Here is a 72,089-nt window from a genome sequence, read left to right as displayed (position 1 = left end):
TTCGGCAAAGGGGATAACTACCTTTTTCGGTAATTTTGTTGAGTCGTCTGCAGTCAACACAAAAGCGCCATCTGCCATCTTTTTTTTTTCACGAGTACCACGGGAAATGACCAGGGACATGCGGATACTTTAATTATATTGATGGTGTGCTGCGCTGCGTAGTTACGCGGAAAAAAACACTGGAGAAAATGAAGTTAAAGCAGAAGGACATACAAAACATGCATGAACTGCGCCAATTCATGCATGTTTTGTATGTCCTTCTGCTTCAACTTCATTTTCTCCAGTGTTTTTTTCCGCGTAACTACGCAGCGCAGCACACCATCAATGTCAAACCAACTAGCCCAACTCCAAGCATTATTACTTTAATTATATTTTGTTGTAACATGGCACTCATGTGCCTCTAAATTACCTACAATTCGGAAGGTTGCGTATAGGTTTTTCTGTTCCAGTATCGATAGTGTGTTGAACAACAGATTTTTTCAGCCAAAGGCCCAAAGCTAAAATTAAAAAAAAAAATCTAAAAAATGTCAATAAAGCATCATAATCGCTTGTATAGGGTATCCTGCTGCTCTGGTGGCAAATCAGTGCTAACGTTATTCCGAAGCAACTTGAAAGAGTTGTGGCAATCATTCAGGTGAGATGTCAGGGTTACAGTATGATCACTGACACTATTTACATACTCTATGTTGTTAATTGTTGTGAACCCCACGCAGGTACAAGCCGACAAGCCTTGTGGAATGTTAGTGGTATTCGCTACAAAAAGGGTGGTATTGGCAGCAGTACACGTTATAATTTTCATAGGTAGAGAAAGTCCCTTCTGAAATAACACTTTGCGATTTGGTTCCAGCATGTAGGTGTCATCGGTCACAGATCCTGCCAATTGTACAATAGCGCCAGTAAATGGCGCTATCCGTGTGTGATTCACTGCGCGGAAAGGTACACGTTGTTGTCGAGATGTGGAAGCGGCATTCGCATCTTCTCCGAGGAGAATTGTGCGTGTGCCTCAGTCAATAGGTGCCCGTCGGTTGGCTAAGAAATTCCATCTTAAAATCATGCCGTGTGATTGTGTTGTGAGTGCTGACGCGCTCAAGGCTGCTGAGCCAGTCATCCACATCATAGCTTCCGAAGCCGCCGAAGGTGAGCCAGCACGGAGATTTTCAGTGCCTGACACCTCACCTCTAGAAACAGTTGGGGCAAGCTGCTTCAGACTTCGGAGAAGTGTTGTGGTTATAGAGCAAAGAGGTGCAGGGGACACAACTCTACCAAAATGTTACGGTGCTGTCGTTGAAGGAGTCGTCCAGGAGTCAGTCTCTGGGGGTCGGCTTTTATTTGAAACTGCCGGGCTCAGCTCGAGTTGTCGCGTGTCTTAGCCACTTTTCTTGCGCGCTCTTTTTCTTCTTCTAAATAACAATATATATATATATATATATATGTGTGTATATATATATATATATATATATATAACGGGCATGGTGGCGGGAGGCCGAAGGCGTGGGTATAAGACTGAGAAGAAAAAAACCCTTAGCGGGAGGACGAAGGCCGGAGTCCGGCCTTCGTCAGGAGAACTTTTACAGATGAACGCGGGTGGTATTTATACAATGCTACGGTCGAGTCCAAATTTCGGAGGGGTGACGGTTGTAGCTTTCGAAAGAGGGAAGCGTAGGGCAGTTCTTATCCGGGTGAAGAAGCTTGACGGTCGGTGCCAAGTTTCTAGGACGGCGGGATGACGGTAGTAGCTTCTTGAGAGGGGGCGCAGGGTGACTTTGTGTCCGGGCCGGCACCGGTGACCTATATAGACGATAGCGTACAATAGACGAAAGTTACACGCGCAAACTAAAGTGCTGTCTCAAAACAAAAAAAAAAAGAAAGGGCGGCACGGTTACTTGTGTGCATGCATGAGTCAAACCTGGAAGGGAACAATGTTAAACCTAGAAGTAAAAAGAAATACAATGGATATGAGAACCTGGAAATAAAAGAAAGGTTGATGGTCCAGTTCCGGCCCCAAACACAGTACCACTGTTAACAACAAAATCTACAAAAAAAAAATGTTTTTGGATTGCTGTTGCTATTCGTCTGTTAGCATTTTAATCGATGCCAGAGTGCCGGGGCTTTCATTTATTCCTTGTTTAATAGTGTTAAATCGGTAAATTAGGTAGGATTCACGCTGTTCACGTTCGCGATTTGATTTAAATCCAGATTCTAGGAGCGTCACTGACAATTTATCAAAATAATGTTTTGGAAGAGCGAGATGTTTGGATAAAGGCAGTGCCGGAAGATTTATGGCGTGAGATTTGTGATTATTAAAGCGCAGTCTAAATGCCGTTCTAGTCTGCCCTATGTATTGCGTGTTGCATACCGTACATTCGAATAAGTAAATGACATTCGACGAGGCACATGTTAAGTTCCCTTTAATTTTGATCGAGAACTGCGAGTGCGTGCTGCTGGCCGTGCTTGTGTGCTGCATCTGTTTACAGATTAGACATCCTGGGTGCCTGCAAGGCCTACATTCGTTAGGTGGTGGCGATGAATTTATCCGAGAGTTTACTAGCGCGTCTTTGAGGTTACTCGATCGTCTGTGGACGACCCCCGGGGCGGATGGAAACGCGCGTTTAAGGCGCTCGCTTTGTTCGAGAATGTTATAATGTCGTCTCAAGACATTATTTACATTAGGATGGTTTATGCTATAAGTTAGACATAGATTTGTGCGTTGTGTGGCGCTTTGCGTGGGGCGCGGGCTGATGAGGTCTGCGCGGTTCAGTTGTTTGGCTTTTCTGATTGCATCGTCGATTATACGGGGTGGATACTTTTGTTTCTCTAGCACTGACTTTAAATTTTGACTGCTCGCATCAAAATTTGTCTCTTTTGAACAAATTCGATTGAAACGATGAACTTGGCCATAGGGAATGCTGTTCTTGCAATGGTGTGGGTGCTCGCTTTGATAATGAAGGTATTGCTGCCGATCTGTTGGCTTACGGTACAGGCTCGTGGCGAGTTTACTTTCGTCTATCTTAACGTTGACGTCTAGGAAGTTTATTTCGGTTTGAGAGTACGAGTGTGTAAAGCGGATGCTCGGATGAGCAGCATTTTATCGACCTATGAAGTCCACCAGCTCCTCCTCAGTGTGCGACTATACAATAAATATATCATCTATAAACCTTTTGTATATTAGCGGCTTTATGGGACATTCAGAAAGGAACTGAGAGTCTAATTTTCCCATGAATATGTTGGCATAGTTCGGGGCCATTTTGGTGCCCATCGCGGTTCCGCTAACCTGCCTAAAGTATTTATTGTAAATTCGAACGTGTTTAGTTCTAAGAGAAGCCTCGCTAGGGTAGCGACGACGTGTCCCTCTGGGGTATCCAGTTGTTTGTGGAGTTCGTACATGTCAATTAAAGAGAGTATTCCATCATCATGTGGAATATTCGTATACAGCGATGACACATCGAGTGTAACGAGATATGTTTCTTTTGGTATGCATAAATTTGATATTTCTCTTAAGAAGTGAGTTGTGTCTTTAATGTACGAATCAAGAATTGTAGGTATATGTTTAATTAAACTGTCTACATATCCTGATATGGGTTCGGTTACTGCACCTATTCCGGATATGATTGGACGCCCTGGGTTACCAGGTTTTTGAATCTTAGGGAGCATGTAGAAGCAGCCCGGAGGAGGCTGTACCGGTTTCATTAATTTATGTTCGTTAGCAGTTATTCTGCCCTCGTCTAGGAGATCCTTAAGAACCGAGGTCACAATTTGAGTGTGGTGCACCGTAGGGTCATCCGCGAGAGGTTCATAAAACTTTGAGTCATTTAGTTGGCGGTTTCCTTCTCGGATGTATTCAGAAGAGCTAAGAATCACAATTGCTCCTCCTTTATCGGCTGGTTTTATTGTTATGTCTGTCCTATTGCTCAGGGTTTTTAAGCTAGCCTGTTCAGATTTAGTGAGGTTATCCCGTCTTCCCGCCTGCCTGCGATATTCCCGCATTATGTATTTTTGCACAGCGGCTATGTATAAGTCAAGACAATCATCACGGTTAGCTTTTGGCGTCCAGTCGCTCGTTGCACGCTGCTGAGAGGTGTTGGAGCTAGAAGTTTTGTCCAAGAAGTATTCCCGCAATCTTAAATTTCGAGCAAAGCTGTCGAGGTCGCGTAGTAATTGAAATTCGTCAGCAAAACCGGTGGCGGTACAGAAATTTAATGCCCTCGAAAGGAGTCTTTCCTCTTCTGTTGATATAGTCCCGCCAGATAGATTAACAATTGTAAAGCCACAAGGGGCACTAGTGCTTGGCCTATCGTCTGTTATGCTAATGGCCGGTTGAGTATGTTCGTTATAGTTAAATGATGTCGTGAGCTGAGGTAAAACAGTTTTAGGAACCTTATCGCGCTGTAGCTTACGTAGCTTGATTGTTGCGAGGTCATGGTGTTTCTTTTTATCAAATTCAGATAGGGCGCTAATTTCGGATGTCGATAAGGAGCCATTTGAACGGAGAAGTGTAGCGGTCGCGGTCGTTAGCTGTTTCACTTGTTTGTCACTATGCTGAATCGCTATTTGGACCAGTTTAAGGGAACCCTCAAGGAGAACTTGTTGCCATTCCGATCGGTCATATTGGTCGAGGTTTGTGCAGGCGGTAGGAAGGGAAAGCGACATGCCCTTCGGGGTAATGCCTGCGTTAAGGTACACTAGCAAGGTTGATTTATGGAGTTCGTGCCTAATGCGTTTATCTGAGAGCTTTCGTACTTTAAGAAAAGTGGTACTGCAGTTTGGAGTGGAGGAACTGGACTCACCGAACTGTCGTCATTCGTCTTTCTTCGGGTGCGGGGAGCTCTCCACGGCGGGCTTTCGCAGGTTGTAGCGCTGTCTTGGGGTACTTCTCGGCTGCTGCGGGCGTTGCATTGGTGCCACACTCTCGGCAGGTGTCGGGTACTCATCGACGTAGTTGACGCTCTCGCTGGCTGCCGCGGGCAGGGTGCTCGCGGTGTCCCCACAGGGGCAGCTGGGCTCTCGATGCTCTCGCTGGCTGCCGGGCACGGTGCTCCTGCGATCCCCACAGGGGCAGCTGGGCTCTCTGGACTGGCGTTGTGGGACCTGGGACTCTCGGGGCGCCTGGGTTCCTCTGATGCGGCTCTCCTGGTGCAGTTGGCGGTGGCGGCGGTGGGGATCTCCGATGACCATTCTGGCGACGTCGTACTTGCTCCACGTTGCAAGATGGACTTCAGGTTTGCCGCGAGGAGGGAGACTCCCGTGAAGCTCGGGTGCAGCCCGTCAGCCGCCAGGACTCGAAGAGGCGGCAGCGACGTGAAGTCGTGGTCCAGGAAGGTCACCTTCCCTGGTTTCCTGCAGTAGCCCTTGACAGTGTTGTTGAACTTCCGGGCTTCGGTGTTGAACCAGTGGACGAAGCGGTGGTTCGACTGATCCAGGCGTCGATTGGTGTGCCGAGGCAACACAAGGGACACAATAAGCCTGTGGAGCTCCGGACGTGTTCGCAGCGTGTTGTTGACCAGGCGACAGCACCGTCGTAGCGTCTCGTCGGTGCCGTATCGTTCCAGCTCGGTCGTCCCTACGTGAAAGACGAGCGTCGTGACAGAACGTGGGAGGTTGGCGAGCTCCTTCTCGATGTCGACCGTGGATGCGCCACGGATGGTGATGAAGGCGGGTGCGGCTCTATCGTAGGGGTCGAAGTGCTGGTGGAGATATCGGGTCTGCGAGTTCCCGATGACAGCGGAGGTCGGCAGGTGCTTGGGGTACATCCGTGTTAGCTGCTCCACCTTGGGTGCGCCGGGGGCCGGTCTGGAAACAACGGGCATGGTGGCGGGAGGCCGAAGGCGTGGGTATAAAACTGACAAGAAAAAAACCCTTAGTGAAAAACAGCAACAACGGACGATTTAATCTTCGACGTTTCGGCCGGAGTCCGGCCTTCGTCAGGAAGAACTTTTACAGATGGACGCGGGTGGTATTTATACAATGCTACGGTCGAGTCCAAATTTCGGAGGGGTGACGGTTGAAGCTTTCGAGAGAGGGAAGCGTAGGGCAGTTCTTATCCGGGTGAAGAAGCTTGGCGGTCGGTGCCAAGTTTCAAGGACGGCGGGATGACGGTTGTAGCTTCTTGAGAGGGGGCGCAGGGTGACTTTGTGTCCGGGCCGGCAGCGGTGACCTATATAGACGATAGCGTACAATAGACGAAAGTTACACGCGCAAACTAAAGTGCCGAGAGTTTACTAGCGCGTCCGCTAGTAAACTCTCGGATAAATTCATCGCCACCACCTAACGAATGTAGGCCTTGCAGGCACCCAGGATGTCTAATCTGTAAACAGATGCAGCACACAAGCACGGCCAGCAGCACGCACTCGCAGTTCTCGATAAAAATTAAAGGGAACTTAACATGTGCCTCGTCGAATGTCATTTACTTATTCGAGTGTACGGTATGCAAAATGCAATACATAGGGCAGACTAGAACGGCATTTAGACTGCGCTTTAATAATCACAAATCTCACGCCATAAATCTTCCGGCACTGCCTTTATCCAAACAACTCGCTCTCCCAAAACATTATTTTGATAAATTGTCAGTGACGCTCCTAGAATCTGGATTTAAATCAAATCGCGAACGTGAACAGCGTGAATCCTACCTAATTTACCGATTTAACTCTATACCCTCCGGGCGGCCACTCCGGCGCCACCGTCGCTTGCGCTCCCCAGCGCCGCCCGTGGTCGACCTAAGAACGATTGGTATGTTCCCATCTGAAAATGGCGGCTCGCACGTGCGATCCGACGGTGCTCTTTTGCGGCTTCAGAAGGATTGACGAGATCGCAGAATATTTCAAAGAAAAGTCACTGAAGTTAGGGGAGCAACTTTATGCGGGCCGTCACGTGTTTGGCGTGAAAGAAGAAGTCCTTCATTCCACAGCTCCCAGCGAAGTTGTAGGGAAATGCCTCGCGCAGATGAAGTCTGCTGTTTACAACGTCCGGCTTCAGGTGAGCGTGCCACCCGGTTCGGTTTCGCGTACCCCCCTCCACTCCTCATTTGTTGTTGTTCTGATTTCTCGGTTCAACCGTGCATAACACACATTTTTTTTTTTTTTTTCGCTACGGCAGTTTTCAGCGCACCCGAGACTCATCGTGGGCGCGAGCTGCACCTGCAAGGCTGGCGTGCGTGGGTGGTGCAAACATGGAGCAGTGTGTCTCTGCCGTCACATTGCATATCTTTGCAGTTGTGTCTCTGTCGTCACATTGCATCTCGCCTTGTACGACGAAGGGAAGATCGTGGGGATGTAAGCGGGGTGCTGAGCGATGGAGCCTTTTTTGTTTCCTACGAAGTGGCAGCTGCAAATCCTGGCCTGCCCATTCGCGGGTTCCCATGAGTCTCCGTCTCCGCTGTACACAAAAATGCAGTGTCTAACCGTGCCAGCGAGAAACAATTCTGTATCATGGAGAGCAAACAAAAACCGAGAAGGGACAAAAAAAAAAGGTTTCCTTACGTTGCGCGCCGCACCGCTGCAACCCATTTCCGTCGACGCTCTGCCTCGTACGGCTTTGCTGGAAAGCGGTAAAACTCTACCACTGGGAGCTTCCCAGCTGTGTTTCCGTAGCTGTTGTGGCAGTCTAAGCGCGAAACACATGTACGACGAAACCGTCCGATCCGACGTCCGACCGCGCAATACGACGGTCGGAGGCGAGGGTTTTCAACGCTCTCCGATGCTACGAAAACCCTCTCCCCCCAAGGTCATTCCGGCAGTCCGCACGTCGGATCGGAAGGTTTCGCGCTGTAAACACAGCAATAAACAGAAGTGCGCTTTTTCGACTGCGTTGTTGCGGACGACATAACGAAAGCAGCCGGGTACGCCTGCACTTTACGCCTGGCAAGCCTAATGCGAAAGCAGTCGGGAAGGGCGTTAACCGCGGTAACATACCAACAGTTTTTATTTCGTCGGACAAATGGCGCCACGGGTTTTTTCAAAACACCAGCGCCCGGAGCGTATTAAACAAGGAATAAATGAAAGCCCCGGTACTCTGGCATCGATTAAAATGTAACAGACGAATAGCAACAGCAATCCAAAAACATTTTTTTTTGTAGATTTTGTTGTTAACAGTGGTACTGTGTTTGGGGCCGGAAATGCACCATCAACTTTTCTTTTATTTCCAGGTTCTGATATCCATTGTATTTCTTTTTACTTCTAGGTTTAACATTGTTCCCTTCCAGGTTTGACTCATGCATGCACACAAGTGACGGTGCCGCCCTTTCTTTTTTTTTTTTTTTTTTTTTGATACAGCACTTTAGTTTGCGCGTGTAACTTTCGTCTATTGTACGCTATCGTCTATATAGGTCACCGCAGCCGGCCCGGACACAAAGTCACCCTGCGCCCCCTCTCAAGAAGCTACAACCGCCATCCCGCCGTCCTTGAAACTTGGCACCGACCGTCAAGCTTCTTCACCCGGATAATAACTGCCCTACGCTTCCCTCTCTCGAAAGCTTCAACCGTCACCCCTCCGAAATTTGGACTCGACCGTAGCATTGTATAAATACCACCCGCGTTCATCTGTAAAAGTTCTTCCTGACGAAGTGCGGACTCCGGCCGAAACGTCGAAGATTAAATCGTCCGTTGTTGCTGTTTTTCACTAAGGGTTTTTTTCTTCTCAGGTATTTATATATATATATATATATATATATATATATATATATATATATATATATATATATATATATATATATATATATATATATATATATATATATGGGTGGTTTCATCTCAAATCGTGCAGGTAAAAAGGGTCGAATTTTTAATTTCGATGGAAAAAATATATGTTATGGCGCCTTTTCTAGAAACGCAGTCGCTACAAACCGCAAGTTCGTCGGATGTTTTGTTCTCGACTTAGGAATTTTTAAAGAAGCCGCGGCCAAAAGCAGTGTTTTTCACACCCGTCGTGGGTCGGATGTCTCGCTTGATCTACGCCGTCGGTTTTCAGTCCACATTATATTATCTTTTTTCAAGCACTCTGTGGACACATTTCAAAGGCTCCAATACCATAAAATAATTTTAAGCGTTTCGCTTTTTTTCTGTAAAAATGTCAAAAACGCCCCCTCAGTCAATTGTTGACGAACTTTGACAATTAATTACTGGCGATCTACTTGGGTTACATCGATACTTTTTGTGTCCACGGAGAGCCCAAAACACGTTCTTTATACGTATTATAAAATAACCCGGCTGTATAAAATATTCTTTGCGGTACGTTTACGTTAATGTTATGTGAAAACCAAAAAGTACCACATTTGAAATTGATTTTCTCAAAAAACACATTTTTTATTTTTTTTTCATTTTTTGTGAAAATGTAGATTTGGTAGTTTTCTACGCGAAAATTAACTCGAGAAAGTGCATATTTTGTTTGTATGTTCTATATTGAAGCATCAATATCGTACAAAAACGTGTTTTTACGGCTTGAAATGGACTTGCGAATTGCGCGTCTTCACAAGCTTGGAAATAGTTTTTTTCTTTTTTTTCAACGTTCCCACATAAAAATGAAATACAGTATTTCTACCCTGTTATATTTATTGATTAGTTCAATTTTATGATAGGTGGCAAGCTACACTGGAGGTCTTCCAAAAAGAGAAAGCAACACTTCTTAACAGACCAGCAGGTGTCGTAAATTTTTAACATGTAGAAGTCGGCAGACGTCGTATTGATTCGGGGCCCTCATTGGCCTGCATGAACGTCCCGCCCTTTTGGAGCCAGCAGATGACCACGACCTTCCGCGCTCGTTGTGTTAGATAGGACGGCCCGTGACAGTAAAGCGAGCAGCGCACTCCGTATCACGAGGAGTGAAATGGTACGATTGTGTTGTTGACGCGGCGAACAGTGACAGCCACCCAGGAGGAGTCAGTCAGAGTATTGCACAAGGGAAATCAAAGGAATCGTTGCCTGAAAGGATGAGGACACCACGGCCTTACCATATCGACGGTCAACAACTGTTCTGCCAGCCAAAACAACGCCGCGTGCGCGCTAAAACCGGTGGCGCGGGACAGAAATCCCGCAGACGCACACACGAAGATGGGCCGGTTTCGTTAGGGATGTGCGGAAATTTGAAACCAGCCATCTGTGCATGCTTGAAACGATACCGCCTGTTTGCCCTAGCTTCGAGCGCCCTATCCTTACCTTGAAACGGCCGTGCTCTCTCTCTCTCTCTCCGGGGAGATCCGATAGCCCCGAAGGGTTATCTCTTAAACTTGAGGAAGAAAAAAAGAAGGGACTGTTTAAGTTTAATTATCCCCACCAACCCGCTCGTTCTGTCCTCATAAAGGGTTATCTCTTTTGGAAACAGCAAAGCCCGGAGACTGACATTAAAACGAGCGTGTTGGTAAATATACTTGTGTTTGTATTCTGCCCGGAGACTAGTTGGGTCGAAGTCAGCCTCCTTGTCAACTATAACCGTTTGTGAAGAGTGGGCTTCTCCCGAGATGAAAAGTTAGCGCCGGCTGACGTGTTCTTTTGAAAAAGGGAAGGGGAAAGAGAAAGTTTGAGTAACTGCAGAAACTACCCGCGCTCCTCTTCCGATATGTAGCTTGAGGCATAGTCTCGGTTACCTTCTCGCACATCGCTGCTGGAATCTATTCTTCACTTTCTTTCGCACAGCCGTCGTGGATGTGCGTAATAGAGGGAGGAACAGATTCGAGCATCTTCTGGACGCCGTCATCCTGCCAGAGTTCAGTGTCGTGGGACCGACTCGTGTGTGTTTCTTCGCCTCGCTGAACTTTGTTTCTCGGGTGCAATTGTTTTTAACGTTTTTTGTTTTTTTTTAATGTTTTCTTACTAATTGTTTGTGAGCACTGTTCAGTTGTTGGGTTTATTTCGTCATGGCTTAGCGGCCTAGCGGTGCTGTAGAGAGCCTGTTCCCACGCATTTGGTTACGTCCCGTTTAGGGAATGCCCGGTGGAGTGGGTTTTTCTTGCCATGTGCGGCTGAGTTTTCCCGTCTTTATTAAAGTATTGATTTTTTGTTTTGTTCTACCTTTACGTGCCGTCGACTTCTTTGTCTGACTCTCCACCAGGCGTGGACCTATCGCCTTGCCACCGCTCAAACCTAAATACTTTATTATTTTTTTTTTAAACGCAATTTTCGTTAAGATCGGAGTTGGGCAATTTAATACCTATTTATTTATTTTTATTTCCTACCCCTCTCCATAACACACTCTCTGTGTGTTTCGGACCGTTTCTGTGTCACCACTTTTGTGTATTACGGAAGCGAAAGGACATTCCCTGGTGATCTGTGCGATGTGCGGTGAACAAACCCCCAGTGTTTGGTTTCGGAAAGAATTGTATATAATATATCAATGATGTGGTGAACTTTCTTTGTCTTAGAAATAGGACAGCTAATAGTTAGTCGTGCTAGTTTACTGTGAAAGGTTTATAAATCGAAACAATACATTGTCTGTGCCTTTTGGTTATTGAAAGTCTACTAGGCCTGCTGATTTGGTTAGATATGTATCTCGTGGTTCCCGCTCTTATCAAAACATACGTAAATATTCAATACCACAAAATTCGTTTATAATTGATTACAAAATGCACAAGAAAATTCAAGAAAACTTTTTCACAATTCATAGAGACGCATGGGTCTCTATGACTTGTGAAAGAAGACGTCTTGCAAAGCAAAGACGTCTTTTTTACGATATTGAGGGCTAAATATAAAACATACTAACAAAATATACACTTTCTAGGCATAATTTTCGTGTAGAGAACTATCATATCTACATTTGAACAAAGAATTAAAAAAATAAAAAATGGGTTTTTGAGAAAATCAATTTCAAAAACGGTACTTTTTGGTTTTTGCATAATATTACCGTAAACGTACCGCAAAGGATATTTTATACAGCCGAGTCATTTTATTATAAATATAAAGAGCGTGTTTTGGGCTCTCCGTAGACATAAAGAAATATTGGTGTAACCCAAGTAGATCGCCAGTAATTAATTGTCAAATTTCGTCAACAATTGACCGAGGAGGCGTTTTCGACATTTTTACAGAAAAAAAGCAAAACGCCTAAAATTATTTTATGGTATTGGAGCCTTTTAAATGTGTCCACAGAGTGCTTGAAAAAAGATAATATAATGTGGACTGAAAATCCACGGCGGAAGATCAACCGAAACATCCGACCCACGACGCGTGTGAAAAACACTGCTTTTCGCCGCGGCCTCTTTAAAAATTCATAAGTCGATAACAAAAAATCCGACGAACTTGCGGTTTGTGGCGACTGCGGTTTTAGAAACGGCGCCATAACATAAATGTTTTTCATCGAGATTACATAATTCGACTCTTCTTGCCTGCACGATTTGAGATGAAACCACCCATATATATATATATATATATATATATATATAAAATACATTTTATGTGAGGTTGAAAAACCGGGAGGTCTGTTGCTGAACTTTGCATGTATTAATCATGAATCTTTTTTTTTTTTCTCGCTTCAAACATTAACTATATTGTTCACCTCCCTGACGCGGGACGTGATTCGCACATCTCGGATGAACGCAGTAGATTGTTATAATACATAAAAGTCAAGAGACTCGATTTGCGTCTCTCCCACGCCTCATTCATAAGAGTTTTCAGGCACATGCTTCTCAGTAGTTATTTGCGTGTCCCAAGAGTAACATTTTTTACGTTTTTTTTTTAACAAAGGCTTTTTCAAGGGGGATTTAGCAAACAAAACAGAAAACAGATAAAGTGAGTACCATTGAATACTAATTACGCTATAGGCATTGGCCTCTCTAAAACATCAGATCAACCATTCTTAGAATCCTGGAACTAAGTCAAGATGGACTTAAAATTACACTGCTTATTCAACGAGCGCGCAACCATTCGTCCTCTATATGCCGAGGCTCGTAAGAACAGTTCCCTACCCAGCAGTGTCACGGGCGTTAGAAGACGAAACTTCCGCCGCGCAGCATCACCGCTTAAGCCACTTCTATTGGCCCCTAATTCTGCAACGCACCGACCCGAGGTGGTCATCTATAGACCTTTTCTGCAAGTGCGCCGCCATCTTCAATTGATGTCACTTCCAGTATGGGCGAAAACATTGTTTTGCCTTTGCCACACCAAAAGAAGGCATTTAGGATATAAGCGTAAACGTCAGACTTTGCGTTTTGCCTCCCCTTTATTTTTTTACTATTTGCAGGTTGAAACGTTGGATTATTTTTTCGTCGCCCATACCGGATACGCCTGTTAGGTGGCTGGAGACGAGAGTACACAGAAAAGGTCTATAGAGTAATAAAAAAAAGAACCCTGCACACACCCTTTATCAGAGTGGTATGGTTTAGAGAGTAGGTCCCCGGATACCAGGTCTACTACTGTGACGCTACAACCGGCATTTGTACAAGAGGCTGTCGCGTGCCAGGGCAGCACGGCGTGTAGACATATCCCGACCCAGAATCCTGGAGAGAGCAAACAAGGCACCCGAGCTAATGTTAGAGCCGGGAGCGGGATCGACAAGCGATTAGAGAGCTGCAAGCTTGGCTGGCTGCGTCTCTTTGTGCGTTCGCTCATTCTGCTTCTGCTTCGGTAAATATTGGCCTTTGCCCCTTAGGCTCAACTTATGTGACGAGTGGAAATAGAAAAATATAAAAGATTTAGTAGAGGGTCGGTGTCATTTTTCCTAGCGTCCTGTCGTGTCCTATTTATAAAAAAAACGTTGAAAGCAATTGAAAGTTGGAACTGCGCACAGTAAACGAACGATAATAAAACTCGCAGATTGTCTACCCTACTCAACTCTCCTCTAGGCTAAAAGGACCATGGAAGCTATGCGTTTGTCGAACCAATAAACAACCTCCATTTCACCGTCTGATCTCACTCATCTCTTCCTATGTAATGAGGCCGTAGGGACCGAAGTATTAACATCGCTTCAAGAGGCAGACACGGTGAAACAAAAGGACGTGAGTGCTGCGTTTGCATTTTACGCTGTTTGTTGCCCTTGCGAGTGGTTATTGGCAAAAGCCTGCTCACATAGAGAAATATTGACGTATGATTGGTTCAAAAGAGCTCCTAGCTTCTACCGGCCTGTCAGTGTAACGGTTAATGACTACAGAAAATGCGAGATTTTAATGTTCTTGGACCTGAGTGGTCGTCGGAAGTCTAGTCTTTACCCAGGCAGTTTGCACTTCCCACAATAATTTGTGCTCTCTCTCTCGGTCTAGCGCGTTAATGGCTATTGATGTTTTAAATCAGTTTTGAAATTATACTTGAACCACTGTTTTCAAGTGTACAAATTTAAACTGGAATTTTCATTGATATACATTTTGCATATAATCTTGATTTGTTATAGTATCTTCCTTACCTGTATTCCCGAAGGGACACTAGTTAATTGTTATACAAAATTAGCTTAGGATGAACTTAAGTTGCCTTAGAGTGCAGGGAACGCTGTTCTAGGGGTCATTTTTGTTCCCTAAATTGCGACTTTTTATTGATGGCAAAGGCGTGAAAGGATATACAGGCTCCATTGAAACAGCGTCCTTGAATATCCTGCAGAGGGTTGAGAGGGCTCCATAGATAATGCTGGTGATGCTCCAATAAAAATACAAAAGTTGAGCTGCAAAAAGCTGGATGAAAGAAATGTATTCCATCAAACGCTGTGCAGCCGACAGCAACTTGCATCCTCATTTTTTCATACTTTCGATTCCCCCCTTCTTCAACTCCACAAAATTACTTTTCCTAACGTTTATGTATTTATTTATTTTTGATGCTACGATATTACACATATGTTTTTGAGGTATACTTGTCAAGACGAAGGAGATCTATTATACACCAGAGAAGTGCTTAGCTTTTACTTGACCACATGATGATAGTTGGACTTGCATCCCAGAGCTCTATTACGACATGGATTCTAGGACCCCCTCAGCATTTTCATAGCTGGTTTACAGTGCCAACAGATTTGTAGGCAATTATTTGATTTTCCAGCGTCATGATATGCGCCCCTGAGAAGGCTGTGCAGATGGAGACAACCGCGATACCGCGTAAATAGTAGTTAAAACAACAAAAAAAAAAAAACAGAAAAAAAAGGTCCGCTGATGAATTTTTTTGTTGTTAAATTGTGGTTTTCTTATTGTCAGACGTGGCAATAATACACACTTGTTAAAGAAAATTCGGAGGGCAAAACACGAGACTTTAATTATAAATTTACTAACAAAAACAAATTGGCAGCAATCTCGGTCTCCAAGTTCGTAAAACGCATGAAATGTATTTTTAGGAGCGATCGTTCACATCTAATTTGAGTGAGTCGTCCAATGCAATTAAAACGCAAAGGGACTTGATGCGGTTTATGGGGATGAGGCTTGATCGTGTTTGTTGCGATATAAGATGGCATCCAAGCGGTGACGGAGGGATGGAGAGTGGGCGGTGGGTGGGGAAGAAAAAGAGATGTACGGGAAGAAAGAGAAAGAAAGGCCAAAGAAAGCGAAGAGGGAGAAAGAGGTAGGGTGGAGGGGGATGGGGGATGACTTGACTAATTGGGGGAGGGAGGAGGAGAGGGATGAAAGCACGTGGCGATAGGTGAGGAGGGAGGAGAGAGGGATGCGAGGAGGGGGGGAGAGAGAAGGGAGAAGGGGGAAACGATGGGAAGGGAAGGAAGGCGATGTATGTCGGGTGCGAGCGATGGAGAGTAGGTATAGAGGACTCCTTGCGTAGGAGATGGAGTGAAGTGTAGGCTGTGTTACGTTTTGTGAGTTGTGGAGGCCACTTGACGTCAGTTTCCCGAATAAATTTAGCGCAAAAGCTGGATCGGTTAACTTGATCACGTGACGTAAACTTCCCCGTTATTTTTAGCGAGAAAACTGATTTGGTGTTCAGGTCACATGACGCCAGGTCAGGGGACTTTATTTTCCCATCTAAATTTAATGAAAAATGCACGGGCGGAGGGAAGAGAACTAATTTAATGGAGGGTGCTACCTTTAAAAATAATTTCATGCCTTAATATATATGACTAGATAAAGATTCTCTAAAATATTACGTACCGAGACATATGCTATGAGGGAACGTGGTTTTGTGGAAGGAATTTTCCATCATAAATTCTTATAGACCGACACGCAGGCTTGACATCACGGAGCTGCGACGGCGCTGCAATCGCGACGGAGCCGGGTGGTGTGGGCAGAAGGGCGCGCGTTTTGCATGGGAGTCATAGCATTTTAGCATGACGCAAAACTGTGTAGCCGTTAATTGCACCGAAAAGTACAACAAAAGTAGCGGAGGAAGTTTCCACAAGTTCCCGAGTGACTCTAAAAGGCGCAGTAGGTGGATAATATCCGTCGATCGAAAAGGAGAGTCACTTCGCGCGGACAACCGCTTGTCGGGGACCCACTTTCTTGAAAACTAGTATCGCTTCCATTTCAATCTCCGTCCCGAGGCCTGCTTACGTGCAGGGAAACCGTCGTCTAAGACCACATATATTTTGTTCCTACGGCGTTCGCGCAGAAAGCACCAGCCAAGCGCTTGTCGGTGGCTCACCGCGAGTATTGGCGGCAACGCGTTGCTTTCTTTCGGTAACGTGTAACGTACTCGTTACTTTTTAAAGACCCCTCAGGGGGCACCTGTGGAAGCAGGTGTTTGGAGAGTGGCGTCTCCACGGACCCCGAGCCATGCGGGTTCGCCCGCCCACGTCTGACTGTGCGTGGCCTTCCCGCGTCTGGGGAAAAGGGCATCCTGGTGGCTGAGTCAAGCCCGGGGTAGGTTTGGACACCTCGGGGCCCCCCGGGCGAAGCAATACACCACTTCGGCCCCCGCTTCTCATAGACGGGAGTCCTGGTAAGGCCCGGCCAGGATGATTAAATCTAGTCGCCACTTCTACTATCCCCTCTCTACTTTCACCCTTGTCTGCTCCTCTTTTTCACTCTTCTCATTTCTCTTCTTTCCTTTTTCAACTCCTTTGGCTGCAAGGGCTAACCTTGGGTGGCGAAAGACCTCTTGTCCAAAACCACACTTGGTTATAGAGACTGCGCAGCACTAATAGAGTAACGTCTTCAGCCAAGCCCATCTTGTTATGAAGCGTTACCTATTCCCTTGTTGGGCTTGGTGGTTGGCGGTGCACCACAGTTTCCGAACACCATTCCCCTCTTATGGATTCCAAGCTGAAACAACCTGATCGGCCTCCAAAAAGAGGCCGGACCGAAGCACTTTCAACATTTCTAAAGCTAGACAACTTAGACGACCACTTTACTAGATTTTTCGTCTTACACTCCGACGACACTTCTAAGCCGCTGTCAAAGCTGTCTCCATTCCTTGTTGCCAAAACTCTCCAAAACACGATCGGGATAAAATGTGAAGCAAGAAAGCTTTTTTACGGTGACTTTCTTGTCGAGATTTATGAAAGATATTAGGCAACTGCTTCGCTTAATTTGAAAATGATACATGACCTCAAAGTGACTGCATCTGCACACCGTACGTTGAACACAATTCGCGGTGTGATATCAGTGGATGATCTTGTAACCAGTTCTGAAGAGGAGATCATGGAGGGTCTAAGCACTCAAGGTGTCGTGGCCGCAAAACGAATTAAAATTCGTAAGGGTGGTGAGGAACGACCCACCAAACATGCGATACTAACATTCGAAAAAAACTCGCTTCCCCTACTGTAAAGGCGGGTTACATCAACTGCAAAGTGCGGCCGTATGTCCCGAACCCGCTACGCTGCTTTCGCTACCAGCGGTACGGTCACGGTTCACAAGCGTGCCGTGGTCGTGAGACCTGTGCCAGGTGCAGCGGAACTGACCATACCGCTGATGACTGCAACCTTGACTATAAATGTGCAAACTGCAACGCCGACCATCCTGCCTACTCTCGATCATGTAACCACTTTAAAAAGGAAAAAGAAATACTTGCTCTCAAGGTGAAAGAAAACATTTCCTATCAGGATGCAAAGCGCCGCCTCCCTGCTTTCCAGAGAGGCTCTTTTGCCGAGGCGGTGTCCAGCAGAGGACCTGCACCGTCTAAGGTATCGGTGGCGACCCAGGTGTCTTTTTCAGACCACGGGAAGCCACTGCAGTCCTCTACGCCCAGGCTGAAGCTTGCGCTTCCTGGGCATTCTATGTCAACTGCGAAAACAGCAGATCCACCTAGTCGCACCAAGGACATAGGTGCCGCAGCAGCAACGAAGGTCACGCCTTCGTCCCTGCCTCCTGGTCCCTCCCCTCAGGCAACGGAGCGAGTGTCTTGCTCCTCCTCCCCGGGGAGAACTTTTCCGTCCAGGAGGCAGCATGTGCCACGTGCAACAGACGATACCGGCGGGACTGCGGGCCGACCTAGCACGTCGACCGCTGCCCCATCAGGTCTATGCAGGGGCCGTGGGTTGCCCTTACGATCCGTAGACAACTCTAAGGCCTCCGGTAGGCCTGCCAAGAAGTCCCTAGAAGCAGAAAAAACTGTAGAGGCAGGCGACCATTCTGCCCCAGAGCCAGAACCAGAGGATATGGAGTGGCAGACCCAGAAACCAAAACATAAAGGGAAAACACCAGTTTTTTCTCCTAAATGAAGCATCACATACATCACCCCTTTTTTTCTATCACTCCTCTGATAGTTAAATTTCTATAAAGAATGACGGCGATCATCCAGTAGAATTGCCGAAGTCTACTGAGGAACTTCGATGATATCCAGTTCCTCCTGGAGCAACACCGCCCACAAGCTTTATGTTTACAAGAAACGCATCTCAGTTCAAAGCATACAAACTTTCTTAGACGCTACCGTATTTTTAGAAAACACCGAGAGGATGCGTGTATTTCTGCAGGAGGAGTTGCAGTGGTTGTCCCAAAGCACCTTCCCTGTTCCGAAATCGCTATTAATACTGCGCTAGAGGCAGTTGCGGTGCGTCTCCTGCTTCACAAAGTAGTGACTGTTTGTTCCTTGTACATTCCTCCTTCTTTTACTTTTTCGACAAATGATTTTAATGATCTTTTACTCCAACTCCCGGAGCCCTTTCTTTTACTTGGATATTTTAATGCCCACAACTGTCTATGGGGTAGCGACCATGTTGACGCCCATGGTGGAATGATTGAGTCAATTTTAATGTCGCATGCACTTTGCCTTTTTAACACTGGAGAACCGACCTATTTAGCCCATCATTATTATCGTCCTCATGTATTGATCTTTCCATCGGTACTGCATCCATTTTTACTTCCTTTACGTGGGCAGCAGGCACTAACCCATATGGAAGCGATCACTTTTCTATTTTCTTAAAGAACACCATTCCTCCAAAGTGCATGCCAAATCGAACTGTCCGTAGGAAGTTTGAGAAAGCGAATTGGTCTCTTTTCACTGAAGCGACACAACTTGCATGCACGTCACTTGATGAACTTTCTGTCGACCAAGTTACAGAGTTGCTAAGTAATTTTATTCTTCAAGCTGTAGAGCTTGCTAATTTTAGGACTTCTACGCATCTCCCGCGGCGACACAAACCGTGGTCGAATGAAGAGTGTACTGAGTCACGGAAAAAACAAAACAGAGCCTGGGGTATCTTTCGACGTTACCCCACGCAAAGCAACCTCCGCTGCTTTAAAGGGGCTCTGCAATGACTTTTTGACTGGTTTTTAATTTGCACTGAACCTGAGCGTACTGAACGTAGTAACTTAATCCTACTTTTCTTTTCTCAAATTTCGCTTTATTTTAAAAGTTATAGGCAAATTAGAATTACAAAAACAAGCAAAAAATAACCTCCTTCATGACGCCTTAGGTCCCGCCTTGAGTGGCCTTGAACTAGAGGAGGAGGAGTGAGCTCATCAAGCGCACACGGCTGCCGCACTCCGTGTCGACGGCTCGAGAGGGCGCCACTAAAGCACGTGTTGGATAGGCTGTATGAAGCGGGCGGCCAGGGCATCTCCTATTGCATTTGCAGCGCGACTAAACACTAATTCGGCCTAACATTTCATTGGCCACAAACGACAGTAAACACGGGGTAAAGATCAGTTCAGAACGGGAGCCACTTTGCACTGACGCACCGCCAAATGGCCAAATCGCCAACAGGGCCCGCGCCGAAGGCCTTCGGAACGCTCGGAACCGGTCGGATTCTTGAGCCGGTATACGACCACAGCGCCGCCGCGTACATCCGGGTCCTTTCTACGCTCCTCGTTTGTCGTAGCCTCATCCCACTAGCCTTTTCTAGTATGCGCCCTTTTTTTCCGCTGCTTGGTGGCGGGTATGTCGACGGGTCATTTCTCGTTTCTGTACTTTCTAAACTGCATTTGTTTCTTTTCTGATCTAAAATAGTGAACAAAAACTACTTTCATACATAATTGAAACGGTTCGCGGCACGTATATTTTGTATCTCGACTAAAAAAAAGCTCTTAGCGGCTTTGACCTGTGACAAGCCCAGGACCAAAGACGTCACATTTTGCGTGCTTTCGGTACCGCGGGTCGCCCTCGTCGGTGGAAGAGGTTTCCGCGTCGTCCGGTTAAAATATGACGCACTGATATTTAGTTACTCTCGCCGTGCCCGCTGGCTTGCCCCAACCCCAAGAGACGTGGAAACCGCAAAAAAGGTAGACGTTTAAATATGATTGCAGGGCCCCTTTAAGCAAATGAAAGCTCAGGCAAGGTACATCCGACAACAGTCAAAGCGTAAAAACTTCCAGGAATATGCCTCTTCCATTAATAGTAGTGCCACAGTCAAAGAAGCCTGGGACAAAGTTCATCGCATTGAATTGAGATATCATGCCTTCTCAGTCCCACTCCTCTCCAACAATGGCATTTGTCCGGAAAGTCTAAAGGAGCAAGCGGATCTTCTCGGCGAGCATTTTGCTCTTGTATCAAGCTCCAAACGTTATTCATCTGCATTTCTCACATACAAAGCACGTGCAGAATCACATGCTGTGAAGACTGCAGGTGCCGCCAATGAAGACTACAATCTACCTCTTACGATACCTGCACTCGAAATGGTCCTTCACTTAACTAAGCCTTCAGCTGCTGGACCCGATGGCATACACTACCAGATGTTAACACATCTTCGTCCTTCTACATTATTTATTATTCTGTACTTTTTAATCGCATATGGCACGAGGGCGAATTTCCTTCGGCATGAAAGGTAGCCACGGTTGTTCCTCTTTTAAAACCTGGTAAGGATCCTTCTTCTGCGTCAAGCTATCGCCCTATCGCCCTTACTAGCTGTTTGAGCAAGACCTTTGAGCGTATTGGGAACCTAAGACTTATGTACTATTTAGAAAAAGAGAACATCTTGGATAGGAATCAATCTGGGTTTCGTTCCTATGGTTCTATATTTGACCATTTGGTTCGTCTTGAGACCGTAATTCGTGAAGCTTTCGTGAACAGACAGTTTCGCGTGTCAGTGTTTTTTTAAATGGAGAAGACATATGACACAGCATGGCGCCATGGAATTTTCCGTGATTTGCATGAAGTTGGGATACAAGGTAGGATGCTTGCTACCATTAATAGCTACCTTTCTAATCGAACCTTTTTGGTGAAGCTAGGAGCATCTTTCTCTAAAGAATTCGTCCAGGAGACTGGGGTCCCTCAAGGGGGAGTCCTCAGCGTTACTCTCTTTCTGGTAAAGATGTAATCAATAGCCCGTTCCCGGCCTCCCTCTGTGCAATACTCACTTTATGTTGATGACCTTCAAATCTCTGTTTCATCGTGCAATCTTTCTATTTGTGAACGGAGACTTCAAGTTGCCATCAACAATCTCCTAAAGTGGGCGGATGAAAACGACTTTAGTTTCTCTCCGGAAAAGACGGTTACTGTCTGTTACTCCCGTATACGGGGAGTCCCTGCGGTTCCTTCTCTATATATGCGACAGACTCCTATCCCGGTGAAAGTAGATCACAAGTTTCTGGGCCTCACTTTCTACCGTAAGCTTTCGTTTGTGCCTCATATAAAAAGTCTGAAGTTGAAATGCCAGAAATCACTGAACCTCCTTAAAGTCTTGTCCCATAAAACATGGGTCTATGACCGTCTATGCCTTTTGCGAATCTATCGCTCAGTAATCCGCTCACGCCTGGACTATGGCAGCTTTGTGTACGGATCTGCTAGGCCATCAGCTCTTAAGGCACTTGATCCCATCCATCATCAGGGACTTCGCTTGGCAATAGGTGCCTTCAGAACGTTACCTGTGCTCAGTCTCTACGCTGAGGGAAATGAGATGTCCCTCGAGAGACGGCGATTCTCCTTGGGATTTATGTATTCATTAAGGATACGATCAGTCGCTCAGCATCCAGCCCGGGAGGCAGTGGAGGGCACGAAATATCAAAGGACATTCGAAAACAAGCCTAGCATTATCCCTCCGTTCGCGATGAGAAATAGAAATGTGGCAGAGTCAGTTGGGATAGGCAGTAAGCTTCCAGTTGCCGCAGTTCCAAAAGCGGTGGCACCATGGGATTTCAGCTGCATACGTTGCGATTTGTCACTAACAAAATTTAATGAAAGGCTACCCCATCCGAGGTCATGCGACAAGAATTTTACGAACTCCAGAAGCAGCATGATTATCATTCACACTATTACACAGAGGGCACAAAAACGGAATCATTTGTTGGCTGTGCCATGATCGGCCCATCAGTAAGAAGTGCTCGTAGGCTAAATTCGTTCGCGACAGTTTTCACTACTGAACTGTGCGGCCTTCTGCTTGCAAAAGATCACATCATCCAAACACGGAACTCCCGGTCAGTTGTATATACAGATTCGTTGAGTGCGTTACGGGCTCTGATTTCACTTGAAACCCCAAAGAATGCACGCATTGTTTTATTACAAAGCAAAATAGTGGCAGCGACCAGGAATGGATGTGATGTTCTATTCTGCTGGGTGCCGAGCCATGTCGGAATCCCAGGGAATGATGAGGTAGATTGTGCTGCGGGCACTTGTGGCACTCGTACTGTGGACATTAGTGGTATCCCATTTAGAGATTACTGTGCCCTAGTCAAATGTCATCTTAAAGCTGAATGGAAAACAGAATGGAGCCTACAGGTGTCCAACAAACTGCACATGATTAAGCCTTTTCTTAGTGAATGGGAGAGTGCTAGGCACAGAGACAGGTTTTATGAGGTAGTCTTCTGTCGACTACGCATTGGGCACACGCGGCTGACGCATGGAGACCTTTTGCGTGGGGAGGACCCCCCAGAATGTGAGCATTGCTAGCAACCTTTGAGTGTCTTGCATTTCCTTCTCGAATGCCCTGCGCATGATGACAAACGCCGCCATTACTTCTCCCAGCTCTACAAAGAGCATATTCCCCTACACCTATGTGTGTTGCTTGGAAATGAGCCACTACTCCCACCGACCCAGGTTTTTAAGTTTTTAAAAAGTATTGATCTTTTACACAATTGTAGCAGTATATATAATATAAGGTCCTAGTCCTAGTTTATACATTTTTGAAATTACCAGCCACTAAAGCTCTTTCTTCTTCAAAACCCCCTTCTGCAATAGTATCATTTCTTGGCGCATCATAGCCTTAGTTGCTTTTGCGCCACAAAACCCCAATCTACTACTACTACTACTACTTTTTAAAGACAGTAATGGTTAACGTACTTATGCTACTTATTTCAAATAACGCGCAAAGTAGTTGCGTTACTGGTCACAAATCCTTCCCAGGACCTGAAAAACACAACTTTGTTTTGTGCTTTCATACTTTGTCTTACCTTCAGCCCAGACGCAGCACACACTGCAAGCTGATGGGACAAATCAACAGCGTCAAAAACACACCATTGTGGTGTTTGTCATGTTTCTGTTCGTGTTATACTATCGCTGAACAATCACAAACAAGGAAGGCCCAGTGACTCGCTCTTTTGACGCTGCTTGATTGGTCCATTAACTCGTAGCTTCGGCTGCGTATAGCCTTAAGCTGAAGTGACTAATTCGTGCACTACGATGAACCTACCTTCAAAATTTTGCTTGTCTTTTCCCCATGCAAAAAAATGCCAGTTCAGAAAAAAACCCAACGCCCACGCCCTTTGTCCCAAGGGTGATTCCACGAGAGATCGAACCTGCAGGTCCACTAAGCGTTTTTATTTGTTCTGGTTTTTTTATATGTGATGTACACACAAATGAATCGTACGAAACTGAACTTTTTTTCTCGAAAACGCGTTTTCACTACGAAAAAAAAAAATGTTTAAAGATTGCGCGACGGTCCTGCTCCCACCGCGGACTGCATTAGGTGCCACTTTTGCGATCCTGTGGAAGGCATCAAAAAAGCGGTAGGCAAAAAATGTTTCCTGTTTCATGTAGTACACCTAAGTTTAAGTCAACTATGTACAAATATTATGTTCTTTATGAATTAAACAAATATATAAAAAATTCAGAACTTTAGACCAGGCGCAACAAATACACCAAATTTCAGGCCTTCTACCTCAATACGTATGTCATTAGCGGCCTTGAAAACTAACATAATATGGGCCAGGGAATTTGAATTATACCTGCAAATTATGGGCTTCCAATAAAAATAGAAACGTAGAAAAAATATATTTTGAAAAAACACATTTTCAAGAAAATACACATATTGAAAAAACAAAATAAAAAACCCGGTCTCGATTTTATCAAAACTCTAGGGTCTTTTTGCCGGGCCCCTTAGGCCCGGCAAAAAGAATGTACAAAAACATGTTGCATCATTTGCTTGGTACAAAAGTTATGAGCGGTCAAAGTGGCGGTTGCGAGGTGTCTTGACTGCGGCGTTTTTCGCTTCACCCCGCTAAGAACTTTTTTTAGGGGAAGCAGTTTTTTTCTTTTTTTGCCACAAATAAAAAGTTTATGTGCTGCAGCTTGCTGTAGTAAAAACAAATTTTCAGATATTTTTTTTCTTTTTTTTCTTGTGGTTTTTAACGTGCACTCATGAAAGTTTACGCTCCTTAATCGCGCTTGGACTTCACATGTCTCGTTTATTATAACTGTAGAGAATATAAGAAGGATTCCTTGGGTACAAGGCTACGGGGCGCTTATGTTCGGGCGAAACCAAAGAGGAGGTTCATTTACGTTTGCCACGCGGTATACATGATTCGCGGTTGCTGTCGCTGTCAGGAGCCAGTAAGGTATTTGAGCTCACGTTTGCCGCGGGGCAAACGTACACATTCCCCTTGGCTCCGCCGTAACATAGGCGCCCCGTACCCTTGTACCCGATGCGTCGGGCCTCTATTCGCTGCAGCTCTAATAAACGAAATTCGAGTAGAAATCAGCCTAGCTCTGGCAGGAACAGTTCCATGCGAGTCTTTCGTTACGTCTAAAAACATAACAACGACCTAAATATGACGGCTCGTCAACGCATCCCCTTGAAGAATATTTGGAGAGACCACAACACTGGGGTCATTAAGTCGGATTAGTGCGACAGTTCGGCTAGACTATTTTCGAATGCGCGGTGGCAGAGTCGGTGTCGGCGCGTCAGTGATGTCATCTGGACGTTTGTGTCTGTGCGTGTACGCCCAGAAAAGGCACAGATGCAGAGGTTCACTGCACATGAACTTTGAGTCTGCCTGGTTCGTGGCCACTGTCGTCGGTCGTCAGCGTGGGGTCTCCACGGTCAGAATAGCATTGCGAAACCTTCGGGCTTCAGTTGGTTTGGCGGCGCAGACGAAGCAACGGGAGAGGCGACAGACGTCGCCGTTGGGCACTCAATGCACGCAGCACATAGCTCAGACTTTTTTCCGCCGATTAGCACCGCGTTCACAAGAAGATACCTTCCAAAAGAAATTTTCACAGTGCCAAGCGTCTAGAAGTTGAATTACTGCGGACGCTGCACGCTACACGGATCAGGTAATTTGCGGGATACAGACCAGGTCTGCTGGCACTATTTCGGGCGCTTCAAGGCGATTCTATCCTCATCTGCCGGCACACTTGATAAAACCGACGAGACATTTCTTCAGGAAGAAAAGCAGTCAATGACCTGACCAGGTACGTCCAACTTTCCAAAGTTTCTCCGTTGAAGTCAGCATCTTCCATTCGGAAGCGGCTCAGAAAATCTACAAATGGGTAGGAAAAACAGGCCGAGATTGAAAAGGAAATGTTGAAAAAAATGAGGTCATGTTTAAGTACATAGGCGATACTTCATCTTGCGCGTATTTTCGCCAACACTTTCTTATCAATCTCTGCCCCTTTTCTCTTACTATTAGATTTTTTGAGCCGCTTGCGAATGGAATATGATGGCTTCAACGGAAAAAATTTTGTAAACAAAAACCCAGGCTCTTGACTGCTTTTTCTTTCTGAAGAAATGTCTCGTTGGTTTCATCAGGTGTGCCGGTCGATGGAAATATGAGCACTTTCAGGCGCCCCAAAGCGGTGCTGACAGACCTGTTGTTCTGTATCCTGCAAATTACCAGATCCTTGTAGCAGCAGTGTCCGCAGTAATTCAATATCTAAACGTTTGACACTGTGACAATTTATGTTGGAAGGTATCTTCTTCTTGTGAACGCGGAGGTAATCGGAGTAAAAAACTGAGCGATGTGCTGCGTGCATTGAGTGGACAACGGCGACGTCTGTCGCCTCTCCCGTTGGTTCGTCTGCGCCAAAAAACTAACTGAAGCCCGAAACTTTTGGAATGCTGTTGCGACCAAGCAGATCCCCGCTGACGACAAACGCCAGTGACCACGAACCAGGCAGAGTCAAAGTTCACGTGCAGTTAACCTCTGCATCTGTGCCTTTCCTGGGCGTGCACGCACATACAGGGGCGGAATCAGAGGGGGGCTCCGAATGTCCTGACCCCCATCTTGAATTCTGGATGTGTAAAAATTTAGGGAGCGAGAAAGGGGGGGTCTTAAACATATGATACGCTGACCAACACCTGACCCCCCCCCCCCCCCCCCTCAAGAAATACCTGCGTCCGCCCCTGCGCACATACACAAAAACGTCCAGATGACATCACTCGCGCGCCGACACCAACTCTGCAACCGCGCATTCGAAAAGAGTCTAGCTGAACTGTCGCAGTAATCCACCTTGATGCGCCCAGAGTTGTGGAATCTCCAAATATTCTTCAAGGGGAGGCGTTGACGAGTCGTCATTTTTAGTCGTTCTTTAAAGCGACCAGACGTCCCGATTTAGGTGTGACAGGTTCCGGTTTTCCGGCCGTGGTCCCATGCACTGTCCCAGCAAGGTGCTTGTGGGACGGCGCTTTGTCCCGCTTTGGCTGCCCCGGACGGCAAATAAATAAAAGATGCGGTTAAACGAATGTGTCGCATCAGTGAGAGGGTGCTTTCTCTGATCAAGGAACAAGATATGCTCGACAGAGAGAATACCGAAGGCTAATTTGCGTATGACATGTGAACAGAACTATGGATATACTATACAAAAATAAATATATTATTACTAAGGAAATATTCCAGCCAAATGTATTAGATGTGCATGCCAAACAGTATGCAAATTGCAAGGAAAAGAAATGCGCACGGTGAATAGGAAAAAAATAAAAAGCTGTGATCCCACCCCGATACGCGTCTCGCTTTGGGTCCCGAGGAAAATGGTCACTTTATCGTTGTTACGTTTTTAGACCCAAGGAAAGAGGCGCATGAACAACTGTTCGTGCCGGAGTGAGGCTAAAGTCTACTCCAGTTCCGTTTATTCGTTTATTAGAACTGTAGGGAGTAGAGTCACGACGCCTCGGGTACAAGGGTACGGGTCGATTACGTTACGGCGGAGCCAAGGGGGGTGTCTACGTTTGCCCCGCGGCAAACATGAGCTCAAATATCTTACTAGCTCCTGACACCGACGGCGACCGCGGATAAACGCAAATGAACCTCCTCCTTGGCTTCGCCGTAACATAAGTGCCCCATAGCCTGGTACCCGAGGCGTCGTTATTTTATTCCCCACAGTTTTAAAAAATGAGCCATGCGAAGTCCAAGTGCACGTAAACAACCACAAAAAAAAAAATTAAGAGCAAAATCTGGAAATATGTCTTTTTTTGTTACAGCAGGCTTCAACACATAAATATCTTATTTGTGGCAAAAAAAAATTACTTCTCCTATAAAAATAAACTAAAAACAAAAAAGAAAACTTAGCGGTGTGAAGCAAGAAACGCCGGAGTCATGACGCCTCGCAGTCGCCACTTTGATCGCTCAGACGTTTTGTACCTAGCAAATGATGAAGCATGTTTTTGTACATTCTTTTTGCCTGGCCTAAGGAGTGTTGTACCCCAAAGATTTATTAAAATAGAGACCGGGTTTTTTTATTTTATTCTTTCAATATGGGTATTTTCGTGAAAATGTGTTTCTTCAAAATATATTTTTCTACGTTTCGATTTTTATTGGAAGCTCATAATTTGCAGGTATAATTTAGATTCCCTGGCCTATATTATGTATAGTTCTCAAGGCCACTAATGCCATACATATTGAGGTAGAAGGCCGGAAAGTTCGTGTATTTGTTGCGCCTGGTCTAAAGTTCTGAATTTTTTATATATTTTTTAATTCATAAAAAAACATATTATTTGCTCGCTGTTGACGTAAATGTTTGTGTACTACATGAAACAGGAAACATTTTTTGCCTATCGCTTTTTTCCTGCCTTCCACAGGATCGCAAAGGTGGCGCCTAATGCAGTCCGCGGTGGGAGCAGGACCGTCGCGCAATCTTTAAACATTTTTTTTTCGTAGTGAAAACGCGTTTTCGAGAAAAAAGTTCCGTTTCGTACGATTCATATGTGTGTACATCACATATAAAAAAAAAACAGAAAAAATAAGAATGTTGAGTGGACCTGCAGGTTCGACCTCTCGTGGAATCACCCCCAATGTCAAACAGCACTGTCGCAAAAAAGGAAAACACTGTTAGCGTCACTTTATGAATAAAAAGTACTGCAGAACAAACGTGCGTTGCTTTTTGTCGGTAACAGTAACGCTTTCCTTTCATTTTGAGGTAACCAAGGTTCGTGACGCGTTCCTTTTTTTTAGAGCGCAGCTCTTAGGCGCTTGTTCCCGGCTTGAGCGGCGTCGGCGTCGCCGTCGCCGTCGGCGCAACCGCGCGGTGCATTATGGGTAAATTTCCCCGCTAAATCTAGCGGAAAAATTTCCCCGTCAAATCAAGCGGAAAAATTTTCCCGCTAGATCTAGTGGAAAATTTTCCCTGCTAAATCTATCGGAAATTTTTTCCCGCTAAATCTAGCGGAGAAATTTTCCCGCCAAATGTAGCGGAAAAAATTCCCCGCTAAATCTAGCGGAAAAATTCCCCCTCTAAATCTAGCGGGAAAATTTTCCCGCTAAATCAAGCGACAAAATTTCCCCGCTAAATCTAGCGGAGAAGCGGAAAAATTTCCCCGCTAAATCTAGCAGAATAATTTCCCCGCTAAATCTAGCGGAAAATTTTCCCGCTAAATCTAGCGGAAAATAACCGCTAGCTTTAACGGGGAAATTTTTCTGCTAGATTTAGCGGGGAAATTTTTCTGCTCGACAAATTTGCCCGCTAAATCTATTGGAAAAATTTACCCTCTAAATCTGGCGGAAATATTTCCCCGCTAAATCTAGCGGAAATTTTTCCCCGCTAAATCTAGCGGAAAATTTTCCCCGCTAAATCTAGCGGAAAAATTTCCCCGCTAGATCTAGCGGAAAAATTTCCCCGCTCAATCTAGCGGAAAAAATTCCCCGCTAAATCTAGCGGAAAAATTTCTCTGAGGGGTCACGTGACCCCCGAGGTCACGTGACCCCCGTGTACAAGCGACACCCCCAACCTCACGTGACCCCCACGTGACCTTGGGGAGGGGGTCATGTGACCTCACCAGGGTCACGTGCCCCTCCTCCCCCCCCCCCGAGGTCACGTGACCCCCCAGAGAGCACGTGAACCTCAGTACCCTCCCCTCCTCCTCCTCAAGAGCTGCGCTCTAATTCGGCGTTACAGGGAGTTGTAAAAGGCTTTCATTTTTTTTTGCAAGTAACGAGTAACGTATTGGCCTACTTTTTTCTAAAACGCAACCCTGCTCGTTACGCCCGTGCTACCAAGATGGAGACCGGCGGCAGAACGAAAAAAAAGCGTTACTGCTTGTCGTGCTTGTAGTAATAAGAGTAACAAAAAAATATATTCTGACTCAAAGGATGCTGTATGTATTCAATCGATTTAATAAATAAACTTCCGCAGACCCACAGTCTACTGATCCTCTCTGCTGATCATGCCTTCAGCGCGGAAAGCGGCGCGATGTAATCGCAGGCCTCGAGTGAACTGTATGCCTGTACCGTGTCGGACGTGAACTGGCCTGGCGAAAAAATTGTATAAACCACGACGTGAGCCATCGACGTCGGTGGCAGCAAATTCAAATTGAAACTCAAGAAGTCCTTGTTTACGGCGTACGGATCGTGTAAGGCAACGCCGTCCATGCGCAGTTTGTCTCGATAGCGCTGCCGTTTAAGCTCGGGTAGAGAGCTGAAATAGTCGGGCATAGCATACGACGTACGTTGAGAAGAAATACGAGGCAGGAATAAGGCTAAAAGCACCTATACAACGTCGACAACCAGTGCACGCCACACAACGCAATGGCGAAAGCACAGAGAGCCTCGCGGCTTATGCCCGCATAGTTACTGGCGTCTGCGGCCTTCTGGCCGAGTCGGTAAACAGAGGCGCGCCGCGTGTCGGTCTACAGAGGGAAGAGTGAAATGGACGACGCATACATGCTATCGCATACGTTACGTCTAAAATGTTTTATACTAAGCTAGAAATATTCATACTCCGTAAACTATAGTTACTTCTGGTATTTCCAATTACATCGAATATTTCCTAAACAGAATTATTGCACATTACACGCGTTTTTCCAGGTGCTTGGCTGAGAAAGCGGCGTACTTAGCTTGAACTTTACTTTCAGCAGCACACTTTCGCCGAGGGTACCAGGCAAGAGGCTTCCAGGCGGAAGCTTTGCTGGGCAGTGTTTCCTTTTATACACAATGCATAGTTAGCTTATATTAAAGCAACTATACTTTTTTTTAAACATAAAGAGGCAACATCAACTCCCACGTTCGGTTCCAGGTAGCGGTCGTGTGTATCTTTCATCAACTTGACTGTAATGTTCTAGACAAATATTCATGATCGTCATGCACACATTAAAGCACGTTCACGGGGCTGCTAACAGTCAGTGTTAAGTTTGAATGCGAACCTGTCTACCTACTCATGCCAATGTCAACGCAAGCTGGATTCTGATTTTGTATCTAGGCACAAGTTCTCCTCAATAAACCATTTGTGTGAGTCGGGTCTGTTTGAATTAGTAGACCTATGGCCCTTCCGGCCTGTTTAGTTTTTGACAAAGTTATATATTTTTTTTAGAAATATTCGTTGATTGGCTGTTCATAACGTTTAATGAACACTGGCTACTGCAACAAAAAGAGTCGTGATGATGTGTTTTGCTAAAAAAATCATGTCGAATACATACAATTTTTGCAAGAACTGCGAACTAACCTAGCCGAAGAACTGCCAACAAACCAGAGAGCTGGCGACAATCCTAAAAAATGAATCGACCCTGATTAAGTCATTCAGCCCTTTTCAGTCAACAGTAATGAAAGTAAATGTGATTATATATTCCCTTTTTATAAAGAACGTTTAGACACCGAAAGCTTTTTGTCTTAGGGATGTTGTCATTTTCATGATTTTCGAGTTTTGACAGAGTTAGACTTATTCTGTCAACAAAACCGGCGCTTGATAAGCGACAGCTGAGGTCTGATCACAACTGTTAACCTCAGTCAGGTGTAGTAAGGACTGATAACGCAGGGTTGTTGAGGACTAATGAGTATGGTATTGGAATTCGTCATTAAGATAATTATAACCTCAACGCACGCAAAAAAAAAGCCTTAGCAAAAAAAAAAAAAAAAAAAAAAAAAGAAACGTCAAATCACGTTGATACGGAAATGTGGACGCGTTGTCGCCGTAAGTGACTCAGCTACAGTATCCGGGGCCCTAAACTCGTCCGTCACAAAGCTGGAGCTGAAAGCACGCAGAGAGCGCCCATTGGACGCCGGCGACAAAAGCGCGAAGTCATCGTCAGTATAGTCCGATTGGTGCGCTCCGTGAACTTTGGAGACGACTTTGTGCTTAACGAGTTCAGAGCCCATCGAGTGTATACGATGTCAGGTTGCTCCCAGCTGGTCATCAGAATTTGGTTTTGATTTTACTTTATTCCCCAAATAGACATCTATCTAATAGATTAAATTCTTTATCGGCCGTCTTTATTTCATATTTTAAGGATAAGCAACATGAATATTTCAACGCACGCGTATTGAAAGCACGTTTTCGTTTCAGTAAGTGATTACTTTTCATTTGACTTCTGTCGCAGTGTCACCGTCCTTTCTCGAGTATCATAAGGCATTTTTATAATAACATTTCTTTCCTGCTGTTATGTCCTATGTCGCCAGATAAAAGCGAGGCCTCCGTTAAGGTAAAAATTCAAAATAAGGGGACCAAACTTCTGCTTGAATATCGTCAACTATCTCAAATAAAAATTGCCATGAGAAAGAAATTGAACAATGCCTACCAAAAAAAAAAAAAAAAAAAGAAAAAACGAGCCCTCTTCGTGAAATAGCATGCCGAAGCAGAGTGAATCGTTGTTAGAATGCCAAGTCTCTTTTCAAATATTTACTCAAACCTTTTTGTTCTGCAACCTTTAACAGGGAATTCGGTCCCGCCTTTTCTTTTTCTTTCCTCGCTGTCGATTTTATTTTAGGTATAAAGTTCTAGTTCACCTTTTTATTCTATTCCACTCTCTTTGATAAATCTCTTTTTTATATTTTTCTTTATTTCCCGGTTGATGCGACCCCATGCCTCGTTGACTCGTATAGGTCCCGCTTTCCAGGCGACCTCCCAACCCGGACGGTAAACTCAATACAGCCCTATGCTGGCACTGCGGTGGAAGCTACGTGCTCGATGAACCAGTCAAATGTTCATGTTTCCCGGCATGATCTAACTTTCTCCCGTGCCCTCTCGCCGAGCACGGGGACGGGTGATGAAAAGGACGCTGTCGATTTGTCCCGCAAGCGCGTAACTTTCACCGTACTATTAGCTTAGTGGTGAAGTTAGTTCAGGATCGATAGCTCCGCTTGTCGGGCGCCCGTCATCCGAGAGAAGAACGCCGAGTCGAGACGGTGTCTTCCATGATCAGAAGCAACAAGGAACAACAAGGCAGTAACTTGTGGAACAAAGACTAGTACGCGCTTTGAAGTTGTAACGGGAGAATAAATGTTGTCGTCTCTAGTACAATCCGCTCGTCAATTTTTTGAACACATATATTCTGTTGTTTTTGTTTTGGTGCTTTTTATTGTTTTCGAGCCCAAGCCTTAAATTTTAGTTTTTTTCTTTTCTGTCGCGTGCAATCGCACTGTGACTGGCCACTCCCTTCGGGCAGCGATAAACTTAAGGTGTTGCGAGAATGTATTGCGTAGCTTTCGAAGCTTTGCATAGATATTCGCCTCCATGCGGTGACATCTAGGGGGTTGGCAAGTGCTCTCGTGTGAAAAAAAAACAAAAAAACAACACAGACACACAATATTATGATAAAAGAAGGAAATATAATTTATGTATTTTTTGAAGGGCACAAGTAAAAACAAATTAATGTTTTCCGGCAAAGTGACCAAAGATCGCAGAACATTGAAGGTGATTAGTGAAAAGGTGTAGGTGACTGCCTAAATGGGCATTTATTCGATGACTTAATCAGTAGTAACATCAAATTCTTACCGACCAAATTGTCCAATCACTGGCTGTTGCGGTGTAAACGGGACTGTTGTGGTGTCCACTGCTACGCCGCAACTTCGACCTTGTACGAAGGCCTTCCCTTCTTGAGCCGTCTCCCTCAACGCTACATAAAGAGTCAGTTCATCTGCTACTAAGAGAGCGCTCTGGTGATATAAGACACCGTTCCAGTGTTCCAGATAAGCTTGGTAAGCACTGTATATGCGAACAGCCAATCACTTTCCTCGCGTGACTTTTCTTTTGGTCATTTTTTTGGCTACGTTTAGTGCGATTCCAAGTGCTCGGAGTTTTCACCATAAAGGGAACTTGTTGGTGAAATTAAAACGCCTAGAGAAAACAATGCAGACCACCACGAAGGCACTTTGACAAGCTGCATAAAGTCATGAGAATTAAACTACCCTACATGATTTCGTCTATTATGATTCTTTTGCACGACCATGCTCGCACGCATGTTCTGACAATTGTACAGGAGGTGCTGGCACAAATAGGGAGGAAACCTTTGCACCATCCTGCCTACAGTCCCGAAATTTCATCATGTGACTTTCTTTTGTTCGAACCATAAAGGGACAGCAATAATATCTCGGGTGCGGATGTCATGCCTGCAATGATAAAAGTGCTCAAGGAGCAAACACAGTCTTTTTCCGCTGACGGTATCCGCCGCCTCCCCCATTCAGTGGCGCGCGTGTCGGAATGCGCATACATCTACGTTTTCTAAAGGATCCTGGTACATCATTTCTTTAGTGTACGAAGTGTCTTTCTGGGCCATTACATATTTTTATTTTATGACTTGAAATCCTGATTAATGTGTTCTTTGCATGCGATTTATACGGTCAGGGTCAAATTTTATAGTTGGCTAATCGTCACGATCGGAGTGATAATTAACTAAATCTTCTTAATTACCCAAACAACACGGAATTTGGCCGAGCATTGACATATAGCTGGCGATGGTTTTTTGGTCAATTACCAAAGAGTGGCGACTCGTCGGCCAATGTTTGGCCGATGGCTGATGGCCAGAAAAAGGTCAGTCATCAGCCAATGGCTAAACTTTTTAATGCGTGAAAATAAACAAATGGTTTCTCTCATAGTCTTGTTGAGCGTCGTTAAGAACCTGCAGATCAGTAACTTATAGAAGTACGTGAAGCGCGGGAAAGACGCCGTGGTTCTCTACGGCCACCACTTGTACTGGAGGATGGCGCTGCCAAAACGCGGATGGTGAGAGACAAAAACCGCACTAAAGCATCGAAGTTGTAAGCACTTTCGGGTCCCAAAATTGTGAAGGAACTAAAGCTTTCGTTAACTGAATTGACTTAGTCACTTCCGACCACGCTCAGCGTGTTCCTTAATAAAACCCATGTGTTCATTTCCTCTAATTCAGAATTTAAATACTAAATATTATTTAACTGCACAACTTATCGCAACAATTAAACGTCTATGCTACGTTTCACCGGCCTCATAATTCATATACACCGCATTAGATCGCTTGCATAGACCGCATAATCGCTTGCATAGACTGCGTGTCTTTTCAGGGCGTTGTTTTGGACAAATAGAAGCCATTATATTCCTTAGTATAATTCTGTCATACCGGCTGCTTAACTTTATCGTTCGTGTTAAGAAATGCACACGAATGAGTTTTATCTTACAGCTCCTAATACTTACTGGTATTGAACACTGTTCCTCTAAAACTGGAACTGGAGCTCGTTTCTTTTTCTTTCTCGGTATTGGAACGAATTCCCGTCACATGTTCCAGTGGTTCGAAAGGAAAGAGTTCTACTCACATTTTTAACATTAGAAGACGCCGATACATTAAAGATACATTTGCGTAATTAATGAAATTTTGTGCTGGGTAATCTGTGAATAAATAAAGCAAAGAAGTAAAAACATCCGTATTAAACTACGTGTCGACTGGCCAAGGTCACATTTGTTTAAGTTCTTTGTTTACGAATATCCCTCAATTCGCTATCCCATTTCTTGAAGCCATACTTTGAAATAGTAAGTAATAAAAAACCTAAACTCCTATTACATTTGGGTAAAATTGCAGATAAAACAATACAAAGTGAAAGACGTTTCCAATTTTCTGTAAGACCGAATTAGAGCGCAGCTCTTGAGGAGGAGGAGAGGAGATTACGTTGGGGAGGGTATGCTCCTGCTCTTAAAGTCCCCAGGTAAGAGCTTCCTACTATACTCGGCTACAACTTTTCTTGGCAATGCGGTGGAAGGTACGTCCCGCGTCCCCTCTCCCATTTTGAGTGTACGCAGGCTCTCCTCCTCCCCCATTTCCGGGGAGAGGAGGAGAGCCTGCGTACACTCAAAATGGGAGAGGGGTCGCGGGCCTGTACCTTCCACTGCATTGCCAAGAAAAGTTGTCTCCGAGTATAGCGGCGACATTTATTAAAGCGGTGACTGCGTGACGGTGCAGGTTTTAGGGAGCGAATGGCGGCGCACAGCAGAGGTTTGAACTGAATGACGCCATTTTGTTGCTGCGGAATGTGCTCTCTTATTTGTATCGGTTGTCGTTACTTGTAAAAACAAGTATCAAGGGACCTTATCTGCACCCCCTCCGTGCCCTCCCCGCTTCCTCTTCTGCACACCTCCCATTTAGCGGCAAATTTTGGCTAAATTTCCCGCTAAATTAGGCGAAATCTTACCCGGTAAATTCAACGGGAAAGTTACTTACATTTCCACCTAAATTTAGCGGGAAAATGTTTCGAAAATGTCCCTGCTAAATTTAGTGATGATATTTTCCTGCTAAAGTTTGAAGTAAAATGTAGCGAAAATTTTCCGGCTAAAGTTAGTGGGGAAACTGAATTGGTATTGAGGCAAGTTTACCTCATTTCCCTGCTAATTTTAGCGAAAAAGTTCCCGCCAAAATTAATGCGAAAATTTGACCCTCGTGACGTCGCACGTGACGTCACCTATGACTTCACTATTGGAAAACGTCCCATCATGCACCGCCCAGTTGCGCCGACGACAAAGCCGCTCAACCCAGAAACGGGCGCCTAAGAGCTGCGCTCTAAGAAATAGAAACGCCGTTTCTCGTGCCTTTTCCTCGAAAGCGTAACAAGTTCGCGTTCTAGTTCCAATGCTGTAAGATGGAACTGGTGGCGTTTCTTAGTTCTTTCTAAAGAGACCGCGTCCAAGGAACGTCGTTCCTTGTAACGCCTTCATTTACTATGGCGCAGTTTGTTAGCTCTAAGTTGGATTCCGTGTTTTCGCAGTTTAATTCTGGTGAAACTCCTTCGGTGTTTTGCTGAGCCAGTGACGTACTCGTTGTGTTTTCAAACCGAAAACGGGCAACGTGCTTACATCACTAATTTCGAGTAACGTGTAACGTAGTTACGTCCCTCGCCACATCTCGTTTTCGATTCCCTAAAAGTAGACTTGCAATGTTTTTCGTGCTCTTATACCTCGAATTCAGACGCAGCCCACCCTACGAGCTGACGGCATGAATTATATAGCCTAAAAAAGTATCATCATGGTGTTCGTCATGTTTCTGTACGTGTTCTACCATCTCTGGACCAATCGTAAACAAAAAGAGGCCCAGTGACTTGCGCTTTTGACGCTGATAGATTGCTCTCATTAGCTCGTAGCGACGGCTGCGTCTTGACTTCAGTTAAAGAAAGTAAAGAAGCCGTCATTAAACATGGCACTCATTCAAAAGGCCATCAAAAGTGCGCCCCTCCTTTCCCCACGCAAATAGCCCCACTTCAGAAAACCCGAAATGCACACTCCTTTTGTCTCAGTGGCGAAAACCGCTGCCGCCCAGAAAAATGCTACTACCGTCTATTTAAAAATAAAAAGTAACGCAAAGTACGTTGCGTTATTGTTTGTCGCTAACGTCAGTTGGTAACGCGTTAATTTCTTTTGCAAGTAACGAGTAACGTATTTTGTTACTTTTTATTGGTAATGCCTACAGCACTGAGCCCTAGATTTCAAAGGAACCTGAAGTGGCACCCCTCAGGACCAAATAAGCTTATAAAGCTTATTTGTAAAACATTTTTTTTTAAAATTATGTTGTGGTGTCCTTAATATTCCGAGTTTTTCGGATAAATCCAAATTGACAGAATATTTACCGGCAAGTGTTTTCAGGATTTTTTGGATTTATCCGCAAGCAACGAACTCTGTCTATAACAAGTCAGCAATGGCCGCTTCGTACACCTAGCGTCACATAGCAGGCACGATCCGAAAAGGCGCATGCGCGCTAATGCGGGATGGCTCTTACAGGTTTCGATCACATCCTCGCTTTGTTGTCTGCTCGTAGCAAAACAGACACCGCCGCAACTTGTGCCGATGTTTGGTTCGCTGGCTTCGGTAGGAGCCCCTCATTTGACGGGCGATAGAACGAAGTTATAACGAAACAACGAAGGTAACTTACCGGGCTAATAAAAATTATAGCAAGGTAGGTAATATTTTTTTATAGAAAAAACAGCACTTTAAGCGTGTCCTTCACAGGTTTCGAAACACTTTATATTGTAGTAAGTGATTCAAGCTACGTTTAGTATTTCTATGTGCGAAAAATATAATATTGAAGCTGGTGAGAAACTGGTGTGAAATTGGAGTGAAACGTGTCGTTTACGACATACTGATGACTTGCAGTTTTAGGTATATGGGGCAGACCTCAAGACGCTTCAACAATCGCCTAACTGAGCACAAAAGAAACGTAAAGATAAAAGCGCCGAATTCCGAAATTGCGACACATGTACAAAAGTGCAGAAACTGCACATCCAAGTGGTACGTAACAATGGTGGTATGCCAAGGGGTCAATGACGCCAAAAGGGTTGTAAAAGAGACAGTGAAAATTAGGTCGATCGTCAATCGCATAAGTCAGGCGTCTATGCTTCTTAGTGATAGTGCGAAAGCTTTTCTGCGAGTATGAATTTAATAGGTATTGTGCTTTTCGCGAGAGTTAGCCCCTTTTTCATGATCTTGTTCCGTTTATATGCGTACGTAAAGGAAGGTAAAAAAGGGTGTAACAGGTCGATGGGTTCGAACTGCAGTCGGTTTCATGTGGTTGGCTTGTTCGTTTTTCGTAAAGATAAGAGTGGTTGTGAGGTCAAAGCATGGTCCTTTCGGCCGGTGATTTAATGTCTGTACTTTTTGTTGGTTCCGGGACGTTCCTTTTTGTATTTTTAAAGAGAAGGGTGCTTGCGAGGTCAAGGCGTGTCCCCTTGGTGCCATTGTTTGGAGTGTGCTCTTTCTGGTGACGATTTTGAGTTCAGGACGTATAAAAGGAGGGAGCACTGAATGAAGTTGTTAGCTGTGTTTGAGACGTCGTCGTGTTTCTTCCACCCAGTCTCAGCTGGCCTAAAAAAATGGTAAACCTACACCAGCTCGCCTGCGCACTAACTGTTTTTTCATAATATAGAAGCCAAAAAAAAAAGAACTGAAGAAATTCAACGCAGAAACTACATAATTACGAACTATTACAGCGCTTTGGTCTCAATAAAAAAATGTATATGAATATATTGCAAAATACGCATCCCCAACTTTCAAGGAATGTGTATTCCCTGTGTATTCGCAGACGCAGGTACCCTGTTAACATATAAATGAAAACAAAATTGTTTCCTCTCTATAAAATCAAAGGGAGGGCACAGTTATCAAAGCGCCTTTAGACGTGGGTTCTTCATGACCGTTTTCATCGCCTCGACACAAAAAAACAGAGCCTAGAAAAGAGTACAAAGTGTTTCCAAACCCGATTGAAATTCTGCGTGGTTTGTATCAGAAATATTGCGACAAAGACGAACTTTACGGTATTAAATTAATCTATGCAGTCCCCTGAAAAAGAGTGAGTGTTGACTAAGGAGGCCGGAATTATGGGCGACTCTTTCAACAAGGTAAATTCATGGTAGTACCTCGAAGAAAAGTGCCTAAGTGCATTTTGTGCGACACAACTCCTTGAACCGTACCAAGCGACCGTGCTGAAGGTCATAAGCGAAGTTTGTCCTGCACGCTGGCCGCGGTGTGGTGAAACGGTCACCGCTCTTCCGTACCATGAGAGCATAGGCAAATCATAGTTTAATGTTTCTTCTTTGTATGCTTTTTTTTTAGCCTTATATCCCGGCACACTTGTTGGAATTCCTTCAAAGATCCGAAATTGTCGGTGAGGTTTAAATTTTGTTATGGTGGGCCTTTGCGCGTTAACTGTTTCCCGTCCTATTTCTTAAACTAAAACACCGCTATTGATATTTTTGTACGCAATACTTTTCTTATTTTTACAGCTGCAAAACGTTGTTCATTGTGTGGTATAGAAGATTCCTGTCGGTACCATTTCCTTCTTATGACGGAGATATCCTACTTGGCGATGTTTTGGTATACAATACACACGTCGCCTTGTTCATAAATATGTCGCCATCCCGGTCATGTCTAGCTGCTTCTTTAAGAAGTCCAGTGAGCTTCTACTTGCTTTGCCTTTAGTGGTAATTTTACCTCAGACGGTAGAACACAGCTGAACTCACATCTTGTTGTCAACCCAAAGAGATACAGCATGCCTTCTGGGCGAGACTAGCGTACGAGAATCAGAGAAAGACACTAATTGATACTTTCTGCAAGGTTCTGTCCTAGGAACCCTAAGGGTGCTGTATCGTGGGTAAATTGCTTTTTGGGGAGAATGATGATGAAAAAGAAGCTTCACAAACGGAAATGGACTCCCAAACAGCACAGAGTTGGCCAGGCATTGACCAATGGCTGGCAATGTCCTTTTAGCCAGTGGCCAGACAGTGGCCGGAGACTGGCCGATGACTGGCCTTTCTCTGGTCATTGGCCATTGGCCACTGGCCCTCAGCCATCGGCCAAGCATTGGCCAATGAATGGCCACTCTTTGGCCACTGGCCTAAAGACGATCCCCAGCCTTTGGCCATTGCTTGGCCATATCCGTGCTGCTTGGGTTGATGTTGACACCATAAAGCGCACAGGTACAGGTGAAGGCAGTACACTCAGAGTATCGACATTGCTTCTACGAGGAAGATTAATGACAAGCATAGGTGGGAATAGCCTCAGCGCAATACGTCCGAGGACAAGGCGGGCGAGGCAAGGCTAATACCGAATGTGACAGCCTACATGGAACGCAGCTAAAACTTTAACGTTATCTTGTCCATGCTGACAAACTCCGAGAGGCGCATAATGTGTTATGAATAAGATGGACACATTTTGTGTGTGGTTGCGCAAGCCCCGTGTGACAAAATCAAAGCAGGTTTAACAAATCGTAAAAAATCACAGGAAATGTAATCATCTCCTAGCCAATAATAGCTTGCACAACGACGCAATGCGTGGCAATACTCATCCGCAACACATTGTTGCGGATGAACTCGTATGAATTCGAATGATCGCCGAAGTTATCAGTATGATCAAGACAAATATTTAGACATTTTAGTGTGTAATGATTTATATATACCTAAAGAAGAGAGATTGGAAAGAACCAACCTTAAACAGAACCAGAACTCTGGATACGGGCCTTGATCCTTGATCGCAGCATATTGCTTTTAGTTGATGAATCATAGAGACGTTTCTGCACAAATTGCGTTTCATGGGGCAGGCAAAGTTTCCGACAAGTGATACATTTTCAAACAAATATTTAGGTCACTGTACGAATAGCGTTCTTGTAAACAATGACGTTTCTTCGTAAACACCTAGTCAAGTAATCACTCACGTCTTATAAAGCAGTTTTCATTTTTTTGCGAAGACAGTTTTTTATAGTTGCGGCAAGACGTCAGCTTTCCTGATAGCATTGCCTTACAACAGGATCCCCTTACTGTCTTGTTTTATTGAGGGCCTCATTTGCTTTATTTGTAATGCTTGCATTTTCTTTGTGCTCTTCTGTTTACAATGAGGAACTCTGAAATCCAGGCTCTAGAACTTTGAAGCTCTAAAAACTCGGAAACCCAGTCAACCGAAAACCTCAACATAAGAATGCGGTTTGTTTTATTTGGTTCGGATTTATTACTAAATGCTGGATTTAGAATTCGGTTCAGTTCTGGTTTGGTAAAAATAACAGTTCTGATCCGGTTTCCGACTCGTCTTTGATTTTAGTTTGACATCCTGGTAAAAACTTCAAGTTGCCTACGCTGGTATCATCGAGGCTGCCACACAATGTTCTTTCCGCTGATTTTCAATTGCTGTAGAATTTGCGGAAGAAGCTCGAAGTTCCGCCATAAGAGCCAGCAACTCGACCGTTGAGTTTTCAATAAATCAGTAACTATACATTACCCGATGCACAGTAGGAAAGCTTAATTGTACTATTACCGACCTCCAGTAAATGGTTCAAGAAATGATCAAAAGGGGTCAGGGCAATAACCAAACTGTATACAATAGAATAGTAATCAGAAGAACAAGAACCTTTAAAAATTAAAAGAGAAAAATAAAACATGGCAATAGAATAATAGAATATTGAGTATGATGCTACGTTGGTTCTGTCTAGGTCTCTTAATTTATAATTTTATGCTTACGCGTCAGCCTTATCATTTAAACGCAAGAGCTCCGACCAAAATCCAGAAAAACGGGTCAGCCCGACGTTTCAAAAACTGCTCGGTTTCTTCATCAGGGATGACTAAATCGCAAGAAGCAGCAGCAGTTTCCATCTTCATTTTAATTGTTTTAAATTCGAAAGTTATTTTTTTTTTTAGCAGATGGCTTCTTGTTTGTTGCCGTCGTCAGGTGGTGCAATCCATGGCCATACACCGTTGGCCAAGCACCCAGGGACGTGTTTATGTTTCCCGGTGTGTGTTGAATGCGCGAAGGCTCCAGGAAATGCCTTTTTCGGAATTGTGGCTCAGTTTCAATCACTTGCGTGTTCACGGAGTTGATTCGATGGTCGCGAACTTCGCAGTGTCCCGCGACGGCGCTGCGCTCGTGGTCTTGGCGCATTCAATACACACAGGGATACATAAACAGGTCCCCGGGTGGTTTGCCAACGGTGTATGTCCACGGATAGCGCCGCCAGACGACGGCAACAAACAAGAAACCACCTGCTTAAAAAAAAAAAAAATTCTAGTCAAAAACAACTAAGAAGACGATGAAAGCTGCTGCTTCTCCTCGCGATTTAGTCACTCGTGATGAAGAAACAGAGCAGGTTTTGAAAGGTGGGGTTGAACCGTTTTTCTTTGGATTTTGATTGGAGCTCTTCCGCTCAAACTTAATCTTTTCCCCCCAAAAAACAAATTTCTCTCGAAAATGATTCCATTCACGTGCGCTCAATCCAGTCTGCCTCTCAATATTTATTTTCGTTTTTGTTGTAAAGCACACAGAAGAAACGCAGAGAAAACAGCTTGCGGAGAGACAATTAACGATGATGAGCGGTTAGAAGTGGACAATGCACAGTACCAAGAAATGACGCGCGCAAAAAAAAACACAGAAAACGTAACCTACTACAGAATATAATAAGGAATTGATTTTGAAGATTTTTCTTTCAGCATCTTCCTAACGTGGTTAAGACAACAGTGGACTAGGCCTCTAGAATTAATTTAGTTTTTCAGCAAAGATTTTATATTTTTCGCATCTTGTTCACCCTTTTTGTTTCGGTCCAGGATTTCAGCGCCCTATGTTCAAGATGAGCGGTCTTTTTTATTTTTATCTTTCTCTAAGGTTTCTCGCACATGATGCAGCACGCGGCCGCAGAACCAGACGAACGGGCCAGGAGAGGGCAATCGACGGACCGTAGCAACACCGCCCAGAAGACAAGGCCGTGGTGCTTACATTTTTCGCGGCAGCAGCAAAGGCAAACGCTTCACGCGGATCATAAACGAGTGCTGTGTCAGCGCCCCGCTTTTAGTCAAGTTTAAGCTGAACGTTGACGCTAATGGTGTGTCCAATTTTCGGCCAGCGTTCGCCTTCGCTGGTGACGACGTCTCTCTCAGCACTACAGCTTGGCCATAGAGGAGGTATTGACGGTAGCAAGACGGTGAGGGGAGGGACGGGAAAAGCTGGCGATATTGTGATCGACGCGCGAAGCTACACTTCAAAAATGATTGGAGGTCGATACGCCAGATGTTGCTAAAATCTGGAACTAAACCGGGCAGTGCCCTCGAAAGACGGTCTTGCGAAAACTGATCAATAATTCTAGAAATAACATAGAAAACATAAAATATGTCTGAATTTTCAATATAAATATATTGAAGGAAAATGAGGAAAACAAAAGATTTTCCCCAGGAGGACAAAACGAATGTTGCAGGTTTACAATCTGCGCGATCCATCACAATGCAAAAGCTCCGATGAAATGGGTAACATTTGTTGCCAAAAGCATAATAATGCGTCACCTGTCTATTACTGTCAACCACTGGTCTCATCCTGAATGGGAAGGATAAATAAAGTTGGGTAACATACTCCGGTTTTTCGCGGAGCCTCTCCCAGTCCTCCTGGACGAAGCGCCACAGGTCGCCGGCAGTGGCGTTGTGGAGAGGACGGCGCACCATCACTTTCTTCATGCTCCCCGAAACGTACCCTATGATGTTCAGGTCCGCACTCTTTAGGGGCAATAGATGCACGTTGATGCAGCGACTTTTCAGAAGGTCCAAGACTTTGCGAGTCGTATGGGTTGCAGACAGGTCCTGCTGTAGTACGATGTTCAAGTTAGGGGAGAGGCCATCCAGGACGCACACAAAACAGTTTGTCAATTGTATATTTGCCGAAACAATACAATTTATTTTCCCTTTGGCACAAAATGACGTGGCTTCACAGAAACAAGTTCATTGCCGGCAACACTCGGGTTGCCACACTCAAAGCCGCTGGTTCCACTGAGGTGTAAAGTTTCACTCGTCGTCGCAGACCACCCGCCCCTAGTCGTCCGCTATCTATGCCGTGTTGTCGAAAGAGAAGCGAGCTCGAGCACGCTCCTTGTCCCCGGTCAGGAAAAGGACGCTCAGTTAACTTTTGTGAGCGACGAAAAGGCCCACGTCGCGCCGGTACTGCGTGAACGGCTGCCCCGGCGTATAGTCGCAACCGACTACGCCGGTTGCTGAAAGACTAATGGAGGGTTTTTGGATCGCAGTTTTTTTTTTTCTTTTCGACACTTTGTCGACGATAATTATGATGTCCGCCCAAGCGTCTCTAGGGTTTTGGGTTCAGACGGTTTCTCGGTTGAGGGGTACTGTCGTTTCCACAAACTTCTCACAACAGGTCACATGACACGGAACAAAAAGTCCAATCCTAGAGGTAAGTCTACCAAACGTAGAGAACTTCGTCAGTTTCCCCGACTCTCCAATTATCCTCACTCCTACAGGTGTCGAGTGCCGCTTGTTTTTCGGGGAAGGATAAAAGTCCAGAAGTCTACAATACCTCCGGATCTCCGATTTTGGATATCTCAAAAGAAGGGGGTGGAGTGCGTTCGGAATTGCTGTAAAAACATGTTTTACGAATGGCTTTACTGAATGTGAAAAAACTGTCTCTAACAAAGCTTCTAAATTTCATAATTAGCCGCCTCGGTGGCTCCGAGGCGAGAGCGCCGGCCTTCGGATCCCCAGGTGGCGGGTTCGAATCCCGACCGAGGTGCCTGCAATATGACGGAGGCTTATTGCGGAGAAGGCGCCGTGTAATTGAGCTTTCGGTTGCACGTCAAAAGATCCCCAGGTGGTCCAAATTAATCCTCAGTCCTCCGCTGGGGCGTGCCAGATGCCCGTCGTAGGTTTGGCACGTAAAACCCACAAATTAGATTGATTTTGATTAAATTTCATAAATGATTACGTTACAAATAATAAAGAAGCAAGAAAGCAAAAAAGAGTGAAAAATGCAAAAAAAAAAAAAAGACGCAAGCGCGCCTGGGAAACCTCTTTTTTCTGCGTTCCGGCATTTTTTTGTTTGTCTATGACTACAACTTGCATCGTTCTAGACAAAAAAAAAAAAAAAAAAAAAAAAAAAAAAAGATACGCCCTTTGGGGTGTCGGCGCCCCTTCAAGATGAAACAAGGTATAGGTTGCTCCATGAAGTATGACGAACCCCTGGTCCTCCTATCCGCGCCGCGGCTTCTCCGCCATCTACCGTGGGTAAAAGGAGCGATATCTTAAACGGATCGCTGTTGCCTTTTTCGTTTGTCGTTGAAATCACCTGACGCAATTTTATGTGTAAGGCAAGGAAAAACAAAAGATACTGACAAAACTTTGTCCTCCTTATCACGGGTTAGTGGTGTAAAGGGGGAGTCACGGATAATCCTTGGGCAAACTGCATAGCAGAAAACGGCAACTTTAATTGCCTTCGGCGCCACGCGCCTACTCTTTGATTTCTTCACTTCACATCGTAATGATGCGGTGAACTACCGGCCGATCGGCGCTCGCGTGCAATTGTTAAACATTTATCGAGGGTGCGCATAACGGAAAGCTTGAAGTTACAATCCTTCAAATACGCGGAACTAAACAAAAAGAAATAAAAAACAGCAACACTATACGTGCGAATTGTTAAAAATTACGTCGGTGTACGTGAAATTTAATAAATCTGTCAGGTCATTCAAATGTTGGGATGACTATTGACCCCGTAAGTGAAGACGTCACAACATAGCGCTGTGATTTAGACAAACCATTGCTAGGGCCGTTGCTATGGTCAAATGCATGGAAACTCAACGCGGGGCTAGAATTTGAGTGATAAAAGAGTTGATTAGGGTAGCGACGAGGGCAGGTACACAGCGTACAAAAAGAAAGACGAAGTAGAAGGTTGTATAAAAAACAGCGCTTGTCTTCTGTACACTCTTCGTTTTTGTTTTCGTGCGCTGTGTTGATTTTACTAATATATTGAATAATATTTGTAAGCCTCAGTCTTCTCAATATCATATGGTGAATACTTTTTTAAGTTGTTTCAGTGTCAGATTGCGAAGATAAAAAAAAGAGCTGGAAGACCGCTTAAGAATAGTGCAACGATTTTAGTGTTGAAAGAATGGGCAGTCTGTATCTTATATTGCTTAGCAAAGCACAAGTGACCAAAACGCGTCACTTTGCCCCGGAAAACTGCTATTCTGGTGCATAATTGCAAAGAAGAAAATGAAATATTTGCCGATCTGCAGCCGCATATGGTGGTTAACGGAAGTGATGTGTGACGTACTTTACGCGGAAGTGAACGAAACCTCCCCCCCTCCCCCGTTCCGCTGATGCACTCACTGTCTCCCCCGTGGCGAACCGTCACTTGTTTCGATCGCTCGCCGCGACCTTCGACGATGCTGATCCTTTAGATATCGATAATCACAGAGGAAGCGCTGGGGTTTCTGAAAAGAGAACCCAACGGGAAACCACGTGATACCCCAGAGTACGTCAGTTCAAAGGTGACGTGGAGAGTTGAGAGGTACTTTGACCTTCGATTTGTTTGATTTTTTTTTTACATAAAAACTAGCGCTGCCAAAAAAGACGGTCTTCTGTTTTTCGTTCCACGGGCGACACAGATTAATTCCCGTAGTTAATTGGCCAAACTCTGAAAATCGTTGAAACGCCCCTATAGGCTTCGCCTTTAAAAGTGGATCGCGATAGCGTTATGGGGCCTCGTTGGCATTCCCTTCTCATTTGCTTCTCATGCTCTTCCTGCCAGTGAGCCGGAAGTTCAGTGGACTTGGCCTAGATCCTTCTTCCGTCACTCGAAATGGTGAGACGGCGAATCATGAGCTCCTCCAGAGCGGCGATAGCTTCTCGGCCGGGCCGCGGTGATAGGCGTGACGCTGACACATCGGACCATCAGATAATCCTTCCTCCACTGCCGACTGACTCTACGGTGTTGAACACCGGCTTCCTGCATGCTGACGTTAGTGGGCGCCAGTACCTGGTCGAGTAATTTTCTGGACACCCTGGGCCGACTAGTATTGCTCCCCGAGGCTCTCGCCTTGGGGGCGTACCAGATGAACAACATTTTAACGTGACCTTTGAGTCAAAGGAGGGAAAGCGGAGAACTCTCGTGGCGGACGACCTTGTCGTTAAATGAAGGCGCTGCCTTGCCATCGGCCTCTGCAACCATGACGTCAGCCTCAAGCTGCATTGACTGCTTTGGCACGTTTCCGACGATGAGGTGAGGGTCGCAGTTTTACCTTTCGGTAAAGTCATCGAGGTGGGCACTGAAAAGTAGTGGAAGCGGGGTATTACGGGCTGCGGGCTGAGGACGCTTATTGCCGTCGTGGGGCGTAAGACCGGAATCTGCCTAGACGACCTGCCGCATCAGCTGAGGATCTCAGGAGGGTTGGCGTTACTTGTGGCTTCGGATAGGACACCACTCTGCTTGCGCTGCCAGCGGACTCGTCACATCCCCTGCAAGTGCCGGGTGCCAAAGTGTCAACCTGCGAGCGGTCGGGCAGGACGCCGGCCACTGCGTGAGTGGGTAAGCAACGGCCACAGGCCCTGGTGGAGGCGAAGCCAACGCCGCGCTCGTCGTGAACGAGACGCATGCGGAGGCAGCGAATAATAAAGCGGTTACCGCCAGTGAAGCACCGGACGGCATGGTGAAGAATGACGCCGTCCGACCCGCGTCAGAGTATCCTCTAACGATGTCCCCAACGATACTCAAGAAGGCGACTTCGAGCAAGGACGAGGCGAGAGTGACGCCAAGCAAGGTGACGTCGGCGAAGGAAACCGAGGTGAAGCAAAGCAACGAGGTACACATGACCGACGCCAGCGCGCTCGACATAAAGCGACCACTGGAGCAGAACCCGGATTCGTCCAAGGGCAGCAGTGTGTTGAGCCTCTCGAAGCCGCCAGAGACGACGGTGCGGGAAAACTGAAACCGGCGCAGAGACCCTGACGAGCCAACTGGCTGACGAAGCACTGATTGATCTGGTGGGGGTCTCTAATCTATGCGAGTCCGTGACCTGCGATGTCTCCTAACCTTGTCAATATGCTGACGACAGCAACATTGAACGTTCAAGGCTTCGCCTCACGGCGTAGACAGTACCAGGTGAAACGGCTGATAATCGACGCACTCGCGATCCCGGAGATAAAAATTGAAAGCGACGGCACCAGCTGCCGTCGCTTTTCCACAGTTTTGAAGGTGGTGTGCGGCATGCTAACAGCTTGTACGGAGGTTGTTTGTTGTTTATAAAGAAATTTTTAAATGCAAAAGTTACATCTGTAACAGTAGACAGTGATGGTCGGTTTGTTATTTGTGATTGCAGTATTAACAATGCTGTGCAGAAAATGGTGTATATGTACGCGCCGAACGAAACGACTGCAAGGAGAATTTGTTTAGCACATTTGTACATCTATGATTGTCAACGAAAATTTGATATGTTAGGGGATTTCAACTGCGCTTGTGACGCGGAGGATCATTCTAATGAAACACGACAAACCGATGGAATCACACACATTTTAAGCAAAATGACAGCACAATTAGTTTTACAGGATGTTGCGAATTGTAAATAAGTTTAGGAGAAATTATGGTTCACACATTTCCAACCCACGAGTCACGCTCGCCTTTATAGAGCGCATGTGTCAATTGAACTTTTAACTTTATTTGAATATTATATTGTGTTGCCAGTCTACTTTTCTAATCCTGTAAAGGTGTCTTTTGTTGTGTGAGGGAAAACGAAAATAAATCTAGTTTTTATTAAGGTCCCTGGGAACTTAACAACATCATTTTTGATGATGAATTTTCAATAAGATAGAGAATAAATTAATCAGTAGGATTCTAAATGTAAGTGACAGCGCCAGCGAGCGATGGGAGTGGTTGAAACGCGAGGTGAAATTATGTTCTATAAAACGTTCCGCCACGCTTGCCTTCTGGAAGAGCGGTGAGGAAAAGCCATTACAGAAAGACGTCCGCAGACTCTGTCACCTTGAGATTGAAAACCAGGGAGGGTTTGAAAGCCAGCTTAAAAGGTAAAAGCCGTTTACAACTCGTTGTAACGCCGCATTAGAGCGCATCTCTTGAGGAGGAGGAGGGACGGGTACTGAGGGTCACGTCTGCTCGGGTGGCGGGGGGGGGGGGGGGTCACGTGACCTGGAGGGGGGTCACGTGACCCCCCAGAGAAATTTTTTCGTTAGATTTAGTGGAGAAATTTTTCCGCTAAATCGAGCGGGGAAATTTAGCCGCTTGATTTAGTGGACAAACTTTTCCACTAGATTTAGTGGGGAAATTTTTTCGCTAGATTTGTGGGGAAATTTACCCATATGAACCGCGCGGTTACACCGACGCTGCTCAAGCCGGAAGCGGGCGCCTAAGAGCGGCGCTCTAAAATGTCAAAGATAATAAGCGCAACTAGAAGCAGAGAAGTATAAATGTGCCGTGATAGGCCCTAGCGTTGAGAATTACATTCTTGGAGAACAACCAACCAAACGGGCATTAAGTGGTGAGCCAAAATATGAGAAAAAAACAACAAATTGTTGAAATGAAACTCGATGGATTGCTGAGGAGTCGCCCCGAAGTTATTGAAAAGGCGTTCACTGAATAATATTGGAATCTTTTCGCCCACAAAAAAGAAAAAGAAAAAAAAAACGTGGCAGTGATTTTCAGCTTGTTGATTATCTTGTGGTGATGCCGCGGTTAAACGACGAGCAACTTGTTGATACAAATTGCCGGAAAAGAAATCTCCGGGTTCTGGTGGCTCGACTGCAGCTTCTTATAAGAAATACGTCAGAACCAAGTACCTTCACGCAAAAATAAATGAGGCATGCACAACGAAGCAATTACCACCGTTATTTCTCAACACACATGCGGTTCCATGAAAGACGACGAATATAAGTTCAAAACAATATAAAGAGTTACAGGCCAATAGCTCTTGGAGATGTCGACTATAAAATATGAATCAATGTTTTAGAGCGCAGCTCTTAGGGGCCCGTTCCCGGTTTGAGCGGCGTCGCCGTCGGCGTCGCCGTCGGCGTCGCCGTCGCCGTCGCCGTCGGCGTCGGCGTAACCAAGGTCATCCCAAGGTCACGTGACCCCCAAGGTCACGTGACCCCTCCCAAGGTCATCTCAAGGTCACGTGACCCCACGTGACCCCCTGAAGGTCACGTGACCCCTCGAGGTCACGTGACCCCTTCCAAGGTCATCTCAAGGTCACGTGACCCCAAGATGACCCCACGTGACCCTTTGAAGGTCACATGACCCCCAAGTCACGTGACCCCTCTGAGGTCACGTGACCCCCGAGGTCACGTGGTCGCCTCCCCAAGGTCACGTGACCCCCAAGGTCACGTGACCCCTTCCAAGGTCATCTCAAGGTCACGTGACCCCACGTGACCCCCAGGTCACGTGACCCCTCTGAGGTCACGTGACCCCAAGGTCACGTGGGGGTCACCTTTGGGGTCACGTGGCCTTGAGGTCACCCCCAGGTCGCCTCCCCGAGGTCACGTGACCCCCTCCCCGAAGTCACGGGACACCCCCCCCGGAGCATATTAAAGAATGAGGGGAGGAGGAGGAGAAGGGGGAGGGGTCTACCCTCCCCTCAGTACCCTTCACTCCTCCTCCTCAAGAGCTGCGCTCCAATTCGGCGTTACAGGGATTTGTAAACGGCTTTCACTTTTTTAGCCCATCGATTGCAAAACGTCATAAGTGAAATCGTAGTGAACCATCAGACATGTTGTATTAAAGGAAGGTCCATTAATTTTAGCAAATGTATTTTCAGGAGAGTATACTAGAGTTTTGGGATTAAAATGTAGTTCAGGTTACCCTGGAGTTCGCTTTGACAGCTTGCAGCATCAAGTATTTTAGAAAATATTAGAGCTTGTACCAGTACCTGAACTTTTCATCAGCTTTGTCCAAAGGCATAAACAGGGTGCACTACACAGCTTATAATTAACGTTGAGCCAACCACGCGTATTAGTGTTAGCTCATCAGTTAAACAAGGATACCCTTTATAGCCATGGTTAATTAGTATTTATTTAGTGGCGTTTTGTAGAAATGTAAAGAAAAATAGTAAGATTAAGGAGTGTTCCTTTCATTATTCGGAGGTCAAACATCTGTTGTGTGCAGACGATAATGCCACATTTTATACATATCAGAGTAGTATTGCCGAAGCTGAGCGAGAAGTGAAATTGTTTTGTGAACTGACGGGAGTTTTAGTCAACTGGCAGAAGTGTTATAACCTTTGGCACGGAACATGGTCCAAGAAACCCGACATTATTCAGAATTTAAGTTTTATGTCCATGCCGCCCAAATATCTGGTTGTTCAACTACAACACAGCATTACAAAAGGCGTTTCAATTATTGGTCGACGGTAGTTAAAGAACCACACAAGAAGGCTGGCAAATGGTGAGGGTGGGAGATGACTATTTTGAGGCGCGCCACTGTTCGTTTTATTTTGTTAATAGCCAAGTTTTGGTACGTTCTTTATATTTTGGCATGCGCTCGAGTAAACTTGCAAAGGCTACATCGGATGTTTGCTCTGCTCATCTGGCAGTTCGGGCGGGAAAGATTATGTGGCGCTAATCTGTTTCGTCGCATGAGTAAAGGAGGGCTTTATTTATCACATGTGTTCATCAAGCTAACAGTTTCGCATTTTATGTTCCTTAGATACAAAAGTAATCCTTTTATTTGTGCCATATTCCAGAAAAAACTGCCAAAAAATTATTTTTTTTCATATTGTCACCAACAGTGCAGAATTAAGTTTTCTGAGCGAAGTGTTATACACGTGTAGCTTTTTATTTTGTTTCTCAATGAAATATTTTCAGCTCTCACGCGCAAGCGTTCATTGCGTGGCATTTTTGGAAGTGTTTCCCCGAGCTGGTGCACCGTTCCGTGTTCCATGCAGTCCAAGGACAGGACGTTTTGTGCAGGGTTAAGAAGATGGCTATACAGCCTTCCATAAGGACATTTTTTCTTTCAGTTGCACACAAACACATTTCAGTAAAAATTTGATTTGACCAAAATTATATTATCTTCGATCCTTAGGGAGTTTACCGACTTATGTGCAAAAAGCCCCGAACATTGGAACATGCATTTTTACACTGCTGGGACGTCTCTTTTTTCGGGATGTTCTACAGCGAACTCCTAAAAAAGACTTCGCTTGAACACCAGAAGGCATTAGAATCCTCCCTGTTAATTTGATCATATTCTTGGGCCTGCGTACAATGTGGTGAATCAGAATGGTTGTGCGGCACGCTGATATTAAAGCGCGTCAAGTACGATTGTATTTTTTAGAAAGTCTGCAAAGACATATGGTCTGGAGTACTGACTAAGTGCCGATTCTTGGCGTTCTGGACAATGTGAAGGAATTTTAATTTTTATGCCTGGGCACCACGTGTCGTGAATGCGATTTTTAGCATTGGGATTGTTTTTGTAATATCTTGTCAAAGTAGACAATAAAAAATTCGGACATGCATAGTCAGTAGAGTGTCTGGCTCGCAACTTAAGTGTACTAGGTTCAAATCCCGCCTAGAATTTTTCGAAATTTTCTTTAAGGCAAATGAAGCACTTTAAAAAGTGAAATGATTTGTGACATGCATCAATTCAATTCGCATTACATATAATGTTTTTTATTCACTTTCATTCCGCACGTGACATGACATTTTACGTGAGCGTTGTGGGTGAAATTCCCACGCAAAGTAATGTCGCTGGGACGTCACCCTATCGACGAATCAGGTTTTCCCAGCACGCCACCAACCCTGTTTTTTCTGCCACTCCAAGAAGGCCGGTTTTCTGCGACACCAGCTCCCTAACACTGTCGCCTTAAAACCCGTGATAAGGTTTTACACCCGTTTTTCTTTCCTAGCAGACGACACAGTGGTTTGAAGGGCCCAGTGTTTTTCTTCTCTTTTATGGAGCACACGACTGCGTGCCATTAAGTTCGTGACCAGTGAAGAAACTGCTATTCTCAGATAAAACGTTTTCTGGAATTTCGGAAGCACACAGCGCGTGAAGAGCCTTGATCGACGTCTGAGGTAACCGAGCTAGCGCCCGGACGCATTGTGAAGGTGAAAACATGGTTTATAACGTAATGATGATGAGTTACGACGACGATGTAAAGTGTATCAACGTCGATCTGCTGGCCAGCGCGCGTTTCAGGCAGGTATGGCGAACGTTATTGGAGCAAGCTCAGTTTCACAGCTCCGCCTGCGACGTGGGCTCAGTGGCAGTCACGAGAACCAGCAGCGGTGCAGTCGATTCTTACTTCCGGATTGTCTGGTCTCCAAGTTTGAATAGCAGTACTTGAACTTGGGCGAGTTGGTGATTTATTTTAATACTTCACAACGCAAAGGAACAGGCGCACACACAAAAATTCAAACACTCAAAGAAAGAACTTTAACACTGCGCTGACTCTCAACTCTGTTGTGTATTACACTACATCTTCTTCATCGTTTTCTGCTAATATACACATAAAAGTAAAAAATATAGAAAAGGAAGCTTTTCACGCGGTGGTAGCAGACGACGGGCGAGAAAGGGAAGTAAGATCCGACTGCAGCGCCGCTAGTTCTCATGACCGCCACCTGGGCCACTCGCCTCCGCAGGCGTGAATAGGAAGCTGCGAAACTGAGCTTGGCTCCAATAATTTTGGGTATGACGGCACAGAATGCGGCTGCTTCACGATCTGTTTGTAACACGTGTAACCTTACCGGATGTTTACTTGAAATAGAAAGGTATATCATTTCGCATGAATTCGTCGTCTGCAGCATGCATCACGAGACCTCTCGAGGACCGGAAATTTCCGTCGTGGTAAATATGAAGTCTGGGCTTCCTATATCAAATATTTTTTTATTGGATTAAATGCCCCGTCCAATTTTAAACGAACGTTTTTTGTTTTTTTTTTCGGAATGAATTACAATCCCATCTTTTTCTTTTATAACAACTCAACTTGCTACACTTTGCTTGGAGCGGTTACGTTACACCTACAGGACCCTCCAATGATCTTTTTTTTTTTGACAAATTTGAAATTTGTGCTGAAACGCACGTCATCTAACGTAGGCAAATAGAGAAAAAATGTTTTTCTGAATATTGTCATTTTTTTCAGTTTGGAGTAATATCGAATTACAGAAAGAACCAAGACATATTTGCTCTTTGACACAGTCTGAAGCATTGAATGATTAGGGGATTGAAGCGAAGCGGCTGGCCAATTGGCTGCAGGTTAGGCTCATGGCTGCCACTCCGAAGACGTGCACGCCTAGTCGGCCTCGTCACCAAGGCACCTTGCATCGTCGTAAGTTTAGTCTCCGAATGTGATTGGCGTCACCAATGAACCTGGGCTGTTTTGACTTCGGCGTCGGCGAACCCAACGCACGTCGGCGTAGAACGGCGCTCATCGTCCACTTCGCCGCGACCCACCAAAGAATCCCGCAAGGCGCTATGAAAGCACCGATTAACTGCACCGTGATATATTCGAAAGAAAAAAAAAACTGAAACAAATGCTCCGGGTAACAATTTAAAACTAGCTTTTATTTTCTGCTAATTGTCAGGGCCTACGAAGCTTCTCGGGGTAGCGCGTAGAGCTGTCTAGGTACACCTTCGCCCACTCGAGCGCACGGACGTTGGGAACACAGCAACACAAAAACGCAGAGGCACCATACTGGATGGAGGGAACAGCACACGACAGACGGCAGCCTCAAATCGCAGAAATAAGTGTAGCGCACACGATATCTTGGGTAAGCATGGACGGCGATCAATCAGCTCAATGCGCTAGCAGCACTAGTGCGCGTGCGCGTCGGGTGGTTTGGCTAATTTTGCTGCTGGAAGGTGGGTAAAACCAGTCAAACGGCTTGGTTCTTCTCCCCTTGTTTCTGCAGGTTTGAAAGCTATTTTTCTCGATTTTTTATCTCTCGTTGAATAAAAACGCTCTTGAGGGCATAACGATGGTGACGTTATTTAGCCTGCATATATAAACATTCTGACAGCTCTTGCCAGCTGCCAATCACAAAATGATTACCGGTGATGTAACTGGTGACGCGTTTGCAACACGCAGTAGCAACCGTACGTTGAGCTGTTTTCGCCTCGTGAAATTAAAATATGATGCGCTAATATTTCGTGGATACTACTTGTCCCCCGAGTAGCCCTAACCACTAATGATGTAATAACCTAAGTAGGTCTGAAGCTGGAATGTTATTTGAGAGTTCCTTAAGGTGTCAATGTAATGTTTTCAGCAAATACGCCAATTTATTTCCAACGGATTGGGGGAGCTCTCCCATGAATATTTTTCAACCAAATTAAATTCCCTTTCATATTTTTCTTTAAATGTAGCTCTGCGCAAAGCCCACTGGATCAATTAATTTAGAAAATAATTTTTCTGCTATGCAAAGATTGTCGCAGTCACTAAAGTGGTTTTATTTTTCCTGCGAAGGCAATTAAAAGCCTGACATTTCCCTTGTGTTGTCTTAATCCGCGGATTTTATCTTGACTTCACACCATCGCTTCTTTGTTTTCGGTGCATTTATCATTCTTCAACTATGAAAAAACTAAGCTAACTAATTACTTTGCTGCGCTGGGATATTAAAGAGGTTACATGCGCTCCTTAATTGGCAGCAAAGAAAATCATAAGATGAAAAACATATTTTTTTAAAATGATTTGAGACGTTGTATTTAGATAAAACCAAGTTTACAGTAAATGGAAATACATCCTTGAAATAAATACCACCATGGTCGCGTCGCCATATTTACAACTTATGTAAAGTGGATATTGAGATTGTTGAGTGTCCATGGATTGTAGACGCGATCGCTCAAGCTTTATTCAGTCAAAGTAAGATACTACACGTTTTACAGGAAGAAGTATATTTGGGAGGGAAAAGAGATTACCAAAAACAAACGTTTATCGAGCCAATAAAAGAATGACAAGCCAAGCTCCGATCACTTAAAAACATCGGGAACAAGATAGCGGGTGCCATTCTTGTAACACTGGGGAGGTCCGCAGACAGCAGTCTTTCCCAAATCGCGCCTTTAGAACGCCGCTTCTCTGCCTCAGGCTTTCGATAGCCAGGATCCCCAATCTGGGCAAATTGCGAAAAATTCGGCAAGAAGTCTGGCCGCTATGCCTGGCCGGGGTCAAGGTCAAGTGCGGCGTTCGTCAATCACGGCCGGCGGATCTCTTGCCGTCTTTTTCGCCAAGTGTCGAGATTAGGGCCCCTGGGATGACTGTGCACGTGGGGTATTATTTTGTTTACTCTTTAAGGGGGGATAGTACCCCGACATGCGACTTCGAGATGTTCTGCCATTATCTCAGCTCCTTCTGGGTAAAAACGGTTTAAACTTTCTGGGCATATTTCGCTGTCCTTCTAGCTATTCCAAGCAAAATATTATTTAAAACTATTGAGGTATTTTGTATTTATAAAAATTTGAAATAGAAGTTTTCTTGACTTAGTCAAGGAACATTTAAAATATAACTAATGCTAATAAAACGATGAAACTTCTCTCACACTTTCTACACAGTATTGGCATTTGACTGAACTAAAATAACAAGTTTGAAATGCTTAGGTCGTTCAAAATCAATTTTTGAACTTTGATACTTCAACTTAGGTGCTTTCTGCCTTGAGGAAATTGTAAATAAAAAAAATTTTTTCATGCAAATATTATATTTTTAGTTCAGTAGATGCGCAGGTTATGCAGCAAAACACGAGAGAAATATTACAAGAAAATGTTCATTTGTTTGAGAGAAAATGTTCCTTATACGAGCAAAAACAGCGTTTTTCACAAATCACTTTTGAAAGTTTAGTTGTTCAACGCTCAGCCTAAACTGCACCTGGTGCGTAGTCTTTAGCATCATTTGCTTCAGATTTCTTCGCGAAACCTTTCCTTGCACTTGCTTTGGCCTTCCTTCTTCGCTTGCTCTGAGCAGAGATCCGAAAGTCACTTTTGACTATTCGGGCCTTGTCCATCCTGTTCAGGGCCACATTACAAAACACTCCAGGTGTGACGCCTAAAGTCTCAAACACTTGCTTCCTTGCTTGGTTGCCATTGTTGTAGAAGCTAACCGCGTCATACACGGCTGCTTTTACTGTGCATGCGCCCACAAATGTTGTCTTTGGGCACCTGCACCGGATCAGGTTATTCAGGGACTCGTTAGACTTCTGGGTTCGCCCATGAAGGCACCTTCGTAGAAGCTCCGGTGCTGCATCGTGAAAACTAATTTTTCACGATGTCTTGTCAGTAGCATCAATTAGAAACAACTTTTCTTTCCAGTTGCACCGTTTTTTTTTTCAATGAGAGTTGCAATGTAAAGAAAGCTTTCTAAAGCCACGCCCACTTTAAAATGCGGATAGTATATTGATGACACTGTTTTTAAAATACTTCTGGTGCTGCTACGAGCGTGCCGTTTGGAGAATATGTTCTGTATGAACCGTAGTATTTTTTGGTTCTAATATTAAAAAACTATTTTTGGGTTGTATTTACCTACCATCCCCCCTTAAGAGCCGCTAACGATATTTTTTCTTCACTGTTTTAACGTCATTGGACTATTAGGATGCTGAACTGGCTAGGAATATAGAATATACATATATGGCAGTCTCTATGTATTAGACGTTTTTTGTTTTACACGGCCGGAGCACCCTGCGAGATTGGAAGGATAGAACTCCGGGGCTACTTTTGTTGTCGGAGAATTCGCGACGAAGCGCACCGGTGTATGTGGCGATTTCACCGTCCCGGGTGTCGATCACTGTTAATTTCCGTTAGTGCCAACAGCACCGCCAACGAGATGCATATCTCGGGCTTAATCTCAACGTCTGCCTGACTCCTATGTGATTGCAAGGTATTTTCTTTATATCTATCAGTGAAAGCCAGCAAGCAGTCCGTCCTCTGTCAGAGCTTCATCGTGTTTTCGTTCCATCTACTTTAATCTGAGTTACATTCGAGCGCAAATTTCTCTGATGAGAAATGAATGCGAAATAAAAAGACTGTCGTCAAGACACCAAATAGAGCGGTATTTGTTTTTAAAAGTATGACATACAGAAAGTTTCATAGAGCTCTTGCACCTTAGATAATTACCGGACACGCTACCAAGCCGCGTGTTTTAAAAGGACTAAATTTAACGGGAATGTGTCGTCTGCGACCCGCCGGGGACACCGTCCGTTATATTCCCTTTTTGCGTTCATGTAATTGATACTTCGCGAGCTTCGTTTTGGTATTGTTTAACGGAAAAAGCAAGCGACGACAGAAATTAAGAAATGCAATCGAGGATGTAACTAAGTTCTTAAACTGAACTACAGCTTACTTTATTTATTTTTTTATTTTTTCGGGGGCAACTGGCGGTGGCTGCCAGGGGTGATGTTTACGGTCGTTGAGCCGACTTCCTGAACGTCGGTTCATCTGAAGTTCGAATAAAACCGCTATGTATATATTCAAGTACTAGCTGATACTTCTTTTTATTACCGATCATTTCGGCTGGATATGTTGATCCCGAAGCGAAAGAACTCGAGTGATTTGGATAGCACTACTTCCGCACATTGAGCGACATGGCGGATATGCAGTACGAAAGCAGACCAATTTTTAGATTCCCAAACATAAATCGGAAATAAAAGATTTTCGAGCCGGATCGAACGTTACATTATCGTCTAGAGCAAGCACCCCGCAGCGTATCTATTCCAATTCTACCAACATTCAATGCAACGTTGCAGGTTCCTTTGACAATCAAATATGACGTTTAATCTAAGTCGTTCCTAGTGTCAAAGCAACGCCAAAAAAAAAAGAAGAAAGTCATGGCACAAAGTAATATACGATATAAAGCATTATCTTCACCGTTTTTCCAGCTTCGTATGATATTTATAATTAAAACTTGATGGTGAAAACGGGAAGAGAGTCAGATCCGGAACTCCAAGGGGAAATCTAGGCAGAGACAAAGATAAGGAGAATTGCGAACTACGGGGACACAAAATTTACCCCACCTCTACTTCCAACAGCGAAACGAGCGAAAAACGAATACATGTGTCACTTGAAGTTTGATTGAGCGAGACTCGAACTCTCAAAAAAATATTAAGAAAAAAAAAGATGAAAAGAAAACACGGACGAGGTATGTGATGGGAGGACAGTTGCAGGTCCCTCTCCACATTATTCCCGCTATCTCTTTTCCTTGAACGCCATCAGCGTTGGTCCTGAGGGTATTGAGTGCATCAATGCTGGTGGAATTTTGAAGATTTTTTGGGAAACAACGAGGCTCGGGTGGCCACTGGATTATGTCGAGCGTTGGCAGCCTCCTTCTCAGCTTCCTGCGCCCCCCCTTAAAAGTGGTGTCTCGTTCTGACCGAAAGCAGCGCGGTGCATGCCAAGTGATTGGATGCATGCAGATTGCTCTGGGGCTGCTATTGTCCCCGCTGCTTGCGTTTTCGAGCAAACTAAAGGGTAAAAAAAAATCCACCGCGCGTAACAAATCGGCTTTGCCGCGCGCACCGAATTTTCGGTCGCCGCCCCCGTGAAAACGTTTTTAGAACGCTGTGCTTGGTTCACTTGCCTGGAAACAAAACAAAAGAAAAAAAAATGCGGAATTCTCATTGGCTTTTACGCGAGAGAAGGAACTGAGAAAAAAAAAAAGTGAATCTTCTTTCTTGCAGGTGCGTGCAAAACGTATGCGCAAACTAAAACGTGCGGTGAAGAAACACGATGGGTAATATAAGCTTTAAAAAAAAAAAAAAAACGCGTAAAAAGTATACACTTGGTGTTGGATTGTATTCATTCTTAGCTTTAGTGTAGCTTGGTGCTTAAAAATGTAGATGGCGTTAACTGAGCACGACGCTTTGGTTTGTCGTTTGCTGTTTTTTTTTTTTTTTTTTTCTTTTTTAAACATATTTCAAAGGGTTGCGTTTAGGACGTTCTCGGTGGATGAGCGGGTTCTGGAATTGGATTGTGCAGTTGAAAATAAAATTATAGGGAGAGACGCAGGCGCGGGATGAGGTTTTTCTCTTTTTTTTTTTCCGTTTCTCGTTTGTTGCTGTAATACATCAGACGGATGTTAACATCCACTTTACATCCCTGTGGGTGACGACATCTCCCACCTGCTTTTTCGCAGAAGAGAAGGACCTCCATTCTTTATGCAGACGCAGAGTTTATACTTTTAATTTTAGCATTCCACAAAATGAATTCGTGTCCGTCACAATGTATTGTTTTATTTGAAGCAATATCTACGAAACAAACATTTATTAAAATAAAAAAAGAAACCTGCCTGTTTACGTCTTTGTTTCGGTCTAAATGAAATGAAAGTAATTATATAGCGTTCTGGACAGCTTAGTAAAAGAAAAAAAACTATATTGTATAATTATTGTATAATGAAACCTTCCTTGCCCGGCACACATCACAATGGTTGTGACTCCCAATTACAGTTCTAATAATAGCAATAACAAGTGTGATGACTTATTCTATAGTGCCTACAGACATCTTTGAAACTTTGTGTTCGATGTGCTCGGGATTATTTTTGTTAAAAGAAGGTACATAAAAAATGCAGACATGAACAAACAGAAATGTTAATAATTTCGAGGAGATAATATATGTGATATACATATTACGCATACAATGCATGATATACAAAAGGTGCATACGGAGTGTTTAATCCCAAATGGAACATGTGTCTTATAAAGGGGTGAATACTGGACGAGGCTGTCGTGTGCATTATGTATTTATCATAATAAAGGGCTGAAGTTGAGGTAGTTGGTACTTTGATGGCAAAGGTATTTATAAGGCTGGGCGGACATAAGATGAAGGGATACTCGTCGTGGCAAGTTGTCCAACTAACTAAAATTTTTCAATTACTTTTTAATAATTGGTTTCTGGGGTGATGTTGCAATAGCAGTATTTACGCAATTACTATTACCGCACAGACCAGTTTAAATAGCTTCCGAAAATGTGCTGTTTCTTTAGATATTAACTGATAATGTTTACGATATTAGCCTATTTCTAAAATGTGCACAAAAAAAAAGGCGAGACAAACCGTGCTGACAATGACCCCTACAAGAGTGACAGTCGTTTGTCACATCGTCAATTTCGTCATTTGCGTGCCAGCCAATGACACACTGCCAAGCTTGTGACGACATAACTGAAAACAGCTACGTACCTATTCTAACGGTCACTGGGGCAGGGCTTGCGCCGCTTTTTATGCGCAATTTTTAAATTAGGTTAAAAAGTTAAAATATAGTCATTATAATGTCTTAAAACATAATATCTTGCAATGTTTTATAAAATTGGTTTGGGTTTCATTAGTAATTGACGTCGATGCTGCAATTGCAACACGAAGCAAGAAAAAAAAATTAAAACGTTACTGCACATAATTTAGTTCTTAACATAGTTACCATGACCATTATCCCCTCGTCTAGTGTCCACCGAGCTTGATAGATTTTTGATGAAAAAGGCACTCGTCTTACTCTCACATCTTTTTTTTATATTCTGTTGTGCTTAGAATAGAACACTTTATATGAGGCAAATATGAAGTACAAAAGTATAAAAAGACAAACAGAAAATCTTCAATTCTAGCGGAGAATTTTTAAACTTCTCTGAGGTACATAGTACTCAAATCGAAGTTGTGAAAAATATCTGAGTCACAATCTTCAATGTTATTGTAAGTTGTCTGCATTTTAAATAACCGTGACTGTGTGAAAATTTAATCAGGATAGAGTGCAAAAAAGGACGACTGATTTCATAGCCAATGATCACCGAGGCTATGAAATAATAACTCCCTGAAATACCTATGACGAAAAACCAAGCCTCTGAAAACTACTTATTTCGGACTTTTCTGTCTAAATTTAGTATCTGCCATAGCGCATTTTTTACTGATATCCTCCGCACAAATTCAGTAGTTAGCACTTAGCTGGGTTAAAGAAACAGAAGTCAAATAATCGATTTCTACTCAAGTCTTCATCTAACAAGGCCACAGATAGATCGCACTATGGTGAATGACGAATTAAATGAGCGGGACAAGCGAGCAATCGTCCCTAAAGGGGTATTCACACGAGGGAGAAATCCCGGGGATTTCTCCCCGGCACGCGCATCCCACGACGAAAGCGTCAGGCTTTGCGATGTGCAAAAGCCTCGCGTTTTCATGTCGTGATGCGCGCGTGCCGGGGTGAAATCCCCGGGATTTCTCCCTCGTGTGAATACCCCTTAATACTCGTAGCGCTGCACAAAAAAAAAACACAAAACGAAAACGCACTCAACAAATATATTAAGATTAAAAGTTTCTGACCAGAAACACTCAAGGCATGAAGCTTCAAGGTAACACATATTAACACAACAAAACCTCTAGTTTTCTTTACAAATAAATATACATATATTGTTTGATGGGTGCAATGCACTCTAGAAACAGCAATTCGATATTGCATGCATATCGTTTTGTAACAAAATAAAAAGAAAATATCAGTGAACTTTATGAAAAAGTTACATCACCAGCAGAAAAAAGCACGATTAACTGTCTAAGATATAAAATAGTTTTATTCGCAGCACATACATGTTTACAAGAGCGGCCCTACGTTGATACGTGTGGAACACCGAAAGACAATAAAAGCACTCAGATAACCTGCTGCTGAAAACAATCGTGTAGTTTCACGCGCTCAAATAACCTCGGAATCACTCACAAGGCTTAGATCACAAATCATAAAAAGAAGGCTTGCGTAGTAACAAAAACATTGCTTATCTGATGAGCTGCGTTCGACATCTCATGCCTTAGCATCAATTTCGCCTCGGGTCATACCCTACGACACACGCAAATTTAAAACTAGAATCATTTCGTGTCAACAAATTTGCATATTATAAAATTGTATGTTTCTAGTCAATGTCCAATATAGTTATGTACATGCATAACGAGAAATTAGCTCTATGAGATCAGATGTCTAGAGAAAACTCGGTTCGTTCTTTGCGCGTCAACCGGCCTATTAGTCCGGACCGTTTTCTTCGATTACATTTTTCTCCAGGAATGAATTGAATTAACTTAGTTTTTGACTAAGAAAATGTAACGCGCTGACGAATAACCATTTTAAATACCTTTGTGACACAATATAATAAGAATGTGTTTGTAGCTATCAATTAAAAATAATCACGAGAATCGCAAATAGGTGTCGCCATGGAAAACTTCAAGGCAAGGAAAATGCAGTTTTCAAAGGCACTTTGGATACGTGAGTTAAAGAGGGTAAAATGTTATCGCGAAAAATATAAAAATAAAATAGAGTCACTTGTCGCATCATAAAAAGCTATGTGATGTGGTTGCGGCCAAGACAAATCCCCTCTGGCGCTCATAGCTCCGCTCTGCGCTTTCGGGTCGTCTGCTAGTGAGAAAGTAGAAGTGATAGCACTGAAACTTGTGCATGACACAGAAAACTTGTTGCGAACTTACTCGAAACAAGTTTTGTGGCACCTCAACTTACGTTGACGCAGTAACCAGTCCACAATTTAGCGGCTCAAAATGCAGATGTCCCTCTCTATTTGCCAGGGAAACGTTTGATACCGTCAAACATGCCGGTAAAAGTGTGCCACATATCCGAGCATTAAAGGGTATCAGCAAAGGACGATAATAGACAAACAGGATGGTCGTCAGCAATTGTGAATCACATAATCCACGCCTATAAAAGGATGAAGGTTAACCTGATGATGTCCCACAGTAATGCGGTGCTCGAGGTACGAGTGGGCAAAGAGAGCAACCAGCTCGTGGAAGCAGTATTGATGAGTCAAGCGGCTTCGAGACAGCCTGACGATCGAGCTCTCCATCCGGGCACTGGTGCCAGTACCGCTATCTCACTAGCAAACGGCAAAAAATTGCACAGTGGCGCTTCAAACCTAGAAAGGGTGTCGTCTCAGTCGGCGCGCATCACAATTTCAGAAGAATGGAAATCCGGCAGGGCGGCTGTGATTGTAGATACCACTAGAGTTCCTGTGTATGCTCCCCCGAAGGGGTAGCAGAGTTGCGCATCTGATTTCCCCGCGCCGCTCGCATCTCTATTTGTCGAACTAGATCACTAGGCTCAAAAAGCATCCACGCGTTGCAGAGAAGCCGAAACGTCGAATACGACTGCGTCGTCGCCACCGCCACCCGGCAGCAATCTCTTTGCAGCCTGTTGCGTCGTAGCAGTGGTTGTTTTAGTGCTCATCTCCAGCGATTGAAAGTTTTGTTGGGGTCGTGTAGAAGATATGCAGTGCTGATTAATTGCTGCTATGACTGGGTGTTGCTCACCGTTGGGAAAGCTTTTTTTTTCGATACCATGTGGACGACCGGTCGTCCGCCGTCGACTTCAGCGGCTTTTGCAAAATTTCATTGTATTCTTCACAAATCTCTGGATAGTGGACAAGGAAGGCAAGGGAGCATGGAAGCCTGTACAATTCGAGGCTGATATTTCTGCTATGCCGGCCCTGTCTTTGAGGAAATATCTTATCGCTGAGCAGAAATTTAAGTTTCTAATGCTGAGCCGCCTGGTGCTCTTGAAAACATGTTCAGCTTAGTCAGGTTCAAGACGCCCGTGCCGCGTGCGAGGGAATTTAAGTATACTTTTAGAATAATGGTCCTGGCCAAGTTTTCCTACCCCTGTCAACATGGTTCATATGCAGTTGACGGATCTCAAGACCTGACGCTTTTTTTTTATTTCATTTCATTTCATTTCATTTATTATACCCTCAGGGCCCGAAGGCATTACAGAGGGGGAGAGCAACAAGAAGGTTAATGCAAATAACATAATACATATTTAGACACACTCAGTAATAAAGTAATTAGTTATTGTATTTTTAAAGAGCTCAGAGTCCGTGATAATGGCGATCGACCGGGGAAGGTGGTTCCACTCCTGGGATGTGCGGGGAACGAAAGATGAATAAAACGTGGTTGTGATAGAGTTAGGAATGCCCACCTTATGTTGATGATCAAGACGGGAGGAAACATAGACAGGCCGAGCAATTAATTTGTCGCGCAGGAAAGAATTATGGTGATACATTTTATGGAATAGGGAAAGACGAGAAATTTTACGACGTAGGGATAAAGGTGGTAAAGAGAGAGTTGTTTTCATAGAGGTGACGCTAGCGGTGCGGTGATAGTTTGTGAGGATGAAACGAGCGGATCTGTTCTGAACGGCTTCCAATGTAGATACGAGAGTGACTAGTCCGGGATCCCAGACAGAAGCTGCATATTCTAACTTGGGGCGAATTAAAACTTTGTAAAGAGTTAATTTCAGTGAGAGAGGGGCTAATGAAAAATTTCGCTTGATGTAACCTAACATGCGGTTAGCGTTAGCTGAAATATGCTGAATATGTGTTTTCCATGAAAGGTTAGAAGCTATATGTACGCCTAAATATTTGTACGAAGATACCGGTTCTAGATGAGCATTATTAAGAAAATAGTTAGGAGAGTCCTGAGACTGGCGAGACACACGTATGACCTTGCATTTGTTAGTGTTAAGCTTCATAGACCACGAGTCAGACCAACGGTAAATAGCATTAATGTCTGATTGGAGTATACAGGTGTCATTATGATTGAGAATCTCACGGTAAAGTACACAGTCGTCAGCGAACAGAGACACGGACGAAGAGACACTAGTGGGTAGGTCGTTAATATAAATTAAGAATAGAATAAGAAATACAAAAGAAAAAAAAACTTGCGAAGGACCGCGAAGACGATGGGGCTGAAACAGTTGATGATGGTATTTTTGAACTGTGTGATGAAGAGCGGGACAACTTGAAAAATTTTGCTGGCTACGTTGCTTACGCCATCATTCGCAGGCACAAACTGTATTGTGCTTGTCAATTTAGTCGTGTTGACGGCAGCAAAAATGTTCCCGAGCTCTGGCTCTGAACCTTTATGCTCAACAGGGCCGCAATCCGTTTAACATTCCGTCGGAACCTCTGGCTGAGCTGATCCGAGCATGCGAGCAATTGTTCGGGTCTAAAGAGACTCGTCTCTTTGACTCAAAGTGCAGTATTGAAAGCCTAAAGAAATCCCTGGAGGAGAGAGTTATTTTGTAGGAAAAGTTCCCAGTCTGTCACAGTGTTACACAAAAGGCTGCAGCACATTTCTTTTTGTGTGGACTTCGATTTACGTTGAAGCAGTGAAACATGGAGCTGTTGTCCAAGTTGAAACATTAAAAAAATGCGGTTCCAAAAGCGTGGGGATGCGTGTCCTTAGCCGGAATGGCAGTTAATATGCCCTGTTGCAGCCTGTTAATCTTACTTTTTTTGTCTAGCCAAGTCAGTTTCCTCCGTTCATCAACTAATATGTCACGTTGAAACCTGTTTAGCTTGTTATTCCTTTATTGCGTAAACGAAATTAGTGTTCCCTTTTTTCTATATATCTACTCCGATGTCCAGAAGTCGGAAAATTAAATATCTTGCTAATATTAACATTGCTGTGAAGCAGTATAACTTGGTATCTTCCTTAATAGTTATTTAGAAGCTCCGGCAATTATTCCTCTTGTAACTCGAGAGCGATTGCCTTTATTGCTTTACGGAAATGTTCATACAGCTTATTCTTGTGTCATTGCGTTCATGTTTTTGTGTTAATGCTTTATCATTCTCTTAAAACCATTATTTATTATTGTGCATCCTGCTTCTGTTGGTATAATAAAACTTAATGGCAAAAAGTGATAATCAGTTATTATACTTTGCGATTAAATTAGTATATGTAGGCATGTCTCCAGGTGACTGCACTATACACAGTTTATATCATACAGACTTAAGCTGTTGAATCTACAACTGTGTGTGATTTTATATTGACAACGACACAGACTCCAAGATCATGAAACATTCTTATTTGTTCCCTGGTGCACATGGATGCTTTGAAGTGTCACGTAGAGAACCTCTTGATCCTTGCTGTAAACGTAAACATGAGATGTGTCCGCCTCGTAATCTTGTATGGGTAACAGGAATGCCTGCCAAATAACTTGTTGTTGGGCTAGTTGGCGATGATCGTTTTGAACCATGGTTAAAAGCGCTAAAAGGACGAACACAAAAGAAGACAAACACGGGCGCCCGTGTTTGTCTTCTCTCCAGTGTTTCTTTTTTTTTTTGGCGCTTTGTTTAGAACAGGAAGGCGTATGTAGCTGACATTGCCTTACTTTCCTAAAGCAAATCTACGTGCGTTAAATTAAAGTGTGAGGGAATAAACTGAAATCACAACACCTAAGCGGTAATAAAATATCACTTGCAGGGCAAACCAAATCACCTGCGTGACTTAAACAATTCACAGACGAATCGGAGAAATGTCTCAAGGAGGGGGGGGGGGGGGGGGGGACAAATCATTTGCAAAGCATTGTACATAATCTTTTTTCGCTCTACAAATGCATTTTTACCCCAAACATAAAATGAGACTAAGCTTAAATCTTTTGCGACGGCCACTGAATTACCTGCGTTCTGTCAACACCCTTCACGCAACGTGCCCTTTCTTGTCAGGTGTCCGAACTTTCCAAATTTCAAACTGCGCTCAAACTGCATAACACAAAAGACGCAAGTGCATCCATTGTGTCATACATTAGAGCGCTGTTTATATTTTAAAATGTTTGCAAAGCAGGAAGCAATACCATACACGTTTAAAGCGCTTAGTTGGTGCACGAACTTTGCTAGAGTACAAAACGGCGAAGTTTAGCGAACGTTTATTTGCAATATTTGTTTATTTTCACGAGCGTGGTGTACAGGCTCGTATTTACACGAGCATTTATTCACACCTCCATAAAAAGCGTAATGTTGTTGCCAAAAAAAAAGGGGTATGGACGAGCGTAAACCGTCGGAGCTGCGCCGAGCGTACCTGACTCCTGCAGACACGAGTGTAGCTTTCCGACAAAACATTTGGATGCTTTTGAGGGCAAGTTGGCGGACCTTTGCGCAACACTGCTACCGTACGTAGCTACATACAAAAACTCTAGATACCACGAATGAAGTGCCAGGGCGTTCTAGCTCATATTGGCCCCGATAGTACATCCACGCAAGCCTTATTAATAAGTTTGGGTGTCCCACCACTGCGCGTTGAAAACGTTAGTTTTAATTTTCCATTGGCTTGAAAATGTGTTTATCAAAACTAAAAGTGGATAATAGATCCAAGGTTATGCCGGCCTTACCTATTGTGACTGCAGCTTCAAGCCATGGTCTGCTGGAATTCAAGTAATTTACGACACAGATTTCAGTATCACCGTGCATGGAAAGTGCAAGGTTGTATAGCTAAGCATAGAGTAGGGGCATCGTTACATGTCTGTTTGTGAAAAAAATATATAATTTTTTAATTACACTTTCTGCATTTTTTTTTTTTGGCAACATATATGAGCCCTAAATAAACCTGTGTCTGTTCTGTTGCATGGGCGCTGCCCTGTTTGTTAATGCTGTCGCCACGACACAGTAGAGGCGGTGTACTTTCTACAAGGCTCCTTTTTTTAGGAAGCTTCACACATATCGTAGTGCGATAATGTAAAAAAAATGCCTAGCAGTGAAGCTTCAAGAACAACACCAATGCCAAAAGTGCTAAAAAACAAACATTGGCCCTATGCGCAGCCCCTCTTCTCAGGAGCCTGCGTTCGAGATTATTATTTCCATCTTGATCATTGGGTTCTAGGATTTAGGACACTGGTCTATACTTTTTTAGAAGTGTTTGGCTACTGCTGAACCTCCCCTAAAAATAAAATACGCAAGTTTTTTGTGTTTTTTTTTTCTGCAGAAAGGTTTGCTGAACTCTTATGAGAACCAGCTGGGATAATTTGAGTGAGGCACTGGCTAGAAAGGAAATCGATCATTGCAATGGCCATTAGTAAGATAAAAGCTTAATCAGGCTTTTTGTTTTCTAAAAGGTCAGACGAGGAAGGCTCAGCAAGACTTATAAAATAATTTGCCTCGATTTCTCCGAATGCTTCACCAGAAATTATTTCGAAATGCAACAGAGTTGCCCGTTTTCTATGTAGGCTATATTCCGCGGATTCATGTTTGTCCTAACCCATAGCAGCTAACAAGGCACCAAATGTCCACGCATTTTATTCAACCAAGGTGGGCATAGTCACCATGTCACCGCTTCTCTTTAGCAATCTCCCGTTCGGTCCGCTCCTTCCTCTCGGGTGGAATTTTAAACACTGCGTCCCATCCACTGAGCGCCTCGTACCACAGTCCGCAGATGCGCGCTAAACGACGAGAAAAAGAGTTTAAGTGCTCCAGTTCTCAAAATGGCGCTTGGCGGTGACCCATTGAAAAACAACCGATTGTGGTAGCCTAGGACGAGATACGACAATGGCGTTTTCTAACGGAAAACATTGCGACACTTCCGATTTCGGTATATTTCTTGTTTCTACACTCTAAAACCGGTCCCTCATAAAAAACGCTGTCCCTCTGATTTTAGAGGGGACAACAATGCTTTCAGGGGGACAGCCCTTTTTAAGAGGGAAATTGAAAAATAAAATAGCAACATCTAGAGGGACACCAACATATTAAGAGAGACCAAGGAAACCGTTTCGTTAGTCCCTCTGAACAGGAAAGACAGACAAAAAGATTCACGCGTGTCCCTTCATATTAAGAGGGGACCGGTCCCTCTTAACTGGACCAATGTAGTTCGGTCAGGAGGAGGGGGGCAGGCGCACTAATCCACGGCAAAGAGTTCAGACGGTGCTAAGGCTTCGCGCCAATTCACGGAGAGCTGGAAACGGTCGTTGCCGGAGAGTCGCAAGCGTCATGCTGCTCGTTTGACTTCCTTCGGGTGAGTAATCCTGTCATATTGGCGCTTTTGTTTTGGGTGCATTGCGGGTGGGAATAACGAGCCATCAATATTTTCACGCTGGCTGTGAGATGCACGAGCTTTGCATGTAGAGTGAGAGTGTTCAGCTGTAGTCCGCGGACGCGGTCGCTTCCTGGATCTGCTCGTTCAGCTAGGACAAAGCGTCGCTAATCGTTTGCCCTGCCGTGAGCCGCAGGGCTGTCTTTCGCACAAAACACTTTTAGCGGGTTAGGGTGTCCCAATGTGTACGCGTCTGTCTTAAGCTGGTGATATCAGACCATTTTCTGTCCGACGCTTTTGTCTACTTTTCAATTTCGAACGCGCGATCGTTCTTCTCCCAGCTCGAGCTGCTAACTTTGGCAGTGCTACGCCGGCATTTCATTACCGGCAATTTCCTTGTATTTCATCCGTGAGCGTACACTGTCGGCATCGAGTACTACAAAGGATGGCATCACCCTCCCTAAGGCAAAGCCAACATAAAGGCACCCTAGCTGGGGCAGTCAGTGTTTGTAAGCTTGGCTCGCCGATTTCTTTCTCGGTGTGCACTCTAAATGCTTGAGGTTGACCGCCCGAGAGCGTTGATTGACAGAAACAATGTTGGCGATTTTGCGTTTGTTTGCCTTCACAATTCATTACAGCAATTTACACTGCAACGTTATGTTGTAGACATCGTTAGCGTTGCAGTGATTATGAACATTTTTTTCTCAAGTGGGCGGCGAGGAAAAACCCATAATGTGTGTGTATGTTTGTGAAAAGGGCAGGGGGATTGGACAAGCACAAAACAAAAAGAAGAAATAAAGGTTTTTTTTTTCTTCGCTTGTTCGCGTTGCGTCGGCGTCGCGGCGTCTGGGGGAAGGGTGTAGCGGCGGCCAGGGAGTAAATTTTTTTTTTTTTTGTATTTCTTTGGCGTACTGTTTTGTTCGTTATATTTTGACGGCCGTGCCGCCACAGCTACCGGCTTTTTTATTTTTTTTTTTTGGCGCCGACCATGTTTTTGTTTTTGGAGATTTTATTTATAATGTTTATTATGCTCTTTGTTTTCTGTAGCTGGCTGAATATTTTTTTTTTCTGTGTCGTGCATCCGCGAAAAACATAAACAGAAGTTTTCTTTTTTTTTTTCTTTTCTTTCTTATGCGCTTTAGGGCTAGTGCGTTGACTGTGGGCGTTAAATGACTGACCGTTATTAACAATCTTGTTTTCAGAGTGAGGCAATGGCAACGAACGTTGACATGAAGGGAATCAGGCGGGGGTTCCGCTCGGATTGCTCGTATAAAGAGCTCTACCGGGACCCTCTGCACGGTGGAACGCACCACCCTGAGTGGTGAGCCTATACAGCGGCCACGCGCACACGGTTGACAACGAACTCGGTAATTATTAAGTTTTTGTATTCCGGTATGTAGGTAGGCTCTATTTACGTTCTGTTGGCATATGCACTGCTTCTGAAAAAAAAAAAAAAAAATTAATGGCTTGCGGCGAAATATTTACAGAAATGTAATTTTGTATTTGATTATGTTGCTTTCTAAAACATGCGCTAGATCACTTCTGCAGCTTCGAGCCGCAAATGCAATCCATGCTTTCCAAAGCACATGGGGCTTCTAAAGTTCATCTACTACTAAATGCGTTTTCGTTTTGTCTTGGTAATACAGAAACAATTGATTCTCATAAATTAATTAAAACTGCAGTCTATTCTCGTACCAAAAATTAATAGTAGCAGAAGTTGCGTCATAAGCTAATGTCACTCGCTATTTCATCGCATACAGATTGGGTTCCGAATCTTTGAACTGTTTGCACTTTATTTTCGCATTTGTTTCTTATCGCCTGCTTGATAACAGGTAAAAGCGCTTCATTACCTTTGTTTTAATTCCCACCCTCTGTATCTAAAGGAAAACAACATGGTCTTTCATTCAGCTAAAGGTGGATGCACAACTTCGGTTCCATAACACGATCGTCACCATGCTGGGAAACCTGGAGGAGGTAAAAGGGGCCTTCTGCGGAGACAACCCAACAACATTCTTGAACATTAAGACCATCCTCCGGTCTCGATTGGCCAGAAGTTCTTTCATCACCTATGGTATGTGAAAAAGCGAATGCAAAAATTGAAATCTAAA

At 44.4% G+C, this 72,089-nt stretch overlaps 1 protein-coding gene and 1 pseudogene across 1 annotated transcript; both read left to right on the top strand.

Annotated features, from left to right (window-relative positions):
* The first annotated feature begins 6,664 nt into the window (after positions 1-6,664).
* LOC120843103 lies at positions 6,665-7,285 on the top strand. Its single transcript, XM_040214333.2, has 2 exons — positions 6,665-6,969; positions 7,090-7,285. Exons 1-2 carry the CDS (start codon positions 6,742-6,744, stop codon positions 7,267-7,269), a joined length of 408 nt encoding a protein of 135 aa, XP_040070267.1. The 5' UTR covers positions 6,665-6,741; the 3' UTR covers positions 7,270-7,285.
* Positions 7,286-47,997: 40,712 nt separating this feature from the next.
* On the top strand, positions 47,998-66,442 carry LOC121047274 (annotated as a pseudogene).
* The last annotated feature ends 5,647 nt before the right edge of the window (positions 66,443-72,089 follow it).

This window comes from Ixodes scapularis, unplaced genomic scaffold (assembly GCF_016920785.2).
Source record: "Ixodes scapularis isolate PalLabHiFi unplaced genomic scaffold, ASM1692078v2 PGA_scaffold0__279_contigs__length_252992795, whole genome shotgun sequence".
Taxonomy (NCBI): domain Eukaryota; kingdom Metazoa; phylum Arthropoda; class Arachnida; order Ixodida; family Ixodidae; genus Ixodes; species Ixodes scapularis.
This window is presented reverse-complemented; position numbering and strand designations above follow the sequence as displayed.

What these genes read in the sequence shown, in the direction of transcription:
- LOC120843103 (XM_040214333.2), top strand. Translation starts at nt 6,742, where the DNA reads ATGGCGGCTCGCACGTGCGATCCGACGGTGCTCTTTTGCGGCTTCAGA. An exon ending in TTTACAACGTCCGGCTTCAG is followed by an intron (nt 6,970 to 7,089) that starts GTGAGCGTGCCA and finishes TCGCTACGGCAG; the next exon opens with TTTTCAGCGCACCCGAGACT.